The 72,089-nt window shown below is 39.9% G+C and overlaps 2 protein-coding genes across 6 annotated transcripts; one reads left to right on the top strand and one right to left on the bottom strand.

Moving 5' to 3' along the window:
* Window positions 1-11,876: 11,876 nt before the first annotated feature.
* cbarpb (CACN subunit beta associated regulatory protein b) lies at window positions 11,877-43,400 on the bottom strand. 5 transcript variants are annotated; one of them, XM_047375073.1, is made up of 11 exons: window positions 43,267-43,400; window positions 41,725-41,936; window positions 40,866-40,938; window positions 34,407-34,576; window positions 30,186-30,244; window positions 26,759-26,921; window positions 20,025-20,196; window positions 19,753-19,905; window positions 19,150-19,393; window positions 18,518-18,704; window positions 11,877-17,297 (listed from the first exon to the last, which is right to left on the bottom strand). In XM_047375073.1, the coding sequence occupies exons 3-11, from the start codon at window positions 40,911-40,913 to the stop codon at window positions 15,773-15,775; spliced, it is 2,721 nt and encodes a 906-aa protein (XP_047231029.1). In that variant the 5' UTR covers window positions 40,914-40,938; window positions 41,725-41,936; window positions 43,267-43,400; the 3' UTR covers window positions 11,877-15,772. The 5 variants fall into 5 exon arrangements, with proteins under 5 accessions (XP_047231029.1, XP_047231031.1, XP_047231028.1 ...); XM_047375075.1 differs by having other exon boundaries at window positions 34,428-34,576; window positions 41,466-41,936; XM_047375072.1 differs by having other exon boundaries at window positions 41,466-41,936.
* Window positions 43,401-44,860: 1,460 nt separating this feature from the next.
* On the top strand, window positions 44,861-55,886 carry atp5f1d (ATP synthase F1 subunit delta). Its single transcript, XM_047374058.1, has 5 exons — window positions 44,861-45,091; window positions 48,040-48,193; window positions 52,038-52,126; window positions 55,526-55,655; window positions 55,760-55,886. The coding sequence occupies exons 1-4, from the start codon at window positions 44,975-44,977 to the stop codon at window positions 55,646-55,648; spliced, it is 483 nt and encodes a 160-aa protein (XP_047230014.1). The 5' UTR covers window positions 44,861-44,974; the 3' UTR covers window positions 55,649-55,655; window positions 55,760-55,886.
* The last annotated feature ends 16,203 nt before the right edge of the window (window positions 55,887-72,089 follow it).

Below are 72,089 nucleotides of genomic sequence, written 5' to 3' on the forward strand. Positions count from 1 at the left end.
GTAAGTCTTTGCTTACTATTTACCTATAAAAGGCTTTTCAGATTTATAGCTCCGAAGGAAACACCACACCTCTCCTTTAGAAGTGAATCATCAGATGCCACTTTGTCTCTTAATTGTCACAGAGCTCAGACAGCATTTTGCCATGATGGAAAAGACAAAATATTCTTTGCTCCTGTTGGCAAAAGAATTTGTCACATCCTTTACCAAAAGAGAGGCCTTTATTAATAACTTTAGTTTGAATATTTAGAGATTAGTTTACCTAGAGAATCAGTTCAGAGATACTGTTTTCTAGGCAATGGTGGGCTAAACATGAGAAAAAAAACAACTGATGATGCACACTACCTAACTCAGTTGGTCCAACATGTGTAAAGAATGTTATAAAAGGATATTACAAAAGCTGTTCACATGTAGTCAACAAAAACCTTTTTCCTGAGCTCCCCCATGCTGCGTTCTTGAGATGCAGGGGTGGGGGCAGGTTTATCTAATGACAAAGTACACACCCGACATGCCCCATCCCTGACCAAAGTTCCACACAAGTAAGTGCACATAAGTTATAAGGAAACACATCAAAACGTACTTATTTGGCCCCTATTCTCAGGTTAACAGCTAATCAGAGTAGGGAATGGTAAAATACCTCTAAAAACACCTCCAAACTCAGAGAATTCACACCATTCACCTCACCATAATGGTAATATGTGTAAGTATAGACGGCAAGGATTGTGACGATTGTTTATTAGTGTCAGAGTATAAAATCAAATTACAACTAAAGTCGGAAGAGTTATGCTATGCAACCTTATGGTGCTAAACGTTGTAGTTATGGATAACGACCCATGTTCAGTTCCCATTCAATCAACAATATATTAATTTGCTTTTCTGCCCTCTGTTACTTCTGTCAGGCCTGCAGTTAACTGGCACAAGCAGAAAATGAAGAAGAAAAAAAAACTCAAGTAGTGTTTTAATAGTATATTGGCTGATTTCATGTCCTTCTCAGTCACTCTTGCTCTGTCTCCTCCAGACATGTGTTGATATTTCAATAATGTGGATAATTTGAGACACAGCTTTCCAGTCATGTACCTGTGGTCATGTAGATATTTTAAATTTGATGCCTCATGTAGTGAGTCACTCATCTGTAATTTACCTCAGTGTTGACCCGCGTATCAACCCAGGTTGCCCAAGGTGGATGGAAGAGATTAAAACGGTCATCATAACCACACACACAGGAAGATGTCTTTAAACAAATGTGGGTATATTGCCTTCAAATATTGCTTTTGTTGTCCCTTGGCTTTTGAAAACAATTGTTGGGACCCACAGCCATGGATTTCAACATTAAACTCTGGTACGGACTCTTCTGGAATTTTCAAAATAAATTGCATTTAACTGACTTCCAGCAACTGAGGAAAGGGGGGTAGCAGCAGACTTCCCATGATGCCTCTGTCTGAATAAGAGCACCCCTCTCCAACAAGCCGACCTCTTTCCACGGCCTTCGAGAGGGACCGGTCAGGAGAGGCCCAGCGCGCTAATGTCTTTTGCTGGCAAAAAGACATAAACTCTTCAAACTGGATCCAAGAGTGTCATAAGATCACGCGATCATATGCACCAGTTAAGTATGAGTGGAGCACTGTTTGTGTACCCGGTGATTTCATTCATAAAGAGGGGAAATTAAGGTAAAAGCATTGCTTACTTTCTCTCCGAGGCCTGCCAAAACTGTGCCGCAGAGAAATCCCCAGTAGAGAAGCTGTTTCTACAAGCCGAGTCTGAAGGAAGGACAACTGCCCGCACCGTCGTGTTTATGGTAATGCACAGCTGGTTGACGGACAGAACGGGCCGCCCAGCTACAGCTCCGGAGCTAACCTTTTTGTTCACAGAGCGAACACACCTTCAACCTCCGAGGAAAGCTAACCGCTTGTTGACTGTGGATGTTTCTTCAAGCTTCACCCCTTGGACAACGTTTCCTCACCATGGTTCATGAGGTTAGGTGTTTTGGGCAGAGACAGATTTACAATGAAATGATCTAAATGTTTTAATTTTATGAAGTTTTGTTTGTGTTGAACTCAGCTATCTTGGTGCTAGCAGGCTATCTGCAGCACACATGTTCAGGTTGTGTTCTTTGTGTGTTTTTAAAGTTAAGACAAACCTACTTGAAGGGTGATTTTAAACAGAAAATTGGTTATAACGCGCCGTCCGCGCTTATGCATTTTAACTCTTTTATTAATGGTATTTTAAAGGTATGTGTTGATTTTGGTGCTACGCTATTAGCTTCTTTTGTTAGCTCAAATGCTAACCGGTAAGAACACATGCTTGCTACTAAAGAGTATTTAACAGAAAGGTTGTTAGTTTCAAGCTAGTGAATAATAGTGCCTAAACATCATTTACTAGATTTGATAACTAAGTAAACACCATTAAGCCCAATTTCTCCAGAAAGATTTGGCTCTTTTCCAAAATACACTCTTAATAATATGTCTTCAAATATTATTTCGATAAATAAAGGCAGCTAATTAGACACCGTTGAGAAATGGTCATCCAGAAGGTTGGTTTTATTCAGCAGATCATTATTTAAAACATTATTTTATTAAAATAATTTATCTGATTTTGCATTGTGAACGGTTGTCTAAACGTTTGCTGATTATTGCCTAAGTTAGTTCCAAGACTAACTTAAATTCACTTCCAGAAGATAATCCTTGGTTCTCAAACATAAACATTGCATGGTAATGTTGCATCACTCTTTTGGTCATAATTTCCAATCATCTTTGATCAACTTGTTTATATTGTACATAGCCTATTAGTCTTCGTTATTCTTTAATTCTGCTTGGTAGTTTAGTTGGATTGTTTTAGCATAGTAAAGAGTTTGTTGATTGAAATCTGTTTGACTTTGAGTTGACTTATTTTTGTTAATAAATTCTTGTATTTTAAGAAATTGTGTGAATTCATTCCATGTGTGTGCAGAGTTTTGCTGTTCAATAATGTCAGAGCTCGTCTCACACCTTTCTATTTTGTCCAAATACCACCGCCTTACCGTGCTGGTATTCACACGACAACCCTTAACAGATTGAAATATTATTTGATAAAATATTAATATTAAATAATATAAACAGATTCATAATCACAACACAATCATAAATATTGTCCTTAAGTGTGTCAAAGTGTGACTGAGATTCTTTGCTAAGCTTTGAGACAAATGACTACAGTTAAATTCAAGGGATTGTAGAGGGTGGTTGATGAATAAATAATATGCTAGTGTTTGGAATAATGTCTGCATATGTGTGGGTACATTTTTGTCTTTCTGCCAGTTGAGAAGCATAGCTTCAGTAGCAAAAAGCCTGAAAACCTCAGTCTGTATATCACATCACAGCCAACCGAGGGGGGGCTTTGCTCCATCCCCAGAGAGGTGGGAGGAGAATGAGGGTGTGTGCACAATGAAAAGCTGGATGACGCAGCCGGGAAAGGAAAGGGTGGGATGCATGGAGTAGAATCCCCAACAAGAAGAAGAGAGAGGAGCAAGAGGAGGATGAGTAGGTGGAGAAGAGGAAGCGTAGGCAGACTGTGTGGGAAGGAGATGCTGCATAATCAGCTTTCTAGGACTTTCTCCTGGTCTCCGCTTTACTTCGCTCACTTTTTTTTCTGAGTAGCCTACTCATTTCTTTCAGCCCTTTTCCATTTCTGCCTGACCATCTCCCTTTTTAAATCTTTTATTGCCCTTTTAAATTTTCACAATTTTCTTCCCCTTTCACTCTTTTACCCATAATGACTCATTCAGCAGCAGGAATTTAGGTGTGTTGATAGGACACCTTTGTCTTGGATATCATACTTTGGAAATGACTAAAAAGCTAATTTTATTCTGCCCATGCTTGTTTCTGGAGACATGAGAACTCATGCTAACTATATCTGCAAACAAATGAAAAAAAAAAAACAATGATTTGTCTGTATGCTTATTTCCAGTCCAATTCACAAAAAAAAAAACTTTTTTTGTTTGTTTCATGGCTATCTAACATTCTGCTAAGGTCTGCTCAGTCAACCCTGTTTGACACTTATCAGCTTCTGACATCACATTAAATTAGCTTCACATAATAAGTGAGAAACAGAGGAGTTGTCTGATCATGAGCAAACAGTAGCCCAATGAGTCATCGACATCTCTTGCGGGTTTGAACCTCTCCCGGTGCTCCTCCTCTAAAAGGCAATCCGGAGTTTGAGAGGAGAGGCAGGGGAATGCGTGGGTGGAAGGGGAATAGAGGAGCAGGTGGTGATTGTGGTAAAGGAAAGCGATGAGGCGAGAGAGCGAGAGACAGCGGAAGAGATGGGGCTTTCCCATCAGTAGCATCCCCTGAATACTAAGTAACTCCACAACAGTTTAGCAGATTGGGAGCTGGAGTATCGGTGGAAGGGATTGCAAAGGTGTTTATTCATGTGTGTGGAAGTTGACTTCCAATGTTCAACTTGTGGGTGGGTTGGTGAACAAACGACAGAAAAGAAAAAAAAAAAATAACACAATGGCTATTTGAGGTGATAGACTGTACATGTAATTATGAATGAAGAACTCCTACTTAAAGGAGGAGTTAATTGATCCATTAAGAAATTTTGGTTTACATTGACTGCCAAGTGATAAATGACCCAATTTGGGGTATTTGCTAACCCGGAACTGTTTTTACCCATCATGCAGCCCTGAAAGATTTTTATTTTAGTTTAAATTTACATTACTCATTATAATGTTTAAACAAATAAATACAAAATCCTGTCATTGGTAATTATATTTACATCTTTCAAAGGTACTTAAAGATCATATCATGCCCTGCACTGATGTTTCACATCTTATATGTGGGTCTTACTCTGGCTTTATTTAAAGCAGTTTGAAATTTAATTTGCTGTATTTCATCTTTATTTGTACATGTAAATCTTAAAGCACAAGGTCTCATTTTCAAGGGCTATCTTTTCTAAACAGACAATTAAAACAAATAAATCAGGGAATACTAAATGAAATAAATGCCTATGCTGAAGTTGCTCTTTTTAGGTGACATATAGGATATTAAAAACACTGGCAGTTACTGATTTATACAACTAATTTATAAATGTACATAAACCAATGAAATATTTTGTGTGTGACAGTAAAGTTTAATCCACTGTTCTAGAGAGGATAAGGTTGAATGATTGGTAAGAAGTTTGCTTAAAGTGATATATCTCAGTGTTCCATGATAAACAGCATCCAACAACTGTAAAAAACCAGCAGGGGTGTACATATAAATAATGTTGCCATAATTAACATGAGGTAAGAAAGTTGCTCTGAATAGTTGTTTTTTCATGTTAAAAGACAATAACAGATATTTCAATCTGAGCTCTTATAGAAGATGTTCAATATGAAACTTAAAAGAAAGATGGTGATTGCCTAATGGCAAACAACTGTGCCATCAGCATAGAGATGTGAAGATTCATCAAGTACATTCAGCCCCAAATTATGAAGGTAAATTGCAAAAATTGTTGGCCCAATACAGGGCCTTGGGGTGCACCACACTGGACTAGAGCATCCATTATATCAAGGAAGGTAGCTTGTTGCAAGTTGTACAAGCAATTTCACAGATTAAATATGTTTTGTCACAGACCCAAGTTTTGCATCATTAAAACAATAGTCTTTGCATGATGAAAAATTTGTTGTTACCACCAAATGACCAGAATCTTAAACTAATTGATCCAAATGTGAGAAATGCAGAGATGTAAATGCATAGATCTGGGTTTAGATTCTGGTAATTTCATAAAATCTGACTTTTTTAGAAACATTGGAGAGAAGGGAACAACTAGATTATTTTCCAATAATTAGAGAACGCAGTTAAAATATATGACAGTAAAGAAAATGACCATTATTTTTAATATTCAGATCTGGTTTTGTCCCTCTATGTATGTTAAACTGGAATGAGATTTTAAGATGAACACTGCAGATGATCCGAATGGAAGTTATTCGTGATTTGCCACTCTGATGATGGCAATGACGACTACTCCAAACATAATGAAGGACAAACCAATTCAGTTCTGCCACTGGCTGCCTGCTGAGGTGTCAGGTCAAGTTATTGGCTGGCAGACTATGGAGACTGATGTGGAGGTAAGCCTTAATATGATGCAAAAGAGTGAAATAAAATCACACGGAAGGCTTAAGAGGTCGTAGCTGTCTTCCTCTTTCAGGAAAGAATAATGTCAGACTCCCCAAAGTCTTTCATCCTACCCCACTTTTTAATAAATGAATTTAGCTTTTAGAATTTTGCTCTTTTCATCCTGTAGTCTATCAGGTTGTAATTCAAAGTAATGTATGAAATCAGTGAGCTGACAGTTATTTTGCCCAGAATAATACATTTTCTGTAACAGCTTTGTTAGAAACTAATTGCATAAATTTGTACAGCCAGAGGCAGATAAATATAGATTTCAAGTCCGTCTGTATTTCTATATTTCTATTATTTCAAGCTTTTTCCTATTTCGTTATTGTTCTCTCCTGTTTCTATATTTAATCATAGGAATGGACTAATAACACTTGTTATATGCAACTCCGATTATTTTTCAGTCTGTGCCAAATCCTTTCAGGGAACTTTCTTCTCTGTATCGGGAGCGTCAGTCTCTTCTCTGTTGTTTCTCCCATTTCAGCTAACAGCCCTGCACTGCCCTTTATTGTAGCATACCTTTGATATAAATTTCACTGGTAGATTGGTGACACAGCAGAATTCAATAGGTTAATTTTTGGCTTTTCTGTGAAAAGTCTGAGACTGACTACCTCTTCCTGGTGCAGGGAGAAGCTTTCTGTTAATCTGCTTCAGTCCATTTTCCATCATGTCGACTCCTTGTCATTTTACTGTAGACAGTAACACTGTTTGCATTTTATGCAGAACTATTAAATTACACTGTCCTACTCAGTTGTCTCTCTAGTAATTCTATATTAGGATTAACATATTTTGTCAGGTATTAGATATTAATAATCCAAAATACAGACGAGAAGTCTTTACTAATTCAATTAAATTCAGTTTGGTTTATTGGTGTAGTGCCAAATCACAGCAAAAGTCATCTCATGGCACTTTATAAGACAAACTGATTTAACTCTTATCATTTTTCATAGAATCAAAATTTGATTAAAAATGCAGTTCAATTTAATCAGTCAGTTGATCATATAATTCCAGTCAATACAAAGTTATCTATCTAAGAAGACCATGTATTTTGTGATTGTGCGGGATCCTGAGTAACCACGTGGTGACAGGGGAACGAAACAACTAACCTTTAAAAGGAAAAAATCCCCAGCTAAGCCCAGCTTCATTTCAGTGAAAGGGTAGAATGCAGATACTGAAGAAAACCCACAGCTGTACCCTTTTTTATGGAAAGGAAATTATAGTTCATAGAAAACATATTCAAGGAAAGCATTAGGTCCGTCTGTGGCTCTATCCAGGAAAGAGACACAGTTAGATAACAGAAGGTACCGTATTACTTAGGCAAATGCATCTTCTATTGAAAAAAGATCATAAAGTTAAATGACCCATCAAGGGGCTCTTCTACTAAAAAAACATGGTTAAACATGTAAGAACTGGGCCAGGAATACCATATGCATTATATACAGTATATTTATTCATGGCAGCAGTTTAAATCTATGTGGGGCAATATTTTGATTTTGAATGACTTCAGACAATATTACCTAAAATCCCAAATAATTTCAAACAGACATTTTACTATTCATTGCCTTTGGTCACTGAAATCTTACCCAGTGCCAACACAAAGCTGCCATTTCAGAACAGCTTTTGAATGGTTCACACTGTTTTCTGTTCCATTTAAAACATTTTTGGCACATATCCATACTTTCCAAAGTGGTCTGTTTTGTTTGCCTCTGGTTTATTTTAGTACTGTGGTGATGCTCAGCTCTGACAGGTAAGGGATGGTCCATGTATAAAACCGGGATTAGATATAAGTAATCCTGTCGTTTCTCTGTTTGACATTTTGATTTGATGAAGCCTGGGGTTGATGTTATGATGACATTTTTTAAATTTTTGACAGAAAGATGTAGATCTTTTGTTCCTGATCGGAGTCATTTAAGATTAGAGTTTGCTGATATTGAGACTCAACACCAAAATTTATTTGCAGCAGACTTGCAACTTACCTTCCATAAGTACAGAAAAGGTATTCAGCTCAGTGCCATGAGTAGTATAGGACAAGCAGTCCATGCTTGGAATCTCTACATCATCCATCACATTTTTATTCTTTTTGTCCTAAGAAATTACATTGAAATTCTCTATTTTGCATCTTAACTGCTTTCTTCTAAGCAGTAAATTTGGAAAACACTCCAAATCTTTACCCCAATGCCAAAAGTACATACCCCAGAAGTGACATTAAACTTTTTATTAAACTCGGTAAGTGGTTTCCTTTATGTCCTTTATGTAGTGCGTAAAGAAACCACGAAAGGTGATCAAAATCCAAATTTTGCCTTATAGCAATATAGCTTTTTGGAATTCCTATTGCCTCATCATTGTCCCTTGGAACCCTATCTCTTTTCTTTAGTGTCCTTTTTAAGTGCATTGTTCATCATACTTGTTTTCAGTGTTATTTGGGTGAACCCCCATATGGCATTGCAGCTCTTTCAGTACTGCCTCGAGTTTTCAGGTGACAACAGAACAGTTTTCCTTTTCTGTTTTTAAAATTGTTCCAAACCAAATACATGTTAGGAACAATGGCTGGCCTGTTGAATTGCAGCTGTACAGGTCCTTCTCAAAATATTAGCATATTGTGATAAAGTTCATTATTTTCCATAATGTAATGATGAAAAGTTAACATTCATATATTTTAGATTCATTGCACACTAACTGAAATATTTCAGGTCTTTTATTGTCTTAATATGGATGATTTTGGCATACAGCTCATGAAAACCCAAAATTCCTATCTCACAAAATTAGCATATCATTAAAAGGGTCTCTAAACGAGCTATGAACCTAATCATCTGAATCAACGAGTTAACTCTAAACACCTGCAAAAGATTCCTGAGGCCTTTAAAACTCCCAGCCTGGTTCATCACTCAAAACCCCAATCATGGGTAAGACTGCCGACCTGACTGCTGTCCAGAAGGCCACTATTGACACCCTCAAGCAAGAGGGTAAGACACAGAAAGAAATTTCTGAACGAATAGGCTGTTCCCAGAGTGCTGTATCAAGGCACCTCAGTGGGAAGTCTGTGGGAAGGAAAAAGTGTGGCAGAAAACGCTGCACAACGAGAAGAGGTGACCGGACCCTGAGGAAGATTGTGGAGAAGGGCCGATTCCAGACCTTGGGGGACCTGCGGAAGCAGTGGACTGAGTCTGGAGTAGAAACATCCAGAGCCACCGTGCACAGGCGTGTGCAGGAAATGGGCTACAGGTGCCGCATTCCCCAGGTCAAGCCACTTTTGAACCAGAAACAGCGGCAGAAACGCCTGACCTGGGCTACAGAGAAGCAGCACTGGACTGTTGCTAAGTGGTCCAAAGTACTTTTTTTGGATGAAAGCAAATTCTGCATGTCATTTGGAAATCAAAGTGCCAGAGTCTGGAGGAAGACTGGGGAGAAGGAAATGCCAAAATGCTAGAAGTCCAGTGTCAAGTACCCACAGTCAGTGATGGTCTGGGGTGCCGTGTCAGCTGCTGGTGTTGGTCCACTGTGTTTTATCAAGGGCAGGGTCAATGCAGCTAGCTATCAGGAGATTTTGGAGCACTTCATGCTTCCATCTGCTGAAAAGCTTTATGGAGATGAAGATTTCATTTTTCATCACGACCTGGCACCTGCTCACAGTGCCAAAACCACTGGTAAATGGTTTACTGACCATGGTATCACTGTGCTCAATTGGCCTGCCAACTCTCCTGACCTGAACCCCATAGAGAATCTGTGGGATATTGTGAAGAGAACGTTGAGAGACTCAAGACCCAACGCTCTGGATGAGCTAAAGGCCGCTATCGAAGCATCCTGGGCCTCCATAAGACCTCAGCAGTGCCACAGGCTGATTGCCTCCATGCCACGCCGCATTGAAGCAGTCATTTCTGCCAAAGGATTCCCGACCAAGTATTGAGTGCATAACTGTACATGATTATTTGAAGGTTGACGTTTTTTGTATTAAAAACACTTTTCTTTTATTGGTCGGATGAAATATGCTAATTTTGTGAGATAGGAATTTTGGGTTTTCATGAGCTGTATGCCAAAATCATCTGTATTAAGACAATAAAAGACCTGAAATATTTCAGTTAGTGTGCAATAAATCTAAAATATATGAATGTTAAATTTACATCATTGCATTATGGAAAATAATGAACTTTATCACAATATGCTAATATTTTGAGAAGGACCAGTATTAGGTGTAGCTGACAAAAGAATAGACAGTAAGCAGACAAAAGTCAGAGGTTAAGTATTGACAGTCATTATGATGCCAAATGTTCAAAAATACCATAGTGGGGAAATTCTAGTGAATAATGTGACTCAATTGCAGAAAACCCAGAGAAACTACAGAGCAATCATTTAAACAGTTTATTCTAAAACGTTTATGTTTGCTTCTTGGGTTCCAGTAAATGTGATCAGCATTTTCCTGTGAAAGAGTGGATGAAATTAATCATGTATAGGCAAGTTTGTAGATTATTGTCTCTTGCTAGTTTTGAGGGGAGTTAAGCAGTTTGGCGGTTACGTTTGTAGTTTGTTTATTCTGTCTTCTTGCAAGTAAGAGTTGCCAACTGATGCCTTATCAGTTGGTAGCTCCCCCATTGCACCTAAGTAAACCACATAAGTAAATCCAGCAGCTCCTCTCATGGGTATTTTTAAGAAGATTGGATTACTGGAAAAGGTCCATAAACACCGAGTTCTAGAACATCTAGATGTACACAGAGACGCTAAGGGTTAGCTTGAGTACCACTAACACCATAGGCATTCTGGGCCTGAAAGTCAGGAGCGCTAAATCCTGAACCCCCAGTGGGTAGTCACCGAATCAGTTAAAGGTGTGACTGCTCACAGTCAGTAACCCTACCAGTGGAGGAGAGAGGGGAGAGAAAACAAACAAAACACCAAACATCCAGAGATCATTAGAGAGTCGATACTTTGGATTTGAGTGAGACATTTCTAATTTTCATGGAACCAAAGGGGTCTTCACTATCTGCTCTTCTTCTAAAGTACGACGATCTGTTAAAAACAATTGTGGAAAAGGATTTCAAGGCAAGGTTGCCATTAACCTCTAGATATGTTTCGCAGTCTGAGTGAAAAAGAAAGGTTAGCGGGTTCAGTTTGAAGCTGTGAAATTAAGATAGAAGTACCAATTTGCAATTTCATTGAGCTGCACGACACGTAGGTGTGGAAAAGCTCGTGCTGCTGGGAGGCATAATTTGATTAATGTTTTACATTAATTAATCAGCACGCTTGCAGGTGGATTTTAACATTTCATAAGGTCCCATTATTGTCCAACAATCAGTTCACTAGAAAATCCCAAGCAGGTAGATATGTAGATGCAACTTAGCCATTGTAGCATGCCAGGATGTTAAATGTTGCAATGGATTATGGTATCTTGGGCTGTTATTTGAGAGTTTCAGCATTATTTGATTTAGACCATGTCTGTCTCGGTAAAATCTCATTGTGTGGCTGTGTTCAACCACTCTTATCTAAAGGTGTTAAAACCTCCAGCTGGCTAGAGGGATCGTCTAAAAGGCATGAAAAAGACAAACATTTGAGAAGTCCACTTTGTTGATGACAGACTCGATTTGGCTTTTCTCACCAGTTAATTTAGAGGAGGTGATAAGGAGAGGCAAAAAAAAAAATCAATATTAGCCGAAGCAACAGAGAGAAAAATGAAATGAGATTCATGAGAGAGCTGTACTCTTTTCCCACTTGTTGATAAACTACCATTCCCTTTTAAAAAAGCACACTCTGGCCAACTTAGCTTCATTCATTTATTCACAGATTGTAAAACAAGCCTAAAATAACACTTTTTCAACAATTTGGTCCCTCAAGCTTAAATAGATTTGACCTAACAGAAGCAAAGTTTCAATGAAAGCGTATCATGTTTTCTTTCCTAAAGAAATGAAGTCTACAAACAAGCAAAGAATACCGATTCACTTTTTAAGAGATAAATCTCACACAATCTAATGGTTTACATCATTTGAGTCTGGCTCTTGAAAGTGGTTTCCATAAAATACAAAAAGTCTCTGCCTTTAACAAATTATTATAAATAATGGACTTCATTATTTTGTACTATAAGTCTGAGAAAGAATAAAGACTTTGTTTTAAAATGTTAACTCTCATGCAGTCCTACATGTGGCTATGGCACCAAATGCATTTGACAGGCTACCGATTGTATACAATCACCATTTACTTCACTGTTACAGCATCAGTCTAAATCTAATGAAGAACATTGATTTAGTCTAGTTCTTGCAATATTGTGCTTGAATACACAGCAAACTGTAACATTTTTACATCGGCACTATTTCACTCAATCAATGTGGACATTTTCTTTGTGATTTCTAAACTTTCCCAGTGACTCAGATCAGAAATGTTTCAGGCTTTTGATGTGCAGGGAAAGCAGCTGTTTTCCTCTTTCTTAAGAAACCTTTTACCCTACTGGTGTTTAAGTTATCTTATTACCCTCTTGCTAATGACATAACATTTGGGAGATAATGGTTCAATGTGCATGTGGCGTGAATGAAAGGAGAGAACAACACTTTGAGACTCCATGCTCTCTTATTTGCATTCAACTCCTTTTATCTCAGTCAGGTGAGGAATAATGCTCTTGCCCACTTTGACATAACAAACGATTTTTTTTTTCATGCAGAAGGGGAAGATCTAATCTGGAAAGAGGCATTATCATCATCATCCACCCAAACAGAGGAGAAGCCTTTTGCTGTTAATGTAAGGCAACAGCATCAAAGAAGGAGACAGCGGAGATTGGGGGGCTACAAGGAGGACTTCCTTCCCCCTCTCATGATTAATATTCATCCCCATCATCTGCAGTTGTCCTCTTGCTCCACATCTGAGGGAAAGGGATCTTTACAGCCCATCTGAGGAAAACATTATGGGTATAACAAGTATATGATCAAACTGACTCAGGAGATGCTCAGGAATAATAACATACTATAGTGCTTCCTCTCTTTCTTCTTACTGCATAATCTAATGGATGTTGTTTTACTTGAATAGCAGCTCATATTTATTGGAATCACACAAAATGAGTAAACAGGGGATTAAGAGTTGGACTGAATAAAATTTGATCTCTGTTTGGTTCAGTTTTGAATTAAGTTCTTCAGGCTGGAAAGGAAACACAATGATGACAGTACCATATACCAATCAGGTTTAATATGACCACCTGCCTTATAGTGTATTGGTCCCCTTTTTGCTGCCCCTGACCCGTAGGGGCACTGACTCCACTACATTCTTCAATTTTTAGCAGCCAATGCTTTGATCCCTGTAAACTGTGAGTAAGGTCCTCCATGGATCTGACTTGTTTGTTCAACAAATCCCACAGGTGATCGACTGGACTAAAATCTTGGGAATTTGGAGGTCAGGTCGAGCAGAAAACTCCTTGTTGTGTAATTCTGTGAAAGTCTGTACATGGTCTACAGCAATGCCTTGGAAGGTGGCACATCTCAAAGAAAAATCCACATGAATGACTAATTGTTGGAGGTTTTTGGTGGTGCCGGGGTCAGCAAGGTTACCCCACATGCAGCAAACTTCAATTGACTATGTATTCTCTCAGACCTTTCTCTCAGAACAAGCATTTACATTTGAACAATTTGAACTATAGTAGCTCATGTGTTGGGTTGGACCACACAGGTCTGCCTTCGCTTCCCACGTGCATAAATGAGCCACTTCCCTGTTACTAGTTCACCTCCTTAAGACCACTTTTGATAGATCCTGACCTCTACAGACCAAGAACGCTGCACAAGAGCTGCAGTTTTGGAGTTGCTCTGTCTCCGTCATCAAGATGCACTAATTTCACCCTTATCAAACTCCTTCTGACACGTCAACTTTAAAGACAAACTCTTTATTTGCTGCCTAATGTTTCCCATTGAGTAACGGGTGTCATGATGAAGAGATATTCAGACGCCCCCCTTGCAAAACAGTTCCACCATGAACCCAGAATGACAAGCCACTCTCTAAGCCTACTTTGGCCATTCATAAAAACCAGCAATAGCCCGAACATGTGTAAGCTTTAAAAAATAAAGCTAGCATCATGAAACCAAAGGAGGTCTGCAAGGTCGATATAGAGAATTACACGTAAAATGTCAGAAATCTCCTTAGGGGGTAAACACATCTGTGGTGTGTGGTGTACCTTCTCCTGAAAAGTCTTTACCTAGCTGAAGTGCAATGATTTGTTTTGGCTAGCCACACTTCAGAGCAACTTATCCTGTGTGTTTATGACTACAGATAATGTACGTCAAACTGCACAGAGGTGGTCCCCCGTTTGTTTTTTGGCTAACATTCACCAACCAGCTGGCCACAGAGACCCGCTTCAATTGCTTCATCATACTCTCGAATGGCGAAGCTGCTTACTCTTTCAGAAGTCATCTAGCCCAGGTGGTGCCTACCTCGCTTGATGAGCCAGGGAAGTGCCAACGGTTGGTTGACTTCAACTTCCCTCAGCACCTCAGTCCTTTCACAAAACACAAACAGATGTTGAAAATGTGTCTTAATCCCATGCCGTCATGATTTGTTTATAAAAGAAGCGAGAGTTTTTCACATAGCCTGCCAGTGGTCATTTTCACATCGCCTGCCAGTGCTCATAATGTTTCGATCAGTGTATGCTGAAAGCTAAAGCACGTATTGAGAGTCTGGCACAATATACCCGTCATGTTCAGTAGCTTTTATGTGACTGCCTAAAAGATGACTGTAAACCTGTAAAAAGAGGTCTATTTTTCTTGCCAAGACAGACACACAGTGTGTCAGTGATGCCCAGAGTGCTAAGAGCTTATTGAGCTCCTACATATACACTTTGACAGTTTCTAAATTGTCCTTTAAGCTTGCCAGATGTTCTAAAATATATGACCTCCCATTAAATAAATTAAAAGTAAATAAGAAATATGAAATAAAGTTGAGAAACAACCTGAGCAAAGAAAAAGAAAATTAGCTTCCCTTCATAAGAATACAAAAAATCTGCCTTGCCTTTCAGAAGATTGTGAGCTTGTAGATCGTTCATTTTTTGAAGGCAGTCTAAACAACCAGTTTGAACCTCATTCGTTCTTTTTCCTGGAAGGTTTAATGTGACCTAGAATCTTCCAACATGGAGATTAATCTGCTTCATATGGTTTTGACAGATTAATTAAAATTTTAATCAATTATTTATTACAGCTAACTATGACTAGCAGCTAACTGTTGTACCTAAATCAAGAGCTTTCCATTTGTTCAATAGCACCTGGTTTCACAGTGGATCACTGAGCAGAGGCTGTACCTGCCCTCAGCTTCAGGTATTCTTACTGGAAAGACATCATTGGTGACAAAAACTGAATCCAGATATATAAATGGCTCAAAATGACACATTTATCAGTAAAGCAGTGTAATGTTTTAGCATGTTACTCTGCTAATATATTGTTTTCCATGATAATCTTCATTTGTAAACTCCAAAATGGAAATATTAAACAGGTTTAAAATGTTAACATTTAATCACCTGGTTTGAAGGTTTCAATCGTGGACTGGTTCAAAGCACAATGGTTCAAGGTTTTATTCATGGCTCTAGATTTCACCACTCAAGCCATGCACAAAAGAAGTCATGAAGGCAAACTGAAATCAATAGAAATTGTGTATCAAGTTAAGTGAGGCTGACAAAGCGGATGACTGGAGCCCTGCTACACTGGGCTGTGGTCTGGGGAGGCATGTGTGGCCATCATGGTTGTACACTCGGCAGCTGTGTCCTTGGTTTGACGAAGGGCAGTGTATAGCCTCTCATCCAGGTTAGCAGTCAGTTTGTCTGTGAGCTCTGCTGTGATAGTTTGAGGGCCATAACCCGAGGAGTCAGTCGGGTGAGAGGGGGAGCGCTCGTCCGGGGGTTCAGGAGGGTGCCTGCATTGTTTGCTGTCCTCCTGAGTATCGAGTTGCTCAGCCAGCTCTCCATCTTTTTCAGATATGGAAGGTTGAAGAGTTGGAAGAGAGGAATATGTGTGGTCCTCTGAGCCTGTGACAGTGAGTTTCTTGTCCTTTCCTGCAGACTCAGCAATCATTGGCTCAACTTTTGAATTGTCAGGAGTGCTGCCAGTTCCATCGCTGGTCTCCTCATCAGGTGCACTGACGATGCGGGGCAGTGTACTATGGTAGCTTGTGTCCAAGGGGTAGTTTACACTTTCCCCCCTTCGCAAAGGGATCCGGTGTCTTTCAAAGGAGGACTGGAAGTGTCTGACGCCGGGGTCGCTCCACTGCTTGTGGCGCTGCCACTGCTTGCGAAGTTGGATGTGGGAGCGATGTTTTCTTGGTGATTCTTGCAAGTCAAACTGAGGGTCATGGCGGAGGTACTCGTGGAAGAGAGCATCTGTTTTCTCATCTATGCTGTAGTCACGGTGATGAAGGGTTGTCGGCTGAGGTGGAGGTTTTGCAGATTCTTGAAGGGTGAGCATCTGACCATATGGCAGCCAGCTTAAAGCACTAGCACTTTTTTCAATGGAATCTCCTCCACTGGCACCCAGCAACAACTCATCTTCAGGCTCCTCCTCGAACAGATGAGACTCAAAACTCTCACCAATAGTGCCTGTGCGCCCTGCATTGGTGAAATGATGCCTTTTTTCATAGGCAGTTCTGTCTTTAGGGCTGCCAGTGATGCTGCTGCTGCTGCTGCTAAACAGTCTCAGGTCCTCTGGACCTCGAGACGGAGCCTCTATTGACGCATACCCGCTGTCCATCTGTAAAAGTTTACGAGTACCTGATTCTCCATCACTACCCCTTCCCTCTGATTCTGTGCTACCCTGTTTTCTCTTTCTTGACTCTTGTATTCCCAACTTAGCATTCGGATAAGCAAATAAGTCCTTGTTTTCCTCCCCCCCCTCTGCCTCATCCCCTAAGTCCAGGGATGGGTAACTGGGAAGCCCTACTCTTTCAGCATCTGTGCGTAGGCCCAGTGAACAAACACTGTCAGCATCACTGCAAACTGAGTTCCTGTCGTTGCTGCTCTGGTCAGAGGCAGCGTACTGCTCAAGTGATGCACGTAGTGTCCAGATGTCTCTGTAAAGTGACTGTGGATCCTGGGGTTGGAAGGAGTCTATGGAGTAGCCGCTTTCCCTCCTCATCACAGAGAGGCTCTCTTCTTCAGGATCAGGGGACAGGCCAATAACCCCGGGCCCAGCATGGCTGCAGCTGGGCTCCACCACCACCTCAACCTCTACCCTGCAGTGTGCAAACAGGGATTGGGAGACAAAACAAAATGCAATAATAAAACAAACTGGGAGGAAAAAGGATACAAGTGCAACACAAGTGTCAGAGTCAGGGCTTTGACCTAAGAAGCACATTTTTGTGAGGCATTGCTGTGTTCACAGAGCACAGAATGATTTGTATGACTTGCAATGGCTGCTGCTGAATGTCCTCTGAGAGGTAAATCTCTGAAGCCACAGGAACTGCGATAATATGCTGCTTTCGGATTCTAAAAAAACACATGTTCGATGGAGCATAAAATGACTTGAGTAACAGGCTCATAAAATGATTTTGCTCATGGCAGCTTCTAAGAAAAGACATATTATACAATATCAGTAAGCAAAAACAATAAACATTAATGTTTACGTGATTATTTAATGTTTATCACTAGAAAATTGAAAATTGTAGACCAAGCATATGTTTTATAAAACTAAATTTAAATAACTAAGATAGAAAGATGGAAAACAATCTAATGTTTGAGGACATTGTGAAATTACCCAGCCATGTTAGCAATGGAATGGGTTTTTATGCCAGAAATAAACTCTGTGTCCCAATTTTCCACACTACTCTGGGGGGGAGGGAAGAGCACTCCGGGAATCCCCAACATCCTGCTTGAAACATGTTATTGGGTTTAAAAGACCTCTTGTTTACTGGAACTTTGTCACATGAGTGGCTGGATTATGTTGAAGTAGTATTTTTACAGGAGGTCAGTGTTGACATCTCACAGTAAAATTGTTCCTCCAAAAAAAGACAAAGAATGGTATAAAACAAATGTCTAAATTTTTTGTTTTTAATCCATATACATGGTTCATTCACATGAACAGATTGATTGCTGGACATACAGATCAATGTGTGGATGACTGAACAGGTGGATAAATATATACAGCTTTTAGAAGATGAAAACTGAAATATAGTCTGGAAATTCAGACAATTTTCATTATTTTCCAGACCTGGAAAACCCTTGAATCAAACTCCACCTTTTTTCGGACTGCATAGGCATATAGGTCTTGAATGGGGCCTTGTTTGGCCTGACACAACCTTTTGAGGAGTTAATCAGGCAGGTTAATGAGGGAGTATTGAGACTCAGAGTTTTAGTTTAGTGTAAAATATTATCATAGCTTCTCTAGCTGCAGTAAAACATGGTTGCAAGGCAGCAAAGCAGTGGACGGGATGAATGGCAAGGGAATTAAAGATACCTGCCGAGGGAGGGGGGTGGTGTGGATGGGGGTGACAGGAGGCGTGTGGTGGGTTGGCTCTGATAGTAGGGGACATCCTGGGTGCCTGTGATGTATTGGATGAGGTCAATGTGGTGAGTGTTGTCGTCCTGGTCCATGCTTTCACTGGCGGCTCTCTGGCGCTGGAACTGCCTCCGCTTTGGAGAGCCTGAACACCAAAGACGAAGAAAGAGCATTGGGTTTGACAAGTTTTGACAGCAGGAGCGAAGTTACGTCTAATTCAGCTAAAAGCTCTGTCCAACTGTTTGGGATTTTGTGATCTCTTTGGAGCAAGAAGAAAAGAGCATTGGGAGGAACTGCAAAGAGTGTGTGCATGGAAAATGAGGTTAGCGGCAGAGAGGATTAAGTCAAGGGCTCAAAATATTTGGAACGACCAAACTTTACGTCATTGAGCCATCTGTCTTGTATGCTTGTATGTGCACATCCAGCTCAGTCAAAAGGCAGCTCACAGTTGGTTGCTGGAGCTCCCTGCTACACTGTTATCTGTTTACCATGAGAGATTTTGGGCAAAGAAACAGTACAAGCAAATAAAAAGAAACATCTACTGAAAAAAAATGTATGGAACAGACCAGAGATAATGTATCAGAAATTACCTCTTGTGTCCAGGCTCGATGCTCGCTGGCTGCTGTCCAGCTTCCACTTTTTTATTTTGAAGTAGGGGCTGGCCCCCTCCAAACTAGCATGGCGCCGCAGTTTAGTGAGAAACTGCAAGACAGGCCTCGGACTTCCTGCAATGCCGCCGGCAAGGCCGATGCCACTGTTCCCCATCGCTGTCGCTGCCTCTCCAACGCTGACACTGCTGCCTCTGTCCCTGGGCCTCGCTCGCATCATCTCAATCTAAGCAAAGACACAGAAACATAGTCATGCGCAAAAACCTGCCTATAGCAGCAGTCTGAGTGGAAACCTTTCCGACAGTCCAACTCTAACTGGGCGTTTCCACATTTACTCTTCAACCATCATTCTTGTTCATGCTGTGTGGTCCTCTAATTTGTGTAGAGATGACTTAAGGTGCAAAGTCTAGCCAAAAATACCTCACTTGACAAGTGATCCATGCTTGCATCGTCGTGGCCTGAATTATACACTACTTGTTTCTAGTTTTTTTCTACTGTCTTTGGACAGTATTTATACACTTCCACATAATTTTTGGTGACTGCCTATTTATTGTGTATATTTAAAATTAGGTTGATGTTACTTACAGAGCTGGAACTTGGTTCCATTGTGCCAAGAGCTACAGAGTTCTCACGGAAGCTGTTGTCAACCACAGAATTGAGAGCATCCCCGGGAAGGGCGCTGCTGGGATTCACACTTAGGCTGATCAGTGGAGTTTGTGGCAGGGGGCACAGCATTGGCTAAAAGCACAACAAAAACATAAAAGTATTTGTTTTATGCTGTATCGGTTGAGCATGTGTGTTTTTTCATTTTCTTAAAGGAAAACTATGTCTCATAAAACAGAATCTCAGTCTCCCACCTGGAATATGGAAAGCGCTGATTTAGCAACAGGCCGCGTTGCAATTGTGATGGTGTTTTCAGCCGAGTCGCACTCATGAATTGTGACTATTTTGAGTGCCGGTGGGGGGATGTGAAGGTTCGTGAGCCGTGCGTTCTTCAGGTGGTGGAAGTCGCCTTCGGTCAGAGTGTACCTGAGGTGCGTGAGTGAAGAAGTGTTTACAGCAGAAGATGTACAGTGCCTTTCAAAAGTACTACTACCCCTTCAACGTTTTATCATTTTGTAACGTTGCAACCACAAGCCACGATAACCTGACACAAAGTAATACATAAGAGTTTCAAATTTAAAATAAACACATGAAAAGTGTGATGTGAATTTCAATTAGGTCCAATAAGACTTTGAACACCTGACAGAGCTCTGTTCAATCCATATTTTGATAATGGAAATACTATGGCGTGACTTTAAACCTAGCAAACCCTAACCCTAAACAGACAGGCTTAGGATGGAAAGGATGAATCAGGCAGCAGTCAGGAGGCCCATGGTACCTTTGGAAGAGCTGAAGAGAGTCCCAGATGAGGTGAGAGAATGTGTCGACAGTGGAGCTTTTAGTAGTCAACTCCGCTGTAAGTGGCAGAACCTAACACTGCTCATTGCCCTGAACACACTATCTTCATACATGGCAGTGACAGTGGAATGTTTTACAACCACAAGGAAACTGTTCGTGTAGGATCTCTGCTCCTCCCCTTCTGGTTGGTTCTGGCAGCTCATTGTCTGCAGCTGCAACGCATTCTCCTAATGAGCTCATGGGCTTCTTAAGGTAGCTGCTGATACAGACCTTTGCTGGAACATAACCTCAGTTATGTGGACTCCTGTCGACCTGCCTATCTGCCTACCTGCCTGCCAACACCTGGTAATACTCCCTCCTAAGGACTGCACTGTAAATATTCTCATCACCAGTACTCTCTCTCTCTCTCCTTGGATTCCTGGGTTTACCTCCTCTGGCTTCTGGACAACTCCAACTCAAGATTCCTTAAACAAAGTCTACAGTAGAAATAAACCTCATTTACCGTCTTATCCTGTGTGCTGAGTCTGTTTCATCCTCTGGTTTTGTTCTAATTCGACTATCTAAGCAATTCATGATAGTATGTTCCAGCCATCTAACATGTCGAAGAACAATTCAGATGATGAACAGACTTCCTTAAAGGAACGCCTACAATCTACTGAAACCATGCTTCAACAGCTACTGCAACAACAAAGGACTACGGATTCTCATCTCACAGAACTTGGTGATATGGTTCATGCTTTAAGCGAAATCATAACCAAACTCTCACCTGCCTCTTCCAATCCTCCAGCTCGTTTAGAGAATCCTCAGCCACCCACAATTTTATCTTCTGGGATCCGAGAGCCTGACTTCCGTCCGTCTGAACTGTTTGATGGTAATCCTAATAACTTTGGTGGTTTTTCTCTCCAGTGTGAATTAGCATTTAGTCATTCCCCCTCCCTTTTCCCTACTGCTGCCTCCAAGATTAGTTATATTGTTACCTCGCTAAAGGGATCTGGTCTGCGCTGGGCACACGCCTATTTGGCATCTAACCCTGTTGAGTCTCTTAGTTATGCCATTTTTTTCAGTCACTTCAAGAGAGTCTTCGATCAACCACTCCAGCAGGAGGCAGTGGCTAAGAAGATACTCACCCTCAAACAGGGAAGGAGAGCGTTGGCGGAGTTCGCCATCGACTTCCGGGTGGCAGCGCACGAGGTGGGTTGGGATGAAGCGGCACTCAAGGGTATTTTTGTTAATTCCCTTGCAGATCAAGTAAAGGACCAGTTGGTTTTGAGAGATGAACCCGAAAGACTGGATGAATTAATCAACCTATTGATCCGCATTGACAACCGTCTAAGAGAGAGACAAACAGAAAGGAACTACAATTCACAGTGGCAGCACTCTCTGGCGCCTCGAACCACTTTCCCACTTCCTCTTCAGAGGGATCTGCGGAACCGGAGCCAATGCAGATTAGTCACACTCGACTCTCCCCAGAGGAACGACAACGCCGCTTTGAGGGTGGTCTTTGCCTATATTGTGGACAAGGAGGACATTTTATCACAAGATGCCCCAAGAAGGGAAAAGAGAGGGCTCGTCAATAGGTCAGGGGACTTTGATGAGCATATCCCATTCTTCCCATGTCTCTCGTCTGTGTTTTCCGGTCACTATTATTGTTGGCCAAGAGAAGTTTCCTGTTGATGCTTTTATTGATTCTGGTGCTGAACAGAATCTTATTTCCTCGGATCTGGTTGATAAACTTCAAATACCCTCTCAGCCTCTCAACAATTCCCTTTCTGTCACTGGCATCACTGGTCAAACCATGTCTCAAGTGAGATTTAAAGTGCCTCATTTTCACATCATCACCTCTGGTAACCATCATGAATGGGGTGAGTTCTTTGTTGTCTCTTCCATCTCTCCACAATTAGTTTTGGGGTTTCCCTGGTTGCAGAAACATAATCCCGTTATTAATTGGGTGGAGGGCAGAGTAGAGAGATGGAGTAATCTCTATCTCCAGAACTGCTTAAAGACTGCTGTCTCTCACTCTATCAAACAACTCAAACCTTCTGAGCCTGTTGATCTGTCCAAAGTTCCACCTGAATACCACAATCTCGCACCTGTGTTTAGCAAACAAGGGGCTCTTTCTTTACCTCTGCATCGCCCCTATGACTGCCCTATTGATCTCCTCCCAGGCGCTCCGCTACCATCCAGCAGACTCTTTAAACTCTCCGGACCCGAGAGAAGGGTCATGAAAGAGTACATTGAGGATTCTTTAGCATCTGGGATCATTCGTCCGTCTACCTCCCCTGTTGGCGCCGGATTCTTCTTCGTGGGTAAGAAGGACGGCACATTAAGACCTTGTATTGATTATAGAGGATTGAATCAAATCACTATTAAAAATAAATACCCACTACCACTTATTGATTCCATACATGAACAATTACATTCTGCCAAGATCTTCACTAAACTCGACCTGCGCAATGCTTACCATTTGGTCCGGATCCGAGAGGGTGATGAGTGGAAAACAGCTTTCAAAACCCCCCTAGGACATTTTGAGTATTTGGTTATGCCTTTCGGGTTGACTAATGCACCCGCTGTTTTCCAGGCTCTTATTAATGATGTTCTTCGTGACTTTCTCAACCTCTTTGTTTTCGTTTATCTGGATGACATTTTGATTTTTTCCCAGGACATAGAACAACATCGCCAGCATGTCAGAACAGTTCTCCAGAGACTTTTTGAGAATCAACTCTTTGTTAAAGCCGAAAAGTGCGAATTCAGTGTCACATCTGTGTCTTTTTTGGGTTTTATTTTTGAGGCAGGCAGGTACAGAACTGATCCCGAGAAAACCAAGGCAGTGGCAGAGTGGCCTACTCCAACTGATCGCAGGCAGCTTCAAAGGTTCTTGGGATTTGCACATTTTTATAGGAGGTTTACAAGGAACTACAGTCAGGTCACTGCACCTCTCAATCAACTCACCTCCTCTCTGAAAACGTTCCATTGGACTCCTGAGGCAGAAAGGGCATTTGGGGAATTAAAGACTCTATTTTCTTCAGCACCCATATTGACCCATCCTGATCCATGTGCACAATTTATTGTAGAGGTTGATGCTTCTGACATTGGAGTAGGGGCTATTCTATCTCAACAGTCTCCTCTGGATGATAAGGTACATCCATGTGCCTATTTTTCTTGTCGCTTGTCTCCAGCAGAGCAAAATTATGATGTGGGCAACCGTGAACTGTTAGCCATCAAGTTGGCGCTTGAGGAATGGCGGCATTGGTTAGAGGGTACTGAAGCCCCTTTTCTCATTTGGACTGATCATAAGAACCTCTCCTACATTCAAAATGCCATGAGACTTAACCCCAGACAAGCCCGTTGGTCTCTGTTTTTTGCTCGTTTTCATTTTTCTATCTCCTACAGACCCGGTTCCAAGAACATTAAGCCTGACGCTCTCTCTCGCCAGTTCTCTCTTTCTGACCAACTCAAGACTGAAGCTTCCATCCTACCAGATTCTTGTATTGTGGGCGCCCTCACCTGGGCCATTGAAAAGGACATCAGGGAGGCACAGAGGTCTGAACCTGACCCAGGTACTGGCCCAGTGGGCAAGCTGTTCGTTCCCAACTCTGTCGTCAATAAAGTTCTGGATTGGGTGCACAACAATAAATTGACTTGTCATCCTGGGGTGACTCGTATGATCACATTTACCAAAAGGTTTTTCTGGTGGCCGACTATGAACCTCAACATTAAAGATTTTGTTGCAGCTTGTCCCACATGTGCTCGAAACAAGAACACTAATCAACCCCCTGCTGGTCTTCTTCAACCTCTGCCCACCCCTAGCCGCCCCTGGTCCCACATTTCCGTTGATTTCATCACTGGTCTCCCGCCATCTGACGGTAACACAGTCATCCTTACTGTTGTTGACAGATTCTCTAAAACAGCCCATTTTGTTCCTTTACCCAAGCTTCCATCTGCATTGGAGACTGCCCAACTCCTGGTTCTCCACGTTTTCCGCATCCATGGCATACCTTTGGACGTTGTTTCTGACCGAGGCTCGCAGTTCATCTTGCAAGTTTGGAAGGAGTTTTGCAAAGCTCTTGGTGCCTCTGTAAGTCTTTCGTCTGGATACCACCCCCAATCTAATGGACAGACAGAAAGATGCAACCAGGAACTTGAAGTCGCCTTGAGGTGCGTAATAAATGACAACCCCTCTTCTTGGTGCAAACATCTCACATGGATCGACTATGCTCACAACACACATACTTCCTCTGCTACCGGTTTGTCCCCCTTTGAGGCTTCACTGGGCTATCTACCCCCGCTGTTTCCCAGTGTTGAATCTGACATCCTGGTCCCCTCTGTTCAGCATTATGTTTCCAGGTGTTGTAGGATCTGGCAACAGACCAGGAGGACCCTCCTACGCACCCTGGGACAAAATAAGAGGTTAGCCGTTCTGATGCACCTGTCTACCGCATCAATCAGAGTCTGGCTTTCCACCAGGAATATTAAATTAAAAGATACTTCTAGAAAGTTGGCCCCCCGTTTCATTGGCCCTTTTCTCATCGAGAGGATCATCAACCCATCTGCGGTGAGACTCAAACTACCATCTTCCATGCACATTCACCCTACTTTCCATGTTTCCCAGATCAAGCCAGTCTCGGAAAGCCCCCTGAGTCCTCCCACCAAGCCCCCTCCTCCTGCTCGACTCATTGATGACCACCCTGCATATACGGTCAATCGTATCCTGGATGTTCGGCGTAGGGGGTGTGGTTTTCAATATCTTGTGGATTGGGCAGGATATGGACCTGAAGAGAGAACCTGGGTTCCCCGTTCTCACATCCTGGACCCTGCTCTCATCACGTCCTTTTACAAACGCCATCCTGAAAAGCGTTCTGGATTGCCTGGAGGCAATCTTTGAGGGGAGGGTACTGTAGGATCTCTGCTCCTCCCCTTCTGGTTGGTTCTGGCAGCTCATTGTCTGCAGCTGCAACGCATTCTCCTAATGAGCTCATGGGCTTCTTAAGGTAGCTGCTGATACAGATCTTTGCTGGAACATAACCTCAGTTATGTGGACTCCTGTCTGTCTGCCTATCCGTCTGCCTGCCTGTCTGCCTGTCGACCTGCCTACCTGCCTGCCAACATCTGGTAATACTCTCTCCTAAGGACTGCACTGTAAATATTCTCATCACCAGTACTCTCTCTCTCTCCTTGGATTCCTGGGTTTACCTCCTCCTCCTCTGGCTTCTGGACGACTCCAACTCAAGATTCCTTAAACAAAGTCTACAGTAGAAATAAACCTCATTTACCATCTTATCCTGTGTGCTGAGTCTGTTTCATCCTCTGGTTTTGTTCTAATTCGACTAAGCAATTCATGATAGTTCGCAGTTGATGGGTAGATGGAAAAAGGTAAATGAGGGACGCACCTGGAAGAAAAGCTGTTAGAAGCTGCAAAACACTTGAGTATTGACCAGAGTTTCACCTTCCAGCAAACTCACTGAACATCCAGCTGGAGCTACAATAAAATATTTTAGGCACATAAATGTGTTCTAATGGCCCAGCCATAGTCAATACCTAAATCCAATTTAATATCTTTAAAGAAGACTTTAAAATTGCTGTCCCAGCCAGTTCTATAGGCTATTTTGCAAAAGAGAACGGGCACATTTTTTTTTTTCTATACGCATCAAATAACTCAAGGGGAAAAAAACTATTTCAGGTTCGTATTAGTAAAAAACGTTAAGAAAATATACAATGAAAAGCACTGAAGTCTGTGGTTGCAATGTAACAAAATATGAAAAAAAATCAAAGTGTATGTGTACTTTTGCAAGCAATGGAAGTGGCATACATTTGTTATAAAGTTCACATCATTGTGTCCTTTTATTGCATAAGAAACCAAACCAGGGGAAGATCTCTGAATTCAAAGCCATCACAGCCTCATTAAACTCTGGCTTAAGTCCTATAGAATAATTATTTTTGACAAATATGCATCTCAGACTGTGGACTTTAGGAAAAAAGTAGGACAGCAAAAAAACTCAGAAAGGGCATGTGCTTTTGTGTCCACAGCATACATAATGGACACTAAATTCATTGTCAGCACTACACTAGCATAAAAGTTGGACATAGTGAATTGTTTACATTCTTTGATCTCAGAAACCAGCAACCACTCCAAGAGTGGAGTGCTGAACATATCTGCAAATGTTTGGCTCTGTGTATGTGCTGGCTGTCTGACCTGCGGCCCTTCTCTTGGGTTTTCTTTCCGTGATCAAAGAGCGCAGCCTCATTGAAGGAGACACGGCGACCCGTGGGGCCCGTGGACAGGAAGCGCTCTGTTTCTTGGTTGTGAGAGCTGGACATGGACAGGCAGTCTGACTCATCCACCCTGATAGTGATTTCTACCCAAATGTAAAGAGACAGAGGGAAGTCAGAGAGAGTCAGACTTTCAGGTTGATAGATGACTGAGGGAAAACAGCTTTGATAAAAGATGGATAAGGAAGGAAGATGGAAAAGTAACTATTTTGTCATAGTGATGCATTAAAAGTGACTGTTTGGTCAACATTCAAAATAACTGAACCCCAGTCACTCCAAGTTAAGTTTAGGTTAATGAATTGTTTTACAAAATGAACTGGTGCCAAATTGATTTCTATTTATCATTTTACTGATCCCATGGAATAGACGTACATCACAGCCCCAAAGGATACATTTATTCATCTTGGATGTTGACTTTGGCCTTTAACATTGGTCAAATCTAAGATATTGATTGCAAGTAGGGCATTTGTTGCCCACCAAGTCTCATGTCTCAAGTTTCACGTTTAGAGTATTTGATTTCAGTATGAATACAGGACATGGAACATTTATTGTCACTCCAGTATGGATGTGTAAAAATGCATAAAATCAAATCTTAGATAGCTGTAGTGCAATATCATACTGTATTAATTTTAATCCAACATTTCAGTTCACTTACTCAGCCAGAAAAGAACACAATTACAAATAAAAAAAATCCTTGGTGGTACAAAGATTGATTGCCCTGCTTTCTATACTTTAAATAACCAAATTCTTTTCATAAAGTAAAGCCTTTAGTCTTCTCATACAAAATTTTACAAGGTTGGAGCATACATAAAGAGGGATCTTTGGCTATTCCTCCTTGTATAACCTCTCTAGATTGTCCAGAGTTGGTGGTTTTCTGCTGCCTTCAATTTAGCTCACCCCAAAGGTTTCTTTTATAGGATTTAAATCTCCGGACTGATGGCCATGGAAGGTCGATTTTGGAAGCAAGTAAAGTTTATTTTTATAGCACAGATAAAAATCACAATCCGTTTCACAGAGAGTAAACATTAAAACAACCTTAAATTAAAACATGATTAAAAAGAAAAATGGAAAAATAAATGGCACCAATAATAAAAAAATCAAATACTACAACTTTTTTTTAATGTCAAAATCCACAGATGTTTGGGTTTTAATTTTCTTTTGTGTTTATGCTTTGATTATTTCCTTGATGTTTTTTATGTTCTGATGGTCTTGCCTTGTTCAGCTAATTTTCCTGTGCTCGTTGTTAGAAAGGTGTTGCTTTATGAGTTCATATGTTTGTGTTTCGTTTTTTAAGTTTATTTCTAAATGTTCTGTTCCTTATACATTCCAGTGTACTGTCTTAGTACAGCTTCTCTGTGTTAATTAGTCTCCCTTCCTCAGTCTCCCTGATTACCTTCTGCCTCTGCTGCTTGACATATCCCCTAATTGACACACTTGTATCCAATGTCATTCTCCACACCTCTCTCAGTATATGAGCTCTCTCTGGTTCTCAGTGTTCTCTGCCTGGATCCTTGCCTGGACCATGCATGTTTCTTCCCTACTGTACTGGCTGTTTCTACATCTATGCTCCATGCCCTGTTATTTTGTACTGTGTTGAAGGTTTTTGTCTTTTATTATCATTAAATCCCTTTATTCAGCATGTTGCTACTGAGTTTCAGTCTGCACTTTGGCCCCACAAATAACCCTCCCCATAAATTTTGTGTCTAGAAACCAATTTCTGTGTTGATTTGGCCATATGTTTTGGATTATTATTCTGAAAGACCCAGTTTTCTGGCAGAGGCTACCAGATTCCTTTTAAACTATGCATTCCATTTACTCTAATAAGGTTCCAAGGGGCCTTGGAAGAGAAACAGCTCCACAGCACCACAGACCCTCCACCATACTTAAGAGGTTGCATGAGGTGCTTTGCCACATATTAATTATTTGTTTCCACCAAACTCACCTGGAGTATTTGCTGGTGCAAAGCTCAGTCTCATCTATTCTGAGCTAACAGTTCCAGTTAAAGGTCCAGGAAAGGTAATCAAACTACACGCTTAAACGTTTTTGTGGCACTTGTAACCTTTATTCACAGTGATCAGACCAGAAATAGGCAAAAGAAAGGGAGAAGAAGACCTCCAGCAAAGGTCACAAGTTCGGGAATTGAACTCTGGACCGCTGCGTTGAAGACTAATAGCCTCTGTAATTAGGGCATCTGCTGTAGCTCTATGCCATGCACCGCACCAACGTTTATGTTTGTGATGGTAGGACAGAAACAATTCTGAACAACCGGTTTGGTCATTGGAAAATAAATATGGGGCCTCGTCCACCTGAGTGGCTAGTAGCAAAAGGAAAGAGCCTTTGTCATACCATATTTATGCCCCAGGAGTACCAGAAAGTTATGGATTACTGATTTCACTGCACATTTTGTTATTTTGTGTAAGTGACAAATAAATTACCTTCAACCATGAATAATTTTGTCATTTAGTTTAAAATAATTTCTTAATAAAGAATTATTTTTGCCTCACTGAAAAAAATTACTTAAATTAAATGTTAGATTTTTTTGAGAAATCCTTAGACTACGTTACTACAATGACACTGCACCTAAGCATAACCCTTCTTCATATCCCTGACAGATTAAGATTTAAAATTTTCATTGAACCAAGACCTTTGTTTCTGATAGGAAGTATATGTCAAAGAATATTAAAACAATATAGGAAAGTTATTTTTTTAAAGTAACTTATCTGTTTTTGTTTGCCATTTTATCTAAAATGGCATGCCAACAAATATTTACACCCATCTGAATAATCAGTGTAAAAATATTTATTGGCAGTGCTGCAATCAAACACGTTTATACGTAATTGTTGAACAGCTTTTTACATTTCTCCACTGGTATTTTGATGATTAATTGTTAGTAATGAGCACCAAGGCTTTTAGATTGAAAGGCCTCTTTGCCATCACCCTAATCTTTAGCTCTCTTCACAGATCATATTCAAGTCAGGATTCCAAAAGGTTAATATTACTTTCAGTCAGAAGAAACATGTTGGTCAAATTAAAAGATGAATTTAACCCAACATCTACTGGGGTATGAATACCTTTGGGCACAACTGAACATATGGTACTGAATAAGTATTTGGAGACAAACATTTAAAGTTTAGATCGATCAAGCTAGGTGATATAATGCAAAACTATTTAGTATTGTATGGAGATCTTCTGAACACTTCTGAGAGTTCTGTGATTAAAAAAAAGTAAATAAAAAAATCCTTGCTTGCATCAGACCAATACCCCCCCCCTCCCCCCCCCCTCCCCCTCCCCCCCTCTTTCACATCTGTTCCTTTATCCATTCTTTCTTTCTTTCTCTATGCCCCTCTTACCATGGGTGGGCTGAGACTCCTCCATATAAGTGGAAGTTTTCTCGGGGTCATCGCTGGACCTGGGGCGTAAATAGAAATGCAGATTATTGCTGTGACATGACAATCATGACACCCAGATAGACCATCTTTTCGCAAAGGCTGTGATCAACGTACATTTACTATAGACCTTTTGAATAACATTGAATGTAATCGGTTTAAACTCCAGCTCCAAAACCAAAGAACATGGTTTGAGGACTGGCAGCACCTTTAGTCAGAGAGTATCTCAGGTGGTTCCGTGTAAAAATTATTGCAGCTGTGGATGTGCATGACCTTGCAAAAACTAAATTTTTTCACATTTTGCCACATTATGGCCTTAAATTATTGTGTATTTTCTGTGAAAGACCGACACAGTTTTACGTAAACTGAAAAGCGTGGCTTGCATTTCTGATTCAGCTGCCTTGAGTCTACACTGTATGTCTCTCTTTCTCTGCAAAACAGCTCTAACTGGAAAAATCTGACTGCATAAAGTCCTGCCACATATTCTCAAATGGAATGAGGTCTGTACTTTGACTGGGCAATTCTAGCACATGCATATATATGCATGGCTCTAACCAATTTCAATAGAGCTCTGGCTGTGATGTTTTCCTCCTGGGTGGAGAAGCTCTGCCCCAGACTTAGGTCTTCTGTAGCATCTAATAACTTTTCCCTTGTGTTTGCTCCTCACTTATTTCCATCCATTTCCCCAACAACAGTCACCAGCTTGTCTCTCCTTGCTGAAAAACCGCCAGAGAAAGAGGTGCTGAAAACAAATGCATGCCACTCAGATTTTAAAACAAACTGAAAATATTTTCATTTTACTTACAGATATTAACTACTTTGTGCAGGTCTATCTTGGGTAAAATCCATGCATGCAAAAATTTAAGAATGCTCATGTGGTAGAAAAGCCTTTCTTTCCACTGTATGCCAATCTCTATGGCTATGCAGTGAGGAGAAAGTCTACTTATTACCAATAGGATAACCTTCAGAGGTGGGACAGCCTTACTCATGTCTTAATGGATTTTAAACCCACTTCTAGGCTGCAGGTAAAACACCCACTAAAGGATGCATATTATGATAGAGCTTCTACACCGGTTTCTAAACGTTCTTTCTCAACAAGTTTAATACACATTTGGGATATTTTCTTAAACCCTCTCTGTTTTACCATCTTTATTAGCTGCTGATCCTCTATAGGTTATCTTAAATCCCATGCAGAGGATTTGCTTGATGAGATGAGGAAAAAAAAAAAAACTGAAAGCTCTCCCCAGTCATTTCCTTCCATCTTATTTCATTGTGCAGGGCTGAAAGCTGCATGCATGTGCTTGTGTGGGTGTGAAGTAACTGAAGGGACATCTCCATCCACCCAGATCTGTGCTTTTCTTTGTTTTTCATTTCCTCTGTGGCTCCTCCTTTGCCATACAAGTGTGACTGCGCTTGTGTTTGTGGAGTCTCAGCACAGTGCTGGGTTGAGACGCAACATTAATCACCGCCGATGGCTGCTATGAAATCTCATTACCCTCATCATTTGTATCAGTCGGCCCGTTTCTCGTTTTCACGCCTCAGCCTGTGAGCTCTCTGTTTATCTGCACCTAGAGCTTTGTGTGCTCAAATGTACGTGGTGGTGCATGTGTTGTTGTTAGACGGAGACACAGAATATAAGGGGTGAAAAAGGTGGTGGGGGGGGGGGGTCAGTCGTTTTTGCTTTGAATAAACACAGACGATTCACAGATAAATAGCCGTGAATACTGAAAGTGCTTCCAACAAGGTGTTTTCATAACAGCGCTGCAGGAGGTCCTGACATTCAAGCAGCAGCCGTGTAGAATGAGCGAGCACGCTGTGCTGTCATGCTTTAACATGCTTACACGTCTCTGTAGGCTGGCGCTCATTTCCTGCAAACAATAACAATCCAGCTTTCTGAAAGCCTAATTGTAGAGGATTTTTTTTTTTTTTATTTGCGCTATAGCGGCTTTCAAACGTTTACACACCCATGATTAAAAATCTACTGCTTTTTTCACATTTAATGTGACATGTATTCTGCACAATGCAACTAAAAGAAAACAACTTTATTAGAGGAAAGCTGCAATAAGCTGGTTGCATAAGTATCCACACTGGTAAATGGAAACTTTGCACAAGCATCAGTTTTTTCCCATCTGCCACCAGCCTGGTTAACAAAGCCCGGAAACCACCCTGACACTCTCCCTTTCCCCCACACCCCCCCTTTTTTTGCTGACAGGACACTTGTAACTTGTAACTCTATGCGTTACATTAACGCTCAGCATGGACTCCTGCTTTACTTGCACTGCCATACTTGCACAATGATCACCTGCACTGTTGTATTGCTCTTGCATCTTATACTGCTCTATATTTACTCTCACTCACTTAAAACTGTGCACATATATTTATATTATATTGTAGATGTGTTTATGCTGTTTAATTTGTACTGTATTGCACCGACTACGCCAAAACAAATTCCTTGTATGTCCAAAAACGTACTTGGCAATAAAGCTTTTCTGATTCTGATTCTGATTCAGTTTCAGCATTCAGCGTTTGGTGGGAGTGTATGAGCATCCTACATCTTTACTGAGAAATATTTGGAAACTGCCAAGCAAAAATCTCCCAAATCTATCAGACAGTGAGGACATTTCCTGATCACATTCTTCTTCAGGTGAGCTGAGAGATCTTCTGTCAGCCTTAGTTCTGGACTTTTGCTAGGCTATTCCAAAGATTTAATTTTCTTCTATTTGGATACATGCTTTGATTTACTGTGATGCATAAAAATAAATTGCTCTCCATATTTAGTTTTTAAACACATATACATGTCCATGTGTCCATGTGTCATTTTATTCACATGGACAAACCCCCTAGTTCCATCTGAAGAAGAAAAACATCCCAGATCATGATGGTATCACCATCACTCCACTGTGAGCATGGTTTTCTTTAAGTGATGCGCACAATTGTTTTTTATGCCAAACATACCTTTTGAAATAGTGGACAAAAATAAAAGCTTGGTTTCATCAGACCATTACACATTCTTCAAAAATCTTTACAAATATTTTATCCAGGCCTGGGTTTTAATTATGAGGAAAAAGCTTCTATCCTCAATCCTACTTCTACATCCAGATAGAAGAAACAACAAATTCAGGAGGTTGTTGTCACATGTAGAACGCAACCTTTACTTGTCAGTTTCCTGACCAGTTTTAATCTTGTCTTTGTCTTCTTGTCTTTGCCTTCTCCTGACTGATACTTTTGTAAATTTGGACCATTTTTTTAATATTTTGTAATCTCATCTTTTGAAAACAATGGCTCTAGATGAAAGCTGAAAATGTGCAAATGCCATAGAAATCCTAAACTTTCTGTATGGTAAATATGATATACTATACATGTTGGCACATGTGTACCCAAGAAAACTAAATATTGTTGTTTGTCAAAGTATTTGTCGAAGGATTGCAGTTTTTGTTTTTTTTTGTCTCCAAGCAGATTTGTTTGTCAGTTGAATTGTACAAGATTTGTGTCACAAAAAGTTTTAAAATGATTTAATGCAATCTCACTTTTTACATTAAAAAATCTTTGCAAATAGACAGGGATTTGTTCACTTTGGAGACCATTGTATGTTTCATTTGTTGCTTGTTTCACACATAAGTGCTGTTACCTCAATTTCCAATTACAATGAACTCCATAACAGATCTACAAATATTTGAAATAAGCACCAGATTGTCCCTGAAAAGCTGTTGGATCTGAAGTTTAGCATCACAGACCTGTAGTTCACCCTGCACTTTTTCCTCAAACTGTGTAGGAGTGGTGCTGAATTGAATTTTTTACAGTTTTTATGTACTGGACTGCATCATAGGAGGTTTGAGGGAGGGTCGGTGGGTAGACAACCGGGACATCTGACAATAACATAAAATATCATAATGAAAATCTTTACAATGGCCCTCTTGTACAGCCTCAACATCAGCAGCAGACTTCAATCAGCCTCGCTGAAACACGGTCAACTAATAGTGAGCACCGAGGGGCTTTATGAGGTTATCATTTATTACTGTGCTCTTGTTATTAGATTATACAGCTGCTGCTTTTATTATGTCCTCTGCTTTTATCTGTTATGACTGTTGTTCTCATGTCATTTCGAGGTTTATATAACTCCAGACGAGGGGCCTTAAGCAAAACGTTCAGCAAAAAAATAAATAAATAATCTACAGTTGGGTTTACCGCATCATTTTTATGTCCCACCTGGCACAGAACTGCCCTCCTCGACAGCAGCGACGGCAGACAACGAGGAAGACAGAGATGCTGATCAGAGTTCCTACCAGAAAGATAGAGAGGATCACCAGGAGGAGCACATAGCCATATTGCTGCTCCTCAGCCTCAAGTGGGATCTCCTGAGGTAAAAGGGCAAAAAGACGCAAATATTGAAATTACATCCTCTTTAATAAGTTAGATGATATTCTTGTCTGTATGAGATAATTAAAGCACAGTACTCTTAAGAAACACTTCAAAGGTAAAATTCCTTGTTTTCAGTAGTATCAAAGATCATCAAGTACAGTAGCTTGTGAATCATTGCTGTTGCCAGTTAAAATTGTGTTAATTCACGTTTTTTACCAGGTCTTTGTAGCTAACTAGCAAGTAATACAGATTGTTTTATGATTTTAAAAGCAAAATAAAATCTTTTTAGCATGCTTTTACAGTATTCCAGTAATTCTGTTTTATTTTTAGATAACCTTCTTTTTCTATTATTTCTATTGCATTTTTATTTGATTTAATTAAATTTTTGTGCCTATGACTTATGGTAAAAGTAATTTTTTGTTGTTGTTTTAGATTTCTAGAATGTCATTGTTTTTGTATTGATTACTATCTGTGGTGGATTCTCATTTTTTATGATTGCATTTCCTCTGTTGTACTGGTTGTCTGATGATTATTTTATTTACTTCGTTTTGCATATTTTGGTGGGATTGAGTTTTCTTTACCTCGTGTAAAGCGCTTAGTTCTAGATTTGGCTATCTGTAAAGTGATCTATAAATGAAATTTGACTGACTGCTTATTTTAATGTTGATAGATATATGCAGCAGCAAGTAAGGCTAGGAAACATCTCTTCTTACACAAGAACCATCAGCACCAGCATCACCCAGGAGTGTGTTCTCTCCCAACTCATCTTCTCCATGCACATAAACAACTGCAACTCAGTGGACCAGTATGTGAAATTCCAGACGCTTGTGCAGGATACCACTGTTATCGGTTTGATCCAGGACAGTTGGATCGCCTGGTCCACTTGTGAGGTCAGAACCGTATGGAGCAGAACCCCCTCAAGACTTTAATGATGGTGGACTTCTGTAGAAATTCCCACACACTGCCTTCCCTCACTATCCTCTACTGTGGATCACTCCTGGTTTCTAGGAACTACCCTTGCTTGGGACCTGAGATGGTCCTCTGATGGCCTAGCAGAGACTGTACTTCTTGCGCCAACTCAAGTACAATCTTCCACAGGAGCTGCTGGTCATCTTCTACACTGCCTTCATTCAGTCTGTCCTGTGTTCATCAATCACTGTGTGGTTTGGCTCATCCACAAAACAGGACAGGTACAGGGTGCAACAAATCCTTCAGTCTCCATCCAGGACCTGTACATGTCAGGAAAGGTGCAGCTAACATATCTGCAGACCCCACACATCCTGGACACAACTTTTTAGATCTTTACCTTTAGGTTAATGCTACAAAGCGCTATTTAAAAAAACAAACTGCCACAGAAACAGTTTCTTACCCCAGACTTCACAGCCACCGTCTGTTTACATGACATTTTAGTTCTGTTACTTCTATATAAATTTTCCTCTGGTTTTATTGTGTTTATTTTTATGTATTTGCATCTCTGTTTAGTTCTTATCATGTTTTAGTTCCATTCTCAGCCACTGCTACTTTAATCAGCTTCATCTGGTCCACCTGCTTCATGCCTATCAGTCTCTATGCTTCCACCTGTGTCATGCTCCATATATACTCTTCTGTCCTCTCTACTCCTTGCTGGAGAAGTTCATGTCCTCACCTGTTTGCCATGCCAAGCCTGTCCATGCTTATGCCAAGATGTAAGTTTTTTTTTTTGTTTTTTTTTATATATATACCTTTTTTACTCACTGAGCTGCTCCTGCCTGTCTGCATTTGGGTTCCATTCCAAACAGTTTGTGCACACAAACTTAGTCAATAAAGATAATTCTGTTACAATATAGAATTAAAACCTGCTTCCTTTATTTATAGAGGTTTTCAATTGCTTATTGTATAACATTATACCATTTTGTTGCTTTGATCTTTAGTTAACAACAATGGGAATATAAATAGCTGATCTTAATAAGTTAATTATTTAGGCTCTGCTCTGAATGTAATCAACAGGTGGCAGAGGGGCAGGATTATGCTCGAGCATAGATACTTTTGCATGTGAGTTTCTAGTATCACCATTACTGTATTACATTTGATACTAACACCATTCACAGTAGTTTTCTTTTTAATCAGTACACATCGCTAAAAAGAAATTCTGCTTTTGTTCTCTAGTGGTAGCAGGGTAAGAGTCTAGTCTTTTTGTTATCTTTGGGTTGTTTTTGCACAGTGCTATTAATGAAGCGTACATGTGTCTATGGTCCATTCACAGCTCTGGTTTCTCCAGGTTATTTAAAAAAAAGGTGTACTCTATAGGAACATGATGGAACATTTAAGCAGTTTAAAATGAAATTTTTAAAACCTTGGTAAACCTCCATACCTGTAGGTAAGCTGTCCCTAAGCACAACAGACCATTATGGATCTAACTTTTGGGTAACATTACTATTCTTCAGTAAAACCTCCGCTAATAGTATTTGAAACCACGACCAGTGAAATGTAATCTGGTTTACTGCAAATAAGTGCAGCTGTGTGGGGTAGCTATAAGCAGTCAGTATTTTGATGTGCTTCCATAAACCGCAATAAATGTGATCTTAGAGTCTAAATTTATCTTATAGAGGAGTCAAGCTAATGTCTACTAAAACCAGCACTAATCAAAGTGGGTTTCTGCCAGGATTAAAACGTTTCTATCTGCTTGAGCAAAATAATGTTTTTAGTTTTAAATGAGACAAATGTTTAAAATGGATCTTACTGTGCACACAAATTTCTGTAAAAGCTCTGAACTTGATTTGTTTAACATGGTTAAAACTAGCTCTTGAAGGGGCCCTGCTCGGTGTAGCAGTTCGCTTTTCTAAAATTCGACTTCCACTGTTGCTTAAAAACTGCTTTGCCATTTTCCAACAACACTGCCATTCCTTGTTTTGAACATTGACTATTTAGTTTTTTGCTATACACAGCTAGTTAGATGTGCTAAATGCTAACAATTAAGACAAGGTTTTATATATATATTTTTAATCTAAAATAAGTCTATCTAAGGCTACACTATGTAGCTAACGTAACACAGATCATGAAAAAGCCATGATTCTAAGTTCAACAGTAAACATCACTAAATTATTTTTGTTGTTTTGACAGTAAATGTGCTGTACTTACAACAGTTCTGTACTATTTAATCTGTTAAAATCATGTTACTGTAGATGTCATATGCCCACATATGCCCTATCAGAGCTGGTGCCCATCTTCAGTGGTCATTGGGGTGAGGTACTCCCAGGACTGGTCACCAGTCCATCACAGAGACACATGGGATAAATAAGCACACAGGCTCACACTTACTCCAAAGGGCAAATTAAAGACACCAATCATCCAAACATGGCTATTTTTGAATTGTGGGAAGAAGCTGTATACTGCAGAGAACTCATGGATTCAGAACGACACCAGGCTGGGATTCAAACCCAGGAACTTATTTCTGCGAGACAACAGTGACTACATTAATATTTACCAACCGATATAAACCAACAAGTACTATATCTTGAAATGAACTCTTGACCTTTTTGAGGGGTTTTCATTTTAGCTTTAGGTTTTTGTTGTCACCAAATCAAAACTTTATTTTAATATCCAAGCTAGCATTGTCATGTGGCTCTGCTGTTTGCTGCAAAGTAGGTTCGAAGGTGACAAAACTGATGCTAATGGCAGTGTTTTATGTTCAACTTGTACAAAACCGTTAACTTTGCAACATGACAACCCCCAATGATGGAGTCGATTTATGGCTGCTTCACCATGCAGCACCATGCAGTTTAAAAGATTGATTTTATGCCCACTGGTTGGTTGGCTTGCATAAACTGAATCTATATTTGTATATTCTGTAATGCAGAATATTGCATTGTACATTGTATATTGTACATTGTAAATTGTAAATTTGTATATTCTGTAATGCAAAAACAGAACAAAAGAGCAAAGTGTACCGGAGTCAAATTCCTTGTTTGTATGCACGAACTTGGCAATAAAGCTGATTCTGATATTTACAACTGTCTGAATAATCAATAAACTCCAGGAACTATTAACCTGTCTAAGGTGCATGTTAGCAGTAGGAAAGCTCTCACAGGAAAGAGTACAGCTGCACAGGAAGATGTTAAAATGTTATTCCCTTAGCAAGTCTTTTTCACACACATTATTGGCCCATTTTACAAAAGAGGTTAAAAAATTTCAGTTCAATCCCCAAATCACCAGGTTCTTTAATTATTTTTCTCAGTAGGTTGCACTAAACCATAGTTTTTACGTTGCCTTGATAGGTGTGAAAAAATATGGAAATTTGTATTTTTAAAATGTATTTATTCCAATTACTATTCCAGGTCTGGATAGGTACTGTAAATATTTAATGTAAATGTCCAAATGGGCCCATAAATTAGCAGAGACATCATAAAACTCAGATACATTTTTAAAATATCTGCATCCACAGTTGTTCTTGAATTCAAAGAAAAACACAGAATTTTGGTTTAAATGACTATTGAAATCTAAAGTAAGAACATTTAGAGCCAAGGTAAAACAATGCTGGGCTAACAATTCTACAAAAACAGATGGGAACTAAGATTTTTTTCACACTATGTAACACCTCCACTACGTCAGTAACTTTTTCAGCACAGCTCTGAGGTTTAATGTTTTCAGAGTCACAACAACGCAAGAGAAATGTGAAAAAATTAATAACTGCTCCGTTGTTCTTGGGGTTTCCTGCAGAAAGCGACAGTGAGCTTGCATGTGACAGCTCGCCACTTCGTCATATATAAAAAAAATACTTTTTTGTCAACATGATTATAGCTCACAGCTAATGAAACCCAAAATTTCTGTTTCTCAGAATGTTACATTACATAGCAACAATTTAAGAATGTATGAACTGTCTGCACTCTGCACTTGGTCGGGGCTCTTTTTGCATGAATTACTGCATCAATGCAGCGTGGCATGGAAGCGATCAGCCTCAGGCTTCTACAGAGGTTTTAAACAAGCCCAAGTTGCATTAATAGCGGTTTTCAGCTTGTCTGCATTGTTGGGTTTGATGTCTCTCATCTTCCTAATGATGATACTCCACAGATTCTCAATGAGATTTGAATCAGGTTAGTAATAATAAGGTGGTGGTGCTTTTGGCAGTATAGGCAGGGGTGAAGTCCTACTAGAAAACGAAATCAGCATCTCCATAAAGATGGTCAGCAGAGTGAAGCATGAAGTGTACTAAGCTTTCCTGGCACATGGCTGAGCAGACTTTGGATATGAGAAAACACAGAGTACCAACACAAGCAGATTACATGGCTTCCTAAATTATCAGTGACTGTGATAATTGATTCTGTGGCTCTTTACTCTTCCAGACTGTGGGGCCTTAGAACTGGTACCACAGTCTAAATTGTAAAATTTTCTTTCATCTGAAAATTGGACTTTGGAGCACTGAGCAACAGTCCAATTCTTTTTCTTTTCAGCCAAGGGAAGACACTTACACTGACACTTGCTCTAGTGAATGCAGCAGTTGTAGCCCATGACCTGGATAGGTCTGTGTGTGGTGGCCTTTGAAGCGCTGACCCCATCTTGAATCCATGGTTTGAAAATCTCAACCAAATTCTTGAATGAGCTTTGCTTAGCAATCTACTCGATGCTGTGGTAATCCTTGTTGCTTGCACACTATTTTCTACCATAATTTTTCCTTCCATTTAACTTTCCATTAATATGCTTGAATACTGCACTCTGTGAACAGCCAGCTTCAGTCTTCCCCATCATTGTGTATTCCATAACATAGCCATTACATAACATTTTTGTATGGAAGCTCACTGTCTATATTGATTTTATGTAATATTCTAAATGGATTTTCGGTTTTCATTATCTATGTCATTTCTTGAAAATGAAGAGACGTAATAATCTAAAATGTATTCCTTTGTGTGCAATAAATCTTTATATAAGTTTCAATTGATTTAGATAATTAATCGCACTTTTGAATTATATTTTCCTAATGCAGATTCACCTGTATATGCATGGCAAAATTTTCAATATCAGACTGGCGATCTTTTGATCTCTACAAGAGACAACACAGCAAGTGTTAATGTCTACTATATGCTGACGTCACGCCATAATTTCTCTGCAAAGGGAAATTAAAGCTGAGATTAGATCACAGATTTAATTATATCAGGTCCAGGTCAGGATGTTCTCTATTAGCCAGTCAATCGTCCAGAAGAGAATATGAGAGGAAAGTATGGCTCTGGTGGTGATCTGCACACAACACACCTATATACACATGCACGTTTACAAGAAGTTTGAGAACAAGCCAGTGGTGAAAACCAGACTTACTGTGGAGTTTTCTGGTAGGATGTTCCAGACGGTAGACTCATTGCTCATGGTCCAAGCCTACTAGAGAGTCCCCCTGGGAGACAACACAAGCACACAAATACACAGAGGAAGTGCCTGTTACTGGAGCTGTTTATCAAATCAAAGTCACGAATTCAGTCCCCAAATGTGCTGTATTATCTAAGGAAATAAATCCAGGCATTTCAGCCAAAATAAAACTGACAGAAAGGAGTTTAATAGCTCCTCAGAATGTAACTGTTGCTATAAATTTTGCAATTTTAAAGCCAGGTATTGCTGAAAACAAGATGCATGCTGAAAACAGAGGAACACTGCAAAAAGCTAAATAGCTGTGTTTTTTGCAGGTGCACAGACATCGAAATGGGTCTGTAAATTGAAGCACTAACTCTTTGGCTGTAAACCATCACACATAGTTTCGGATCAGCCTTAAAACTGGATCTTTTTACCACATAGTCACACAGAGAACATAGAGAAACACCAGCTCTTTTAGCACAACTGCCTTGTATTTGCTCTTCCAGATCACACCCATTAATACTGCTGCTGCATCAAACACACACACACACACAAACGGATGAAGCTACTCACCCAGCGAGGACGAAGCAACATGCCAGCAGCATTCAGCTCTTCATGCTTGCCCACCAATCACCGCAGCACTCAACTTGAGCAACACAGTCTTTAATCTGTTACCTAGTCCCCTGCTGCCAGTCGGCTGATTTCCATAAACCATAAACCAGATAAGCAAGAAAACTGCTTCTAGAGCACAGATCAGACTGGAACTGGAATGCTTTACTTTGCAGTATACTGCTGCACCACATCCTGCTTTCTGCCAGCCCAGTGATCTTACCCTGATGGAGGGCAGTGCGCAGCGGCAGCAGTAGCAGGAGCAGCAGCAGCAGCTCTAGATTTGTGTGTGTATCAGGCTGTAGCTCAGGACTCTCCTCCTTAGCTCCCTTGCTGCATCCTCAGGCCACCGAGTTGACCAAACCAGAGCAGCAGGGCTTCCCCCTCAGGGCCAGCCCGCTGGCCTTGGAGCAACAGGACGAAAGCGCTGCATGGCTGGCAACAGGGAAACAAATAACGGAATGATTATTATTCCACTGTTAATATGATTTAGGTACCTGCATCGAATAAACATGTTAAAGTTGTTTTGAGGATTTGTTTTATTTGTCCTGATGATTTGGATGTAATAAAATTCACAGACAGTTTTCACTTGATCAGCTCTGATCATGATTGGCTGATGAATTCCTGAAAAATCAGATTCTATATCTATACAATAAAAGTGTCAAAAGTGAGACCATATCATTTTCATTTTATCACTGCACCTATCAACAGCAAAAGTTTTGATGTACTTATCTTAGTTTAAAAACAAACAGATAAAATTTGGGATATATGCTTTGATGCTAAAATTAGAATAATCTTGTCTTTAAAAAAAAAAACCAGTTCTTTCAAAACACCTGCATTTAATTTTCTTTTATGTTTTATAGTCCTGAGGAAAATAAAATTGGGAATTGATTGAAACCTGAATCGCCAGTTAAATGAAAAAATGGTATCGGCCAGGACACCTGATCGGTGCATCACAAAATGAAACAAAACAGTATTTTAAGAACAGCAGGATGTAATCTAGGGCGGATCTACGCGAATTACCTTTTATTAACTGATCTATAATGCATTATGTCATTTATGATCATATGAAAATAATAGGTATTCACTACGGATTGCAGAATCTGGTGGTATGCATTGAGAATATAAGGAAAATAGCTTTTTAATAAAGAGCTATGAAATCAGTTCATAATAGAACTGTGAGGATTTGCTCAGTTGTAAACCCTGAAAATAGCTCTGCTGGTTAGTTGCCACAGCAGATGGCGAGACACGGGTGTCCCAGCAATACCGTATCCCATCACGCTTAAAATCTCAATTTCTACCAGCTGTGTTACCGGTATCTCACAGCGCATCTTTCACAGTGCGATTTTGTTCCATGTTTTAGCACCAATTACCTCAATACCCACAATAAAGTAGAAAAAAACAGCGAAATTTGGATTTGAAAAATTTACTTTAAAATGCTCGATTTCTCTCTGGGCCAAAACTGATTGTGAGGTTTTTTCCTGATTTATCTTTATCTTTTATCTTTTTTTTTTTTTTGCAAAAATGCAGACTTGTCCCATATGTTTTTACTTTGAAGATGAACAAAAATAAATAGCACAGATGGACGCAGCGAGGTTCTAATTTAGCATCTTGATATTTCACAGGCGCCTTTGATTGTTATCTGTCCGGTGGCAACGCTTGAGCGAAGGCTGTAGCTCGACTTACGATCTGAACAGGCTACACACACGCACACACACACACACACACAAACACGCACACACAAAGCGGCTGGGGCAGCACTTACCTACTCGACCAGCCTGGTCTATGCAGGAGGTGGAGGGCCGAAGGCAGCAACACAAAACACTCCTGTGAGCACTTTGATGTGGTCTTTTTAAAGCTAAAAGTATTTATGAATGAAACCCCATCGTTTAGGACACGCCCACCGCCTCGTCAGAGGCGCACCACGTGACGTGGGGAGTGAGGGGGGGATGCAGGGTCTATCAAATTATGCTGAAGCCCATCACAGCTGGAGTACAGCCAGGGGAAAGCCTGAAAGGCTAAGGTATATGTAAAGCCATATATTTTATACTCATCATTCATAGCAGAGGAAATGGAGCTCATTTTGTTCCTTTCATTTGGTTTACAAATGTAAGCAATCTCTTTACATTATTTGGAACAATAAGGTAAAAAAATAATTTTGCTTTTCGTCGTAGTAAAATAAAACATGCTCCAATATTTGCCAAATCGACCATGTTTGTCAAATAAGTGGCCTTGTGGGTTCATGGTTTGTGTTGCCAATAAAGAAAGTTGGCGCCCTCTTCTGGTTGTGAGGAGATATAGGTTCAATGAAGTCAACGTGACAATTAGGCGCTACTTCTTGTGCTGTTCAAACCTTATGCGAACGTATGCCAGAAAAGGGAGCGATTCCTAAAGGTTACATTGCCTATAACATTTAGTAACTCTTATTGTGACAAGTCTTGCCACAGATTCTCAATAAAATTTCCATCTGGACCTTGGCTGGGTCATTCTAACACAAATGATGTAAACCATTTCCTTTTAACTCTGGCTCTCTGTCCTGTTGGAAGACAAACCTCCACCCCAGTTTCAAGTGTTTTGCTGTCTCTAATATGTTATCTTTCAGCATTGCCATGTATGTGTTAGCTGATGAAAGGCATCCCCCCATCATGATGCTGCCTCCACTATATTTCAACGTGTAAATGTTGCGAAGTGTTCATTTTAGCCTCATCTGAGCAAAGCACCTCCTTCCACTTGTTTGTTGTTTCCACTTTGGCTTTTGAACAAGTTTTCCTTTGGATAGAAAGACAACCCACTCTTGCCAGACCTGAGGATCACTGCAGCTTCTCCAGGTTACTGTTGGGGCATTTAGCTCCATTGTTAGGAGTCTTAGCTCCTTTTTTGTTGTCAGTTTAGGTGGACAGCACTCTCTTGGTTGATTCACAATTGCACCATACTTTTCACATTTTGTGCTTTGGCAGATGTTCAAAGCTTGGAATGTTATTTTTGAATCTAATACTGTTTAGGATTATTACTCCACCACTTTATCCCTGAGCAGCTATGTGTTCGGTATGTTCCTTGATATCCATGAAGCTGCTGGTCCACTAATGTCCTCTAAAAAACTTCTGATGCCCTTAGGGAATAGCTGTATTTATACCAACATGAAATCCCACAAGATGGGCTATTTTTTCATTGAATGCACGCAGCATTTGTCAGATTATTGTCTTTATATTGGGAAAACCATGAAAACCATCATTTTACTTACACTAAATAATAATGTTAATAATAACAAAGTACCATATATAAAAGAATTATTGAAAAAAAAAAAAAAATATATATATATATATATATACTACGTTACCCCAAATCCTTTGCGCGAGTACAAAGCCTGATGGGTAATTCCCAACGTCCTTGTCCTACACCGACTGTCTTCACGCTTGGGCCGGGGATTTTTTTGTCATTCACCTGCACTTGAGTAAATAAAATAACTTCCAGACATGATGGCAGCCAGGTTTCTCCGCCGGGCTCTCCCTGCGTTGAGGCAAGTTCGCTCCTATGCTGAGGTCGCTACCGGTTCCCCGCAAATGTCCTTCACTTTCGCCTCTCCGACACAGGTATTGGATGACTATAGCAGCGAGGCTTAAGGCCTAACTTAACATGTCTGCTAACTATTGCTTTTGCAATTAAAATGCAATGTCACCGTATGCTAAAAGGTATATCTCTGATGTTGTTGTGCAGATTTAAACCATAGGACGGGTTTTTTGTTTTTGTTTGTTTTGCAATAGATGTATTAATAATCAGAAAACACAGCATCGGTCAAAGTTAGCATAGCGATGGGGCTAGCTTTGATAGCTAACCTGGCTGTCATTCACTGGCATTCTCGCCAGTTCTGTTTTATTTGTCTTTATTTATTATTTCTGAAGTATCCGTTCTATTAATTTCACTAACATCTGTTTACCTGTTGGGACAAACATGTTGGAGGTAAATAATTGTCTTTGGTTAAAATGTGTTGATAAACCTTAACTTGCACAAAGTGTGTTCATTGATAAACTGTAACCTTGAGTTCATGTCAGTAAACCATTTTTATTTTAACCAACTAAAATCCACATTTTAAAAATTCATCTTTACACGCTTTTACATTGAAGTCGTGTTTTTCTGCAGCATCGTTGCACTTAACCCTTTTAGTGTTTCATTTGGGAAATCATATCAAAATCTGCTAAAACGATACAAATATTAATTCATAATACTTTGTGCTTACAGAAGCCATTCTGTTAACACTTTTTAGGCTTGGTAATGATGAGGTGATAATTTTACCTGATTTGTTTACGTTTTATATGACGTCAAATAAATGTAATTCTCTTAGATTGGATTTAAAGCAGTCGTGCACATTTTACGTTTAGGATTTCGTTTGCACTTTTTTTTTTTTTAATAACTTTTAATTTGTGTTAAGCAGAAAATGACTCTTTAAGGTCCAAGATCTCATCTGCATGACTGTCCTGACTAAGACAGACAGACAGCAGCACTTAAACACAGTTTTAAAACATTTGACATGTAACAGCCAAGACACTAAAGATATGCATCCAGACTAATGTTAGCATAAAGGTCTAAAAAGAGGTCATCAAATTTAGCTGACACTTAGGCTATAGTAGACTCTAAAATCATATTAACCCTTGGATGCATGAATGACCAATACCTACACTCTCCCATGAGTGGGGTCAAAAATGACCCCAATTAGTATCAATGTGTATTTGCAATGAATTTTAAACATTTCTTTAAATTTGGTTAAAGGTGATTGTATTTATTATATTTGGGTTAACAAAAGACTGATTTCACATTTGACATGCTTATTCAGATCTTTTTATAAAAAAAATTTCACAAGAAATAACTTCAAAGATTATTGTTAGTATGTCCATCTGTCTGGAGGACAAAAAAAGAGAATGAATATACATAAGACCAAAACACTGTCCACTCACATGTGCCCACATAAACATATTTTCTCTATTCACTATGTGCAGTTGTCACAAACTATTTGCTTTTGGCTGTGACCATTGCACACTGGGGTACTTACACATCTGGCACCTCATTCTCTTCTGTTGACCCTCTGTGCTTCTCTCCTCTTGCTGGTTTGCCGCTTTTGTCACTCCACACCTTCCCATTGCTTCAATAATGTAGGTTCGGGGTACCTTCCAGTTGACCTTTCATGTGAGGAGTTACAAGCTCCTTTGAGAGCTCTGTGAGGAAATGTTGCTGTGCGTTGGTGATGATGGTCATGCTGTCATTGAACCCAAATTCAGTGCTGTGGACCTCCCTCGACTTGGAAGTCTTCATCACTAGAGGGATCTCTGGCTTGTTCTGTCGCAGTAACTTCAGTAAATTGTGGCTTGTTGTTTCAGTCTGGGTGGAAGGTAACTCTGTCCAGTAAGAGCCCTTGCGGCTCATTCTGTTGGACACAATATCCATTTCCTCTTCGGAGGACTCCTGACTGATCTTGTTCGGCAGAGGCAGGTTGGTTCCCAGATGACCTGGCATGTCCAGGTGGACAATAATCTGAATCCTCTACATCTGAAATGTCAGATCCCGAGTCAATCTCACCGATGGGCTCTTCATCCCATCCGTTCAGGATCATATCTCGAGCAAGATCTTCGGGTAACCTACCTGGCCTCCAAGTAGTCATGATAGTCTAGATGAGAAAACATAAAATAGACAATATTTGAATGACACTCAAAACTATCAATCAGTATGTAGCTATCTATGTAAATGTCTGTGCATTTATATGTAAGTAAAGCACAAACATGCATGTGCGTGTACACACACACCCCAATCAATATTCAATAATCATATAATAGGTAACCTAACAGGTTAGCTTTTATTACAAGGAATTATGAATACAGTGAGTCTCTACACAACAAATGCAGTAATATCAGCTGGCTTACTAAAATAGTGTAATGTTAGCTATCTTACTAATCCAGCTAACATTACACTAGTTTAACAAAGTACTAATAATATTTTGTAGTTAGCCAACTAGTGTTTATTTTGTTGACCAACATGATACTTTATCACAGAAAAGTCATGGAGTTGATAAAGGAAGATAATACTTACATATATGCTGCTGTGTCAAACTGACCTCCTGGTGGTGAGACTGTAGGCATCAGAATGTGTAAGTAGGACAGAAAATGTATCCTGATAGTCACAGTTGGTAAGAATCAAAGGTTCCCATAGCAAACACTTGAGATTCTGTAGGAAATGCTTGGGGTCAATTTTGACCCCGCTTATGAAAAACTGGGGTAGTGACACAAAATCTGCAATTCCTCAAAGTATAAAAACATTTTAAAATATTCAAATGGCCTCAAGTCGCAAACATGTTTTATGAGGAATACCTGGAACATGGAAGTGTAAAAACTTTTAATTTTAGAGATTTTTATGAATAAAAACCCTCAGGGTCATTTTTGACCCCACTTATGCATCTAAGGGTTGGAAAATGACAGACCACAAATGATAAAAGGAGTGACAATTGTTAAAATAAGACAATAAATATTTGTTGAATGTGTGTTTTCACTCCTAGGTGTTCTTCAAAGAGGCCAGTGTTAAACAGGTCGATGTCCCCACACTCACCGGTGCATTCGGTATCCTCCCTGCCCACGTACCCACCCTGCAGGTGCTCAGGCCCGGTGTCGTCACAGTCTTTAATGATGACGGCTCCTCTGCCAAATACTTCGGTAAGATCTTACGCTGCTCTGATGACACAAGTACTGTGGTCTGTATCATAGCAACATCCGGATTCCTGCACAGTATGGAAAAGTATGGAATTTGATTTACGTATTAGTTACTTACTTAGGGATTTACAGTATCACACAAAAGTGAGTACGCCCCTCACATTTTTGTAAATATATCATTACATCTTTTCATTGGACAACACTGGAGATATCCAATCCAACTTTATTTATAAAGCACTTTTGCACCACAGCAGACCAAAGTGCTGTACAGAAACTAGATTCCAACACAGCTCATAATTCAAACAAAACACAACACCTTACACAGTGTCAAAAAACCAAAGAAAACAAGTAGGTTTTAAGGCGCGTTTTAAAAACAGACAGTGAAGGGGGGACTGTCTGAGTTGGAGGGGCAGCTCGTTCCAAAGTTTAGGAGCTGCTGCAGCAAAAGATCGATCTCCCTTGAGTTTAAGTCTGGTTTTAGGGACCCTCAGGAGCAGTTGATCAGCTGATCTAAGGGAGCGGGAGGGATTGTAGGGATGCAGCAGATCAGCCAGGTAAGGTGGGGCAAGGCCATTCAAAGATTTAAAAACAAATAAAAGTATTTTAAAATGGATCCTAAAAGGCACAGGTAGCCAGTGGAGTGAAGATAAGATTGGAGAAATGTGCTCCTATTTATGTGTGCCAGTTAAAAGCCTCGCTGCAGCATGTTGGACCCTTTGCAGTTGGGCAATGGAGGACCCATTAACCCCCAGTAATCCAGCCAGGTGGTAATAAAGGCATGGATCACTGTCTCAAAATGTCTTTTTGGAATAAAGTATTTTATTTTGACTATCTGCCTCAAATGAAAAAAACTCCTTTTAACAACTGACCTAATGTGGTTGTCTAATTTGAGATCAGGATCTACTTCAACTCCCAAATTCCTCACTAACAATTTATTGTACTGAGTCAAGGAACCTAGATTTACAGGGGAGTGACCTCCAAAAACCATAACCTCAGTCTTGGTTTCATTAAAACTCAAACAATTCACTGCCATCCAGGCCTTCAGGTCCTCAAGACACCTAAGAAGTGAGTCTATCACAAACAAATTTGACTTTTTAAGAGGGACATAGATCTGGCTGTCATCTGCGTAACTATGAAATGATATACCATGCTTTCTGAGAATAGAACCAAGTGGGAGCAAATCGAGAGTAAACAAAAGCGGGCCTAAAATTGAGCCTTGAGGGACTCTACAAAAAAGAGGAGGACACTGACCCCTCAAGACTAACACCGAATGTTCGGTTGGACAGATAGGATCTGAACCAATTTAAGGCAAAACCCTTGATTCCTACCCACTGGTCCAAATGAGATAACAGAATGTCATGGTCTACAGTGTCAAAAGCAGCTGTTGGGTCCAAAAGCACAAGGATTACACAATCACCAGAGTCAGTTGCTAAAAGAATATCATTAAACACTTAAAGAGCTGGTTCAGTGCTGTGGAAAGTTTTAAAACCAGATTGGAAAACCTCGAGGATATTATGCTCTTCAAGAAAACTAAGTAATTGACTACACAATTTTCTCAAGGACTTTGGAAATAAAAGAAAGCTTGGAAATTGGCCTAAAATTAGCTAAATTAGTGGCGTCTAGTCCAGGTTTTTTAATAAGAGGTTGCACCACTGCATGTTTAAAATGATCAGGAACCGCACCAGAGGACAGACTAGTATTAATAAGTTCAAGACAAAATTGTCCTGTGGTGGGGAAGACCTCTTTAAAAAGTCGAGGAGGGACAGCATCATTAGGAGAACCTGAAGGTTTCAGATGAGTGATAATCTGCTGAAGAGAAAACAGAGTCACAGGTTCAAATCTGACAAACAGCACAAGCAGGAACATAAATAGGATCATGGGTAGAAGGTACAATATGGTCTTTAATAGTTCTGATTTTATCTATGAAAAAGTGAAGCAAGTTTTCACAAAGAGTAGAGGGAGCATCAATGCAAACAGTTGGTGGAGGATTAAGAACAGAGTCAATTATTGTAAATAAAACACAAGGTTTGTGAGAGTTTGACTGGATAACATTAGACAGATAGATTTTTTTGGCTTCCTTCACAGTCTTTTGACATCGACGCCAAGAATCCTTTAATATTTGAAACAAGACCACCAGCCTGTCCCTTTTCCACCTGCGCTCTGCCCTGCGTCATTCACGCCTAGCATCCTGGATTGTTTCATTCAGCCAGGGCTCAGATTTGAGTTTAGGCTTTCTAGTCTTTACAGGAGCCACAGTGTCCATGACAGACTGGCAGGTTGCATGAAACCAGAAACTGAAATTCTGCATGTTGTTGACTGAAGACGCTGGGGTGACACATTTCTGATTTAAAAACAGCAGAAAATTTTGCAGTTAAAGATTTTGGGTTAATGATGTGGCAGCTCCACAAAGGGGCGCAAGATTTAACTGAATTTTTAACAACAGAGACTTCAAATAAAACAGGCATATGATCAGAGAAAGCTGAGTCACAAATTTCCAGATTAGAAATAGATAAACCATACGATGAAACCAGATCCAAAGTGTTCTTGAGTGGGACCAGATACAGACTGTACAAGATTAAAAGAGTCAATCAAATTTAAAAAGTCCATGGCCATCAGTTTATCAGGACAACATACATGGATATTAAAATCTCCAACAATAAGAACATGGTCATATTCAGGCATCACGTCCGCCAGAAAATCTGAAAAGTCGTTGATAAAATCCTTATTGTATTTAGGAGGCCGATAAATGACAACATAAAGTGGTCAGTGTACAGTTTGTATAACAGTAAATTTACTGTCCCATCAAAATAACTCAACAGACAACCAGTAATGTCTAAACCGCGGGAAACAAAAGATAGTACACCCCTAAGTGAAAATGTCCAAATTGAACCCATAGTGTCAATATTTTGTGTGGCCATCATTGTTTTCCAGCACTGCCTTAACTCTCTTGGGCATGCAGTTCACTAGAGCTTCACTGGTTGCCACTGGAATCCTCTTCCACTGGTGGATGTTAGAGACCTTGCGCTTCTCCACCTTCTGTTTGAGGATTCCCCACAAATGCTCGATGGGGTTTAGGTCTGGAGACATGGTTGGCCAGTCCAGCCTCAGTTTCTTTAGCAAGGCAGCAGTTGCCTTGGATATGTGTTTTGGGTCGTTTTATTGAAATACTGCCCTGCTGCCTAGTTTCTGAAGGGAGGGGGTAATGCTCTGCTTCGGTATATCACAGTTCCCTCAATAAACTGTTGCTCCCCACAGCCGGTAGCCCCAAACCATGACACTCCCACTACTATGTTCGACTGTAGGACAGACACATTTGTCTACGTATTCCTCACAACCTAAATAAATGTATCAAATCGCAAAGCATGACCCCTGCAACGGAGAGGAGGCTAAATCCACATGGCCATGCTAAGCAGAGTGAAAGTTGTCAAGAAAGCATGTTCTTTTGGTACCAGGTTAGCAGTACAAATTATTTTCCTTTTATCAGTATATGGACCCCCCTGATAAAACTTTTTCTTCGAGAACAGACAACAAATTGTGCAAATTTAATTGAGGACTGCTGGTTGTCCAACCAGAATGGCATAATTATTACAGAAAATATTTTTTGTGGCTACACAAGTAGCTGTTAAAGGATTGGAGTCTGGGAAAGCAAGGAGTTTCTACTTGGAAAGATGTGTAGGAACCCTGTTAAGATTTATTAGGACACCTGTATTTGAACACATACAGCCACTTTTGCTGTTTCATATGTTTGATGCCCACTTTAATTTATCATTGCCTATCATACTCACATCTAGAACTATACATTTATAGATTCTTACTAAAACCCTTTTTTCGGTGTGGGTTGTTGCAGTGAGCAGTGGGTCAGTGACAGTCAACGCTGATTCATCAGTACAGCTGCTTGTTGAGGAGGCTGCTCCCCTGGACCAGCTGGATGTTGCAGTGAGTAGAAACTCTTGCCTACACACTGGAACGTAAATTGCTGTAAGGTTTTACATGCAAACTGGGTTAAAAAGCATTTTCTCTGTTGTTTATTCCAGTCTGCTGCCTATAGTATCTGAAGTTTAGCTTTGGCTGTTGTAACAGATTTTCTTTTATTTCTCTAATTTCTGCATTATTTACATCTACTCTAATTAAATCATTACAACCATGCTGTAGTAGTTTACATCTCATTCACAGTTTGTTTTCTTGTAAGATAAAGTTTACAGGAAAAGATACAAGTTTAGAAATAAAGGTAAACGTTTAGCGGTCAAAGAGTATTTTCTAATCGATCTCAGAAGTTCAAACGCAAATATCGTCATTGCTTAGGATTTTGCCGTATTCTCCAGGTGGCTTTTAGGTAACGGCAGATTGTTTTTACTTCGGCACTCCATTAGAAATCTAAAACAAAGTATGGTTTCAATTCATTAAGTTTTTTTGCTAGATGTTTATCTGACTGTTTTTACATCCTTGTGGAGGTCAGTAAATTTCAAGAGAGGTAAAAGATTAATGAGACAAGAATAAGTACTTTTTAGATATTACTGTCAAATTTCAGTATATAGCAGTGATCTAGCAATCAGGCAAACCAGCTAATTTTCGTTTCTCCTGTACAGTAACTGGATTAAAAGTTAAAACTCCCACCCTTTTAAGTGTTTGAGCTCATTAAAAACGGCATGATTTATTTTTGGGTGTTGAGGTTAGTAAAACCCAGGCTCCAAAAATGTTGTAAACCATTAATTTTCTGTTGGACTCTACTACCTATATCAAAGAACCTGCAGCCCATTGTATCTGATGCTCAATGTTTGTTGCATTCAGTTGTTGAATTAAAACAAATTTTACTCATTAGATTTTATGTTTTATAGGGGAAGCAGATCAGATTTTAAAAATACCTGGAAATCTGTACCAACCAGTAAAAGCCGCATCGGTGTAAGTGAAATATTTGGCACGTTTGAAACGGCAAAATGAGCAGGCAAATTCCCTGAGGGATTGAGCTGTGTTGTCGTGTTGGTGGTTACTCAGTCGGAAGCAGCATCAATTAAAGCACTGCTTTTTTATTTTATGTTAGATCCTCTAGGGCTTGGTCTGATTTTATAAACTTGCCAATGAACCGGCATTTTTAGATATTTCCTCTGGTGTTGCATAAAGCTGCAGTCTGGCCTACACTGCTTCTGAAGGGTATCTGTCCCCGCAGTCTCTGATCATGTGCACTCTGCTCTTAAAGAACCTTTTTGTTGGCTTTATTAGGTTTCTGAGACTGGTGTTCCTGGTGCTAAGAGCCAGTTCTGCATCACTATGCTGTTAGTTTTATAGAACTGGACTGGATGATAAGCAACATCAATGAAGTACTGAAAGTTTTGCCCAAACAGAAGTGGTGTCTGGGCTCTTTGGAAGACCCGGCTCTTTAATCGTGGTTTCATAACCTTTACACTTCGCTACAATCAGGATTTATTGGAAATTTGTAGCATCGCGGTCAAAGGTTCTGAGCACGAGTCAAGTGCTGTTTCATTTATTTGTTTGTAAAAAAAAAAAAAAAACAACAAAAAAATTGTAGTTTAGTCGTGAACACAATTGACAGGGAGCAATATGAAGTCAGTGATGTAAAGTGTAATATCGCTAACATGCTCTAAATGATAAAAAACCAGAAATGCAAAATAACTGTTAGCACATGATGATTGAATGTGCATCCTGCAGCCACAGCTGCTTTTTCTAAACCGGCACTGTTTGAATGTCCTGCAGTGTGATCAGCTCGATATAAACATCATCATTATTTTCAAACAAAAGATGATGATGGGATTGTTTTATTTAAAACAGCCAAGATACTACAACCTGAGATGCACCAAGCAATCTGCCAGAGATCAGAATTGGCCAAATTATCCTCGGCTGTGTCTGATTGGTTGTGCTGTTTATTTAATGCATCAGCCCATCTCCCATCATTGTTGTGTAAAGGCATCAACCACCAGCATGTGCTTTGATGCCCTTTTTGAGTTCATTAAAGATGAGAGAAAGGTTATAAACATGTTTTGATGAGTTGATGGGGATAATCTTGTAAATACTTTTTTTTCTGTTGACTTTAAACCTACGGCCTACAGAGGGAGGAAACTCTGACTACTCTGGTACTGTTCTGGGGTATTTTTATTGAGCTGCTCTGTTGGTTCTCTGGCTGACTTTTGATTTAGACTTTCACAAATGACCAAATCTCCTTTTGATATTAATATGATGGTGTAGATCTGTGGCAGAGGCTCGCAACTCTGGGGCCGATGTCATACTTTATCAGTTCAAACTGTTGAAGCCGCCAGCTTCTTTTCAAAGTACACATCTAGTACATGTAATCACAAACTCTACAAGGAGAGGAGCTTTGTATGCTGTATCATTTTATCTTTTACTCTTCTAGGTTGTTCTTTAAGGAACAAGAATTAGCTCAATTTCCCCCCAACTCTGATTAGTTCATATGATTAGCTTTCCCAACCTGATGATTATCCATCCGACCAGTCTGGAGGTGAAGCCTAGATTAAATGTCGGCCAAGATAATGATGGGCTGTGTTATCATACACTCGGCATACAGTTGTTTCTCTCTCGCTCTGGGCAGTGCTACAGTCTGTCAGCTTGACTCTGTCACAGTAAATGAGTTATTTTTTTCCTTCCTGGTTGTCTTTAACTCCATAGTAACAATGCACATGGGCCCACACTGTTAATAAGGCGGGAAAGGTCAGTCACTGTCGAGTTATAGCAGATGTGCCAAGTCCCTACTGGGAGACCTTTAACTTCCAGCTATGTTTGGCATTTCTCGTTTCTAATCGCGACTGTGACAAATGGAGCTTTCAGAGCAAAGAGACAGTGGGGATTTTCTCCGCTCGTCTTTGTCCTCACTGTCGACTCCTGCTCAGCCTAGCTATTTCAACTTGGACTTCCTTGTTGGGATACAGGTTTCCTATACAGTCTGGGAATTTATGGGATTTAAGTATTTTCCAAAAATGGGGGGAAAAAAACATTGCAGCTCAATAGAAAAATGTATTTCTAGAATTGGTTCCTTGTACAGATGTAAAAATGTTCCATCTGTTTATCCTCATTTCCGCTTCTTCATCCATCCATCATGTCAAAGAAATGTGCTTTAAACTCGATGTTTTCTAGTTTGTATTTATATGGTAGAAACTGACCGAGAACAGAGGACAGAACTCAGAATATTTGGATCTGGAAATGCATGGAATATTAAATGATAGGCGTATAGGAACCCTGTATATAACTTTATCCCCCTTTTGTTTTAGAAAAGAGAGATTTATAAAGTTAGGAAACATATTCCAGATCACAATTCTGTTGTTCACTGTTTGTTTAATTGTTCGTCCCTTTTTTTCTTTTCACTTTTAGGCAGCTAAGGCCAACCTGGAAAAAGCCCAGTCCGAACTGGCCGGTGCAGCTGATGAGGCAGCAAGAGCAGAGGTTCAGATCAGCATAGAAGCCAACGAGTCCATTGTCAAGGCTCTGGAGTAGACCTGTGGTACAGCCTCTCAGCTCCTTCATCTGGTCCTGTTCATTTTACTGAGTGAACATTTCTAGCATTATTGTATTGTATTGTATTTTTTGTTCTTCTTTTTGTTTCAGATAATCTGTTGGTTTGATGAAAATCATCTGTCCTCTTGGGGTTCCAGCTCAGTCCCGGCTTGTCCAGAATATACCATTCTTTCTTTGTACAGTGGATGAAGTAACAATAAATTTATTTGGAATTACAGTGGTGATTTTTCTCAATCTGCCTTATTTTGATTCTCATAGTGCTCTGTTGTTTCAGATGGACTCCCACATATCTTTATGCAATTCAGTAATGTCCTCTACACTCATTTCACTTATCATTTGCAGGTTGATTTATCAAATGACTGCTTTCTTTGCAACAGCAGTTGCTACCACTTGATGGCAGCAGAGAGTAATCAACAGTAAATTTAAGTCAGTCATTTTTTTTGTTCTTGGAAAACTATTTGAGAGAAAGAACCCTCTCTAAATATATCATAATACCACTTCTTAAATATATCATACCACTTCTTAAATATATCATAATACCACTTCTCCGTGCCTTCAGTAAATCCCCAAAGTGGCGAGTTTTCTCATTTTTCATTTGGGGCACCCAGTATCAGCTGTTGTTTGGTTAAAGCCTCGTCACCGTAGAAGGTTGCAATTACTTGGAATCCTGTGTCCCAACAGATTTATGGTGCTGGCAGTGCCCATTTATAAGTTATGACCTCAAGTATCAGTGACAAGGCCAGGAAAATGTCTCCACTCTCCATTCTGTGGAAAACGTTGCCTTAACACTTGTAACCGCAGGTTCAGATTTCATTCATTCTGAGGCTGTGACATTCACGTGCCCAGTTGTTTCTCTCAGAGCATGAGGTGCAAACGATTCCTAAAAACTAGGAAGTGCAAGAAAGCTTGATTTATATTTTTGTGCATGTTTACTAATGTTCTCTTACAAACCTCTGAGGCCTCCACAGAAAGAGCTGTATTTATCCTGAGATTAAATTACACACAAAAATCATTTTGTGTTAAGTTGAGCTAGATTTTACTTGGAGGTGTCGGTGAAGGGAGCTGAACACAAAAAAAGGAAGAAAAAAAACGTGTTGGTCTGTGACATACAATATAATCTGCATAAAACTAATTGAAATTTGTGGGTGGAATGTGACAAAAGTTCAAGGAGTATGGCATCTCCTGCAAAACATTACAGTGCAATTGCACAATTATTTAAAACTGTATTCTTGGATTTATTACCATAGTCATCTTTTTCATCAGAAAAAGCGAGTAACAGAAGGGAACCCAGTGGTCACCACCTTTCATATCCTTCTCTCTGTTCTTCTTTCTAATCTGTCATCAAAACCTCGTTCCAACTAAAGACTTTAATCAAGTGCACACTCATGCTCACTTATCAGTTTTCCATGAAGCATGAACACGTAACATTTTACAGAAAAACTTAATTTAACAGTTGAGAGGAAAGCACCACCAAACCAGATGTACAGGTCCTTCTCAAAATATTAGCATATTGTGATAAAGTTCATTATTTTCCATAATGTCATGATGCAAATTTAACATTCATATATTTTAGATTCATTTCACACTAACTGAAATATTTCAGGTCTTTTATTGTCTTAATACGGATGATTTTGGCATACAGCTCATGAAAACCCAAAATTCCTATCTCAAAAAATTAGCATATTTCATCTGACCAATAAAAGAAAAGTGTTTTTAATACAAAAAACGTCAACCTTCAAATAATCATGTACAGTTATGCACTCAATACTTGGTCGGGAATCCTTTGGCAGAAATGACTGCTTCAATGCGGCACCTGTAGCCCATTTCCTGCACACGCCTGTGCACGGTGGCTCTGGATGTTTCTACTCCAGACTCAGTCCACTGCTTCCGCAGGTCCCCCAAGGTCTGGAATCGGCCCTTCTCCACAATCTTCCTCAGGGTCCGGTCACCTCTTCTCGTTGTGCAGCGTTTTCTGCCACACTTTTTCCTTCCCACAGACTTCCCACTGAGGTGCCTTGATACAGCACTCTGGGAACAGCCTATTCGTTCAGGAATGTCTTTCTGTGTCTTACCCTCTTGCTTGAGGGTGTCAATAGTGGCCTTCTGGACAGCAGTCAGGTCGGCAGTCTTACCCATGATTGGGGTTTTGAGTGATGAACCAGGCTGGGAGTTTTAAAGGCCTCAGGAATCTTTTGCAGGTGTTTAGAGTTAACTCGTTGATTCAGATGATTAGGTTCATAGCTCGTTTAGAGACCCTTTTAATGATATGCTAATTTTGTGAGATAGGAATTTTGGGTTTTCATGAGCTGTATGCCAAAATCATCCGTATTAAGACAATAAAAGACCTGAAATATTTCAGTTAGTGTGCAATGAATCTAAAATATATGAATGTTAAATTTGCATCATGACATTATGGAAAATAATGAACTTTATCACAATATGCTAATATTTTGAGAAGGACCTGTATTATGATGGATGTTGAAACCAAAAAGTTTTTTTTGCTGCGTTGTTCTGTTCATTGAAAAGCCATGCAAAAACTGTGTTTTACAACACGACTGCTTTCCCGCTTTGTGTGTAAAACTGCTAAATGTTTTTGGAAAATAAGATCCTGATGTTGAGAAAGCTGTTCTTTTTGGTTTATAGCATTTCCAGTTCAGACTGCCTATGGATATATTTTTAGTCCAAAGGAAAGATTTGAAGGTGAAGACAGTGATTTTTTTTTTGTCTTCCTCAGCTATGCATCTGGATAAAAATGAATGTCTGATAAATGGTCTTTCAGACCCGAGTGTTTGAGTGCTGCACGGCAGCAAAAAGCATCCTGCTTTATGACTGCTCCACGTTGATAAAAAGGGGATGAGTATTGAGTGAGAGCCCTTACTGAAGAGCCATTTGGTGTTGAATAAGAGCCTGGGATAATAAGTCACTGTCTATACGCAGTGTATAATTAAAAGACTGTACCGTCTACACCCGGGACTGAATTACATGATACAGGCTATGACAATCCACGGAGTCACTTTTGAGTGGTACTCTAACACTAAGCGACAGCAGCTTTAGGAAAGCTTAGTGCGGCACATTTATTGAATAAACCAAATGGCGAGCAAAAGAGCTGAGCCCATGTGAGTCATAGTGTTTAGGATGATGTCACCACCACACAAACAGGAAAGACATTTATTTTTTTGCCTTTGGTCTTGAAAATATGTGCTTTGAAAAGTGGTTTGGGCTTGTCAAAGTCAGTAAAACAACATTTGCTCCAGGTCCATAGCTCCCAAAATGTGCCACTTGGGCTGCTTTAGTGGTCATCGTTGGACATTTTGGTATGAACTATTTACACGGCAAAAATAACGGAAATGTGCTGTAATGTGGAGGTAATAAACCAAAACAGTCAAAAAGATGTCTGTCAAGCACAATAATCTTTGTTACGAAGCTAAATGTAGTGAAGGAATAGAACCGAGCACGATTGTTGGTAGCAACTTATGATGCGCTGAAACTCTTAACAGGTATATGTTTATAAATAGGTGTTGTATTCAAGCTTACTGAGACAAGTGAGGCCTGCAGTGCTTTACTTAAAAGTTAGATAAAGTGTTGAAACCAGCGTGGCTCAGCTCTTTGCCCAAACATGTGTCACTGTAGGGATGGAAAGGGCAATAAAATGAATCACAAAGCCATAGGATTTTCTTTATATATGTTGGCTAAGGTTCAAACGTGACACATTCTGTGAGATTGTGGTATTTTCCTGCGTATCTTTGAAGTGTTTTCATGCAGGCTTAGTCACAGGCTGTATGGACCTGGGGAACACGGAGTGACTTTAACCTCCTCAGACGTAAAATGCGGATAAGAGTCTGAGTAGATACTTGAACCAAAAGCCCTTTTCATCGTTTTTAAATCCGTGCTCTTGAACATCATCGGACGTACTTCATGTGCAATCCCATTGACATTTCACCCTTGGTGTTAAACATATTTCATTAACACCAATTCATTAGTCACAATTGGGACAAATAAAAAATTGTAATGGTGAATAGACTGAATTTATATAGCACTTTTCCAGTAATACTGACCACTCAAATTGATTTACATTACAACCTTATTAATTTACCTGTTTGCACTCACAAACACAAATCAGTAGACAAGTTGTTAAGTGCCTTGCCCAGGGGCACATCAACACGTGACAGGAGGAAGTTGAAGGTGAATCTACAATCTTCCAGTTGCAAGACAGTCAATACCCACACTAAGCCAGTCGCTTCACAGTGATTAAACTGAAGGCTTGTAAAAAAAAAAAAAAAAAGAGTGAGGAACAGATGACACATTTACAAGTTGTGACTCACAAAATTGTATTAAATGCACATACCGTAGAGAAAGAAAAAAAAAAAACAGACTGCACATCCAAACTCCTGCTTACTGGAAGTCAGCGTAATGTTTTGGCAGGTATATGAGCAGGAAACAGAACAATGGGCTGATACATCTGTTTTTCTGGCTCGTCCTGTTTAGAGGCTGTGCTCTGTTGACATCAGTGCAGCCTTGGTATCCTAGAGGAAAACTTTAATTGCATATTTGATGCTCTACAGAAAAGATAGTGTCTTGCAAAAGTATTTAGTTTAAAATAAAGGGCCAAATTACAACAAATGTCTTACGTTGTCTTAAGATGACAAACAGATCCAGTTTATATACAGAAGTACATATTCAAATCAGTCCAATAATATAGATAGAAACCCATTAAAAACATACATTCTGATTTGATCCTTTTTATAATATAATGCAGTCTAACTTGGTTTATTATGCAAATTGTTAAAATGATATCTAAGGAAGCCTAGCTGATTGCATTGAGTCATTCACCTTGCAACAATCCCCCTCGCACTGAGCAGGCATGTGGAGATAATGAACAAAAATTACTTCCTTTTTACAGGAAGAAATCTCCAGCAGAACCTAACTCAGTGTGGACAGCTAACACTGACTGAGGAGTTGAGAAGAGAGGCTCCAAAACACAGTAACACTACCTTAGGAGTACTTTCTATGTTAAAAAAGGTAATCAGAGTTAAAAGCAGCAGCTCTTTGTGGCTTTTTCTAAATGAGAAACAGAGCTAAGAAGATAATTTCTCATCAATTTATGGTATGAAAAACAAAGAGAAGATAGTCAATGGCAGCAGTAGCTTCTTTGATAGCTTTGTCCAGGAGATAGATGGAGTTAAATACAGAATGACATTGCACAGAAGCACCAGGTCGGGTCTAGCTTCTAGGGAGAGAAAAACTGGGAGAGAACATTAAGTTGCTGACAGCGATAATTGCAGATAATGGATAAATGCAGAGCAGTAGGAAAATGTAGCGTATGGTGAAAACACAGTATGTCCTCCAGCAGTCTAAGCCTACAGCAGCATTGCCATAGCGATAGCTCAGGATAATTTAAGCCACCGTAACTATAAGCTTTAACAAAAAGGAGAGTTTAAGCCTAGTCAGTTCGATCCTACTGATAATGCAATGTGGTCTAACTTGGTTTACTATGCAAATTGGTAAAATGTTATCTGAGGAAGCCCAGCTGATTGCATTGAGTCATTGACTTTGCAACAATCCCTCTTGTACTGCCCAAGCATGTGGAGATAGTGAAAAGGAAACACTTTATTTTAATAGAAAGAAACCTCCAGCAACTTTTAGTCTTAAAAGTAAACAGGGTGTCTTCTTGTCTGAATAAAACTGGAGAGGATCCTTGATAACTAAAATTTCAGCCTCCCATTCCACGTTTTTAAACTTTAGGAACCAACGGTGAATGCTCAGTTAGGAACATATGTAACAATCAGATCTATGATATGTGATGGAGCTTGATTATTAAGAGCTTTAAATGTAAGAAGGAGAATCTTAAATTCTGTTCTGGATTTAACAGGGAGACAACGAAGAGAAGATAACATTGAAAAAATGTGATCTCTCTAGGTATATGACACCAGATTTTCAAAAATAAATACAAAGAAAAATCTTAAAAATTATTTGTTTTCAGCTCTCTTTACCCTGATACCCCTATATAAAATCCAGTGCAACTAGTTGGCTTCAGAACTAATACTTGAGGATACCGTCCCAATGGTGACACATGGGTGTAGCAGCATGAGGTGACGCCTCTTCATGCCTAGTTGATGGGAAGATTGATATAGCTACATGCAGGGCAGTCCTAGAAGAAAATCTGCCAGAGGCTCGCTTTCCAGCTGGATAGCAGCACTACACATACAGCCAGAGCTGCAACTGAATGGTTTGGATCAAATTCAGTTTGATCATATTGGGCCATGTGTTAGAATGGCCCAATCAATGACATCCAACTGAAATGGATGGCAAGACTTAAAAACGTGCTGCTCGCACATGTCTTCCATCCAGTCTGAATGGGCTTGGGCAATTTGGCAGAGAACAATTGGTAAAAAATCTAAAGTTGTAAAACAGATAGAGACATACCCTAGTAGACTTGTACCTCTAGTGAAATGGGATTCTATCAAATATCGATTCATGAAGGTTGAATACAAATGCATGCATCAAAAGCGTGTATTTTTTCTTTCTACTTCATAATTATGTGGAGTTCTATCACATAAAATCTAAATAAAATAATAAAGTTTGGGGTAGTACTGTAACAAATTGTGGGGAAAAAAATTCAAGGGTGTGAATACTTTTAAGAGGCACAGCATTTTCCGTGGCAGGTGGCAAGCTACAGGATATTAGGAATGATGTGTGAAGGCAAATAGGAGAACTGAAAGGGGAACGAACAGGAAATTAAAGGTCTGGAAAATTTAAATGCTCTCAGCGATGAGCTAGTTATGACTTTCAGGACTGCAATTTTTCACAAATCAGAGTCTTCCAAAATTATACACCATGCATAATTATCTGCCTTGGAAATGTTATTATACCATTGGTGTCACGTGGTTCAGCTGCATAAACACATTCCAGGGACGGCTTTCTTATCCGCAAAATTTCTTCACCTGCGAGAAACGGTCAAGCGCATTTAAGTTTGCATGAAAGGAGATTTTAGAGAGAAAGAGAGGCATCAAGGGAGAGGAGCTGATTGAAGGGCTGACCTTTTGGTGGGACCGTGCAAAGAGGGGGCCTGCAGACTCTCAGTCAGCTGTCAGATACTGCATCCAGCCTGGTAGTGGGAGTAGGGCCCTGACACCAGCCTCCTACCACCGTGCCCTGTTTGTGTCATCCATCTCTACATTCTTCCAGCCTTCCATTCCACATTAACACCCACCCATCCACCTGCCAAAGACAACGAGCCAGGCAGTGCCGCACAACACTCAGCCAGACGCAAACATCCACACAAAACACAAACAGATTTTAACCTGTGCCAGCCAGGTAACATTTCTACAAATAGCCGTGTGGGCATTTGGGAGAAAAATCGCAAAGCCGCAAACAGCCTGCTGTAGAGGTGAGATAATCGGCTTTGTGGTAACAGCAAATGGCCCCCTGAGTGGAAAGGCAGGTAATCATTGCACTGAGTGCTCTGTGGGAGAGGAGGAAAGTGCTTTTTCCATCCTTTCCATGTGAGTGTCTAGGCATATTCGCTCCGAAATGAGCAGCCGACTCAAATGTATGCAGTTCTAAAAGAACTTCAAATGGGTAGCTGGCTGCAACGCTAGCACAGAAGCTGTCAGCATAGAAAGAAGAAAAATTAAAAAATATCCTTAGAATACATTTACGCAACCATGAAACAGAAACAGACAGAAAAAGACACGAAGACCAATGTGAACAGCAGATGGGTCAACCTCAAAGCTGGCTTCATATCCCAAGCTTTGATCATCTTGCAGAGCATCGTATGACCCCGGTCAGCTGTAATGACCCAGTCCAACACATTATTATATTAACTCCAATTTAGAATCTGTGGAGGGGGTTGAAAATGCTTTACATAGAGTTTGACTGAACTTCAGCTGTTATGTAAAGATGTGCAAAAATGTGACATATAGCCCAAAAGGTATGTAACTGTGATTACAGTTGATTCTATTTAGCATTGATTCAGGTTGGTTAAATACATATGCATGCCACACCTTTTAGATTTTAATTTGTTACAAATTCATTTTCTTTTCCAAAGTAGTGCAATTAGGCAGTACTTTGTATAATAAAATACTTAAAATGTGATTGAAATGTGACGAGAAAAAGCTCAATGGATGTGAATAGTTTTGCTAGGTTCTTTAAATTTGCATCCTTGTATGCGTTCACTCTGTCCAGGGTGTGTTGGACTGATGCTAAGTTAACTTTGGTCAGGACAAATGTGAAAAATATTATATTGAAAAATATTATTGACAATGAGCATTGTGGCTGTTTGACATTCCAGCTAGTGGTGCTACATTGGTCTGCATCAGCGGGGTGGGACCCATCATCTGTGTACAATATGTACAGTGCCAATTTAGGAGGCGTGAATATTTGTGCCAGATCCTAAAGGTAATGATGGAGCGCTCTTTGAAACTGTGTCAAAGGTCCAGCGACATGCACAGGATATTGGTTCTGTTCAAGGAAGTGAGAAGGGAGAAAGAAGCTTGGCCTTTTATGACCTCGGGTAACACTATTCACAGATCTATAGTTAGCTATGAGGCCAGTGAAGAGGCCCATTAAGAGTACATGTTTCTCATTTTTCATCATAATTAATCAACTAAGCAGAAAGCACATGGTGGTGCAATCCACAGAGTATCATTTGTGCAGAAAGGTTGATAACATACAGAAATAAATTCATCATCTATAGCACGGTAAATTTCACTGAATTATAATAAATGCATTCATTTCAGTAATTCAGTTCAAAAGGTGAACTTGTTTAGACTCATTACACAGACATTTAAATCTATTAATGGTTTATTTCCGATGATATTGATGATTATGGGTTACAGCCAATTTAAGCCCAAAATTCTGTTTTTCAGAATATTAGAATATTATGAGACCAACAAAAAACATTTTTAAAACAAAAATATTATGTTATGGCCTAAATATTCAGGGGAAGACTGATGACCCTACAGTTGTCCAGCATACAGTCTCTGACATCCTGCACAAAAAAATGGTCATTGCTAGAGAACTTAGGTGTTCACAGGGGGCTGTATACAAGCATATTAATGGAAAGTTGAGTGGAAAGACATTTGCCAAAACAAATGTGTACAAGCAACAGGGATAACCACTTCCTTGAGTGGATTGCAAATCAAATCCCAATCAAGATCTTAGGGGAGATTGCAGTGGACTGCAGGTGGACTCACAGACTAAAGGGTGTCCACACACAGATGTATAAAGAAGATAAGAGACAACAGCCTCAACAATGCAGACGAGCAACCATCCTCAGCAACTCAGCATTGAGGGCATATATGTACAGTTCATACTTTTTAATAGGTCAACATTTCTGTGTAAAATATCAATTTGTTGTTTGTGTTAACATTTAAGTCATAGCATTCACATTTTATTAAAACTTGAATTTTGATTTTTATTTCAGAAGCTATAAACCATGATCATCAAAATGAAACCTTGGAAAATATCACTGTGTGTAAGAAATCTCAATAACATGAGTTTTACCTTTTGCACTGAATTACACAATCCTCTCAAGGCTACTTGACACACTTTTTCCTTCTAATCAACTTTCTATTAACATGCTTGAATACAGCTGCTCCAGTATACTTATCCTTGACAATGTTGTCAATGTCTTCTCCATGTCTTTGTACATCACCACTCATAATTTTTGTATTTAGATTCCTTTCTTTGGTCTTATGTAATAAATGAAATTTGAGAGAAACTGAATTTTGGGTTTTCATTAGCTGTAAGCCCAAACCATAAAAACTAACAGAACCACTGTGTGTAATGAACAGAGGTGAATAGTAGCTAGTTACATTTACTCAGGTACTTTTACTTTTAACTTTTTTTAAATATATATAGTTGTAGGAGTTATTTTACAGCAGTGTACTTTATAGTTTTGCTTGAATAATGTTATTATGAATTAATACTATTCTTACTTGAGTGCAATTTCTGGCTTCTCCACCTACCTCTAGTCATTTCACCGAATAACAATTAAACACATTTGAACTAAAAATGCACCAGACACAGACACGAGTGAGACTTCTTGTTTGTAAACAAGGTCCACGGTTCTAATGTTGTTTTCAATCTGCTGAGCCTTTTGTGCCATTTGGGGGTCAAAAGAACATACAGTAGATATTGTCATTAGAAGTACTTTTCACTGTATGCATTACCTACTGTTGTTATTGGTTTCAAATGTTTCATGTCGTGGAAAACCGAGATTTGGAAATGTGTGTTTCTCGATGAGGCTGCAAGGTGGCACAGTTGGTAGCACTGTTGCCTTGCAGCAAGAAGGGTTTGACATCTTTCTGCATGGAGTTTGCATGTTCTCTTCGTGCATGTGTGGGTTCTCTCCAGGTACTCTGGCGTCCTTCCACAGTCCAAAAACATGCATGTTAGGTTAACTGGTCTCTCTACATTGCCTTTAGGTGTAAATGGGTGTGTGCATGGTTGTTTTTCCTGTGTGTGTCCTGCATGTACCCTGCCTCCTGCCCATAGACTGCTGGAGATAGGCACCAGCTTCTCCGCGACTCACTATGAAAGAAGCGGTATAGAAAATGACTGACTGGCTGACTTTTTTACTCTTACTTGAATAATTTTTTGAATGACAACTATTTACTTCTACTGGAGTAACAACATTTTGAAATAGTTCTACTCTTATTAGAGTACAGATTTTGGCTACTCTACCCACCTCTGGAAATTAATTTATTTAAATTATAAATTTCACTTATGGAATTAACATTTCATTGACATTTTAAATTAAACAGATGCAACTGTACACATGATTGATGATGAAAACAGGTAGATTGAACACTAAGTGAGAGAGATGGTTGACTCTGTCAACAAAGAGGATTTAGGTGGATCAAGAAAAACCTGGAGACAATGCTTTACATGATCTGGCAGCCTTGTCACCACACAGGGATTGATTGCCTACACACACAGGAGGAACATTTGCCACGTGTGTCACAGTTTACGTAAGTGTCACAATGCAGCCCTTGCAGTAAGGGGGTTGAGTGCTTGTGAAGCAAAGCAAACACAATGAGATAAATACAACTGATCCTGGTGCAGACTCTTCTTGGCTCTGCCCAAACAAGGCTAACATTTGTTCGCTAAGTCAACCCTGCAGCAAATGTAGTTTTCCTCTCTGAGAGTATGCACACTCTTTTTGCCCCGTCTTGCCAGTTAAGATCCTTCAGTCCCATGTGATCTTTCCATCAGGCCCTGGGCATGTTTTTTTTTGTTTTTTTTCCCTGCCTCTTGGGGCTGTTTTACGCGCCTTTTTCCCACAGCCTGTCTTTAGCTGATCTGCCCCCCTCCCTTTTTTCCAAAACACATACTGAATGTGCCTGTGCACGAGATGACACATTCACACATGAGCATGGATGAGCACATACTCGCTGTGCAGAAGCAGTCTCTTTTTAGTCCCTTTTTAATTGCATAGTTAACGCAGGTGAGGGCCTTCTCCTCATAGACATGCGCCCAGGCACGCCAAAAAAGGGGAACTGAGGCAGCACGTAAATAACTCCAAAACAGCATCTCGAGGCTCCATTCCTTCCTCCTGTGTTGTAACCTCTCTATCATTGATTTTCTTCTGCCACCTGGGCTCTTTTGAAACTTTCCAACTGAGTAGGAATTTCCTAAACATTTACAGATTGTGCAAATTATAAATATAGCAAGAATTCTCAGAGCAAACATTCAGTTATTTTGCTATTTTATTTAGATTGTGTTTGGTGAAATACTTTCCAGAAAGAACATTTCCAGAATTTCATGTTACATATACTTCATAGTTTTACATGTTAAATTCTTTGCACTGTGGCCTGCGAAGGTGACCCCCATTTTAGCCTTTGCCATTCCAGTAAATCCTTTTTGTGCTGGGTGACGTTTGTCCCTGCACCCAATGTGACTGAGACCTCTCCTTGGCTTCGTGGTCACAAGCCTCTTTGGTGCGGCAGCGTTGGAAAATATGCCAACAAGCTAGTTTCCACCCAGGACGCACAAAGCTGGCAGAAATAGCTTCTTTGCCTCTGGCCTGGATACCACTGCTGATGTCCCTAAGTAGCCCCAGATGGATATAATTAGAGGGGCAAATCAGTAATGAGAAGAACTCTATAATGTCAAAAAGCCTAAAAATGCTGTGTTTAAGATTATTTTGCACCTTTGCAACTGTTCAAATAAAACTCATTTATCTTTTTTAAAAAGTGTGCCAATTTCTTTAAAGGTGTAATTATTCTCTAAAACTTTTAGAATATTTCTGACATTTTTCTTTCAAATGAGGAAATAACTAAGTGTATTCAAACCATCCTCCGGCTGTGTTCCTCTTTCAGCTCCACCCTTCTCCACCATCTCACAATGTGACCCCTCTAAAGTGTTCCTTCCACCATGGATTCTTCGGTGTCTCAGCACTGGATAGCACTGATCGAGGCTAAAATATCCAGTATTATTCTGTTATGTGCAGAGTAATTTACCCCACAGATATCCAACACAATTGTTTTCACCTTTCAACTTCCACACCACCTTGCAAAAAGTGTTCAGACCACTTGAACATTTCACATTTTGTCACGTTACAATTACAATCTTTATTGCAAAATTGTTAAGAGGAAAGGGAAACAATAGATGGTTTCACTTTTGCAATTCTCGAGATATACATCTTGCTTCCAATTGTGTCCAGAATATTGGAAGCCTAGTAAGATTTGATGTGCTGTGAACATCGGTTTTTCACTATTGTCAGAGATTTTGTATTGGACTTCAGTCTGGACTTTAGCTAGGGCATTCTAACTCATGGACATACTCCACTTTAAACCATTCCATCATAATACCTGACTATGTTTAGGCTTGTTGTCCTACTGGATTGTGAATCTCTGCCTCATTCTCAGCTCTGCTGCAGCCTCATCTTTAGCTCTGACCAGCTTCCTTATCCCTGTTGAAGATAACAAACCCCAAACCATGATGCTGCCACCACCATCCCACCCCATATTTATGTTTTGGGTCCATAAGCATAGCAAATGAGCTACAAAATGTCCCCTTAATAGGATTGTCTGTGGGTCACATTGTGTTGTGTTAAATTTCTATACAGGTTTAATGCACAACATCTCTGGGTACAAAATGTGACTCAGATGGAGCCTCAATGTGTTCCCTATTTTGAACTGATTTACTTATCACCTATTTGAGACCCAGATAAGACATGCATAGGGTGCCCAACTGGGTTAGCCCATATGGGTCATATTTAGTCACCGGAATTAGGCCCAATATAAAAACCAAATTTTAAGCCCGTGCCAGCTTAGCTCCCATCCAGGCTGAGATTAGTCCATATTGGGGCCACATACACTTTTGCTGTAGATTCTGTGGGGATGGTTTATTCAAGATGCTGTTCGGTGTTAGTTTTCCACCATATAAAGATTTTTGCACAGAGCCTTAATTTTGGTACCTACTTCCAGATGTTTTCTGTATCCCCTACAAGGTTTGGGGCAAACTTGACTTCTTATGACTTTCTACTTGCCTCTTCTATAAAGGCCAAATTTGAGAAATAGACTACTTACCTAAAACATTAGCTGTAGAAAACTGCAGTTCCTCCAGAGTTATCATGGGCCGAGTTGCCAGTATCGTCTGTGAATTAGGTTCCCTTTGTCAGGCTGATCATATAAAGTGAATGACCATATCTTTGCATAGTGAGATAATGGATTAAACCATGCTTCAGAGTTTATGTACTCATTAGGTGACATGTTTTGGTTTTTATTTGTAAGATATTTTGAGCCATGCATAATTTCCCCTCCACATCATAATTATGTGTTATGCTTTGTGTTGGTTTATGTAAAATCCCAATATAAAGAACTGAAGAATTGTAGTTGTAACATAAATACTTTTCCAAAGTACTGAATAAGGCTGGGTGCTGCTATGTTGCAGTGCTAAGTTTATATAACATATAGCCATTATTTTATGTTTCACATTATTTAAATTCTGATCAGACATGCTCTGAATGCAGTTACTGACACTTTTCTTTAGCCGAGGGTTGCCAGAGGAGTCTGTTCCATTACTCCAAATAGCAAGCAAAGTGTTACTGTAAATACCTCTGAGAAGGTCAGATATATGAATTTCAGAGTAGAATAACTTCAGCACATTGCAACTATTCGTGGGCTAATACAACATTAGCATGAGTCATTTAAAGATAGACAGCCAGACATTTTGTCTGTGGTAAAGCATAATATGACCTGAGCTGAAAGATAGATTTACCTTAATTACAAATTTGCAATCTAGAAAAGCTAGATTCTCACCGGCATCCAAAAAATTTGGTTTCAACTTCTATTTATTTACAGTCACCTGCCTCTTTATTAGGTACACAGTCCAATATTAGGTTGGATCCTGTTTCAGAACTGCCTTATTTCTTCATTGTTTCAAAAGATGTCAGAAAACATTTTTTAGAGAGTTTGTTCCATGTTGACATGACACAATCATACAATTGTTTCAGTTATGTCAGCTGCATTTTCATTATGCAATCTTCCATTTCATTCACCCATTATTTCCAATGCCGCTTAATACTGACAGGCCCATAGGTGGCCAGTCCTCCACACAGAGACACATCGGACACACAACCACGTCCACATAAGTTACACTTGAAGGGAAATATGGAGAACCCGATGTGCATGTTTCTTGACTATGTGGGGAAACTAGGGTACTCCGAGATAACCCAAGCATGGACACAAGGAATATGCAAAGGCTAACAGCTAAGCCACTGTTTAGCTCACAGGCCCTGGTGACTATGTGGGCTACTGGAGTACAGTGGAAATCTTGGGCTGTGGACAATGTGAAACATGTATTGTTCTCTGATGAGTCCACCTTTACTGTTTTCCCCACATCCAAGAGAGTTACGGTGTGGAGAAGCCCCAAAGAAGCGTACCACCCAGACTGTTGCATGCCCAGAGTGAAGCATGGGGGTGGATCAGTGATGGTCTGGGCTGCCATATCATGGCATTCCCTTGGTCCAATACTTGTGTTAGATGGGCGCGTCACTGCCAAGGACTACCGAACCATTCTTGAGGACCATGTGCATCCAATGGTTCAAACATTGTATCCTGAAGGCGGTGCCGTGTATCAGGATGACAATGCACCAATACACACAGCAAGACTGGTGAAAGATTGGTTTGATGAATATGAAAGTGAAGCTGAACATCTCCCATGGCCTGCACAGTCACCAGATCTAAATATTATTGAGCCACTTTGGGGTGTTTTGGAGGAGCGAGTCAGGAAACGTTTTCCTCCCCCAGTATCACGTAGTGACCTGGCCACTATCCTGCAAGAAGAATGGCTTAAAATCCCTCTGACCACTGTGCAGGACTTGTATATGTCATTCCCAAGATGAATTGATGCTGTATTGGCCGCAAAAGGAGGCCCTACACCAAACTAATAAATTATTGTGGTTTCAGTTTCATTGTCCAACCCCTGTAGTTTACACCAAATTCTCACCCTACCATTTGAATGTTGCAGCTGACATTACTCTGCTGAAACCCATCCACTGAAATCCACATACCTAGATTGTAACAAATGGCTATTTTAGCTTCTGCTGCCTTTTCTTAATACACACCAGCCTGCCCATTTTCCTTTAAACTCTGACATCCACACAACAGCCATTCACTGGATATTTTCCCTTTTTTGGACCATTCTCTGCAAGCTAGAAAGAGATGATCATGTCTCAATATTCTAGTTGATCACTAGTTTCTGAAATACTCCGACCAGCCCGTCTGGCACCAACAGCCATGCCACATTCATAGTCACTTAAACCCCCTTTATTCTTCACACTGCCGCTTGGTTTGAGCTTCATCAAGGCATCAGCATGTTTAGAAGGCTAAATACTTTGAGTTATTGCCATACAATTGGTTGATTCGCTATGTGTGTTAACAAGCAATTGGACAGGTGTACCAAATAAAGTGACCAGTGAGTCAATGTCCCAGAAAAAATATTTATTTTAAATTAATTAAGTTACATATCCACTAATAAACGACATTTCTTTATATTAAACAAGCTGCATTTTATGTCGATATACATCTGTTTTTGACTGTAGAGTAAATTATGAATTTATTACTAGTGTAATACTGATTTTTGCTTCCATCTTTATATAAGTTTACAATGAGAAAGTTGGAACAAACTAACAGGGTAAATATTTGTTCTCTCAGTGGCAAACAGCTGAGGAAACGTGAACAGTCAGAGGTCAAAGTCATGATCTTGTCAAACAAAAGATCATAAAAACATTCATTACCTACACAAAATTGAAGTGCATTATTCCCAACTTTGATTTAAATGCTGAGCATTTCAAGCAGAAACATCCCACAGTGTTGTTCATAAACTGTGTTGACTACCAGAAATTTTACACCCACGGAGAACAAAAGCCCAAATTAACCTGACCTGCCTGTAATATTGCTGCACATTTGGC

Source organism: Girardinichthys multiradiatus, chromosome 9 (assembly GCF_021462225.1).
Source record: "Girardinichthys multiradiatus isolate DD_20200921_A chromosome 9, DD_fGirMul_XY1, whole genome shotgun sequence".
In the NCBI taxonomy this organism is placed as follows: Eukaryota; Metazoa; Chordata; class Actinopteri; order Cyprinodontiformes; family Goodeidae; genus Girardinichthys; species Girardinichthys multiradiatus.

What these genes read in the sequence shown, in the direction of transcription:
- atp5f1d (XM_047374058.1), top strand. Translation starts at nt 44,975, where the DNA reads ATGATGGCAGCCAGGTTTCTCCGCCGGGCTCTCCCTGCGTTGAGGCAA. An exon ending in CTTTCGCCTCTCCGACACAG is followed by an intron (nt 45,092 to 48,039) that starts GTATTGGATGAC and finishes TTTCACTCCTAG; the next exon opens with GTGTTCTTCAAAGAGGCCAG. An exon ending in TGGACCAGCTGGATGTTGCA is followed by an intron (nt 52,127 to 55,525) that starts GTGAGTAGAAAC and finishes TTTCACTTTTAG; the next exon opens with GCAGCTAAGGCCAACCTGGA.
- cbarpb (XM_047375073.1), bottom strand. Translation starts at nt 40,913, where the DNA reads ATGAGCAATGAGTCTACCGTCTGGAACATCCTACCAGAAAACTCCACA. An exon ending in TGGGACATAAAAATGATGCG is followed by an intron (nt 30,245 to 34,406) that starts GTAAACCCAACT and finishes TTTACGCCCCAG; the next exon opens with GTCCAGCGATGACCCCGAGA. An exon ending in ACCCAAGAGAAGGGCCGCAG is followed by an intron (nt 20,197 to 26,758) that starts GTCAGACAGCCA and finishes CACGCACCTCAG; the next exon opens with GTACACTCTGACCGAAGGCG.